At 41.9% G+C, this 72,089-nt stretch overlaps 1 protein-coding gene across 1 annotated transcript; it reads left to right on the top strand.

Moving 5' to 3' along the window:
• The first annotated feature begins 41,985 nt into the window (after positions 1-41,985).
• On the top strand, positions 41,986-68,229 carry wnt4 (wingless-type MMTV integration site family, member 4). The gene is made up of 6 exons (XM_071494759.1): positions 41,986-42,672; positions 62,909-62,990; positions 64,352-64,505; positions 64,771-64,902; positions 65,228-65,370; positions 66,258-68,229. Exons 1-6 carry the CDS (start codon positions 42,596-42,598, stop codon positions 66,726-66,728), a joined length of 1,059 nt encoding a protein of 352 aa, XP_071350860.1. The 5' UTR covers positions 41,986-42,595; the 3' UTR covers positions 66,729-68,229.
• Positions 68,230-72,089: the final 3,860 nt, after the last annotated feature.

Below are 72,089 nucleotides of genomic sequence, written 5' to 3'. Positions count from 1 at the left end.
TGGGATACAGCTCTTTTATATGTATCCAGAAGAACAGCTTCCATTTCTTATTTTGTACCAAAAGCAATTTAAAGGATATTCTGATATGAAGCCATACTGTCTTATTATCATTTGATACTATGTAATTATAAAAACTCTAAATGCTGACCACCTTCTCTCACTGTGAATGTGTCAGTCAGCATCACTAGTTGTCGTCTTTTAGCCTAAAATTACCCGATGCATCATCACCTGAAGATGACGGTTTCCAGCTGTTGCCTTTACTACAGGCTCAACTGCAGTAGAAACACGACTAAATGATGGAAACTAGATTTGATCGAGTTATGGAAACTCCTTGAAAAGTCAAATCATTACAGTTCACACAGCGGAGTCAGTGAATGATGAAAGAAGATGATCTGTATGTTTGCAGCAGAGCACAGACTTTCATTATTCATTCCCCTGGGGAGCAGTTTTTAGCCACTTGGTATGTTGAGTGGAGATAAAGCAGAGTTTTATGTGGGCTTATTGCCATGGCTCTCTCAAAATAGCCAGAAACACACACAGACTAGACACACACACACACACACACACTCGTAGACTGCAGTCCAACATCAACACCTTGATACGTCTCAGTGATCGCGGATGAGTGGAGGGGAATGGCTTGGCGACAAGCTTCAAACCATTTTGACCATTTTTAGATCAGGAAAACCAGTGGCGCAAACACACACAGGTACACACACACAAGCCACAAACATACACACACGCTCAACACATACACTGATGCTGTGGGGTTTCTGTGCACACAAGCTGTCCTGCAGTGGGAAACCGACTGAGACACCTCCGCCTGCTGCTGATAGATTTCCTTTTAGTGTGTTCAGACCAACACAAACACACACAAACACCCACAAGACCTTCTCAGAATAGAAATTTAATCACGGTTTCTGGAGCGTCGTCAGGGCTGTTATTGGAGTAAATTACCTCCCAGATTGTTTGGAAGGGGCACTTTTACACACTGAGATGCACACACTTTCCCTCAGATACTGCGGCCTACAGATGTGCACACGCACACACACACACACACACACACACATACACATAAGTTAACTGATTGGGACATGGCCACCCATGAGTGGGTTTTCTGTAGAAGCAGCCTGTTTACTCTGTAATGGAAGCTGAACAGTCATAGATGATGAATTACGAGCCTGCACTGTCCCTCTGTCTTACTTTCTTTATCTCTCTCTCTCTCACACAGACACACACAGTCAGTCAGCCTGCATCCATCCAGCAGAGCCTGTCACATATGGCGATACACACACACACACACACACACACGCGTGCTTCCATCCTGAGCTGGCACCTGAGCTGAGGAGATCTATGCTGTATGTTGGCAGCTAACAGTTGTTACACTACACTACCCACATTTCTCTAGTTCAAGCAGAAATTGAAGCAGTTCAAGTCCAGTGAATAACTTTAAATGCAACAAAGATAAGTAGAAAAAAATAGTGTAGGTCACCAAAAACTGAATAATCATGTAAATATAGTAGAAAACAAGCCTTTTTCAGGGATTAAGAAGTTGGTTAACTTGAAGAGTTTTCTGCAGCTATGGAAGGAAGTGGAGCCTTTAAAGTTAATGCAAACATGTCCTACAGGTGATGTCTTACACACCCTCTGTCTCTAAAGGCATTATCAGGACAATGCTGTGCTGCAGGAAGTACGTCTGCATATTGCTGCTAGACTGGTGAGAAAAGATAAGTAACAGCTGGTTTGGGACGAACTGGACAGAGGGTGAAAGCAAAGCAACCTGTACGTGCAACACATTCATTCCGCAGCAGTGCTGGGATGAACTTTCTGAACAATATTTGATTTCAATTTTGAAGGAACACCATGAGTGTGTGAGTCTGTTGGGGGGGAGAGTAACTGATAAAAAATCAGGTGAAGAAAATGCATGTGAAAGGAAACATGGCACGATAAATGATCAAGTGATTTGATTAATTGAAAGATGTGAATAAATCAGTCACGATGAAGACAGAGTTATGTTTCATCATTTTCCCTGTCTTATATTCATCACAACACAAAATCTGTCATTTCTCATTTCAGAAAAGTGGCCTCAAGGTTGGAAGTAAGAAAAATTATTGATATAATATATAAATAATTGATATAAACTGGAGTTGATGAAAATCTTTATGAATTAACAATAGGATAGTGGGAATGTTAATAGTGGAAGTGAATTGTCCATTGATTTGATAAACTTGATTAGCATTTTATTTGAAGCTGCTCCAATTAATCATTTACAGCAACTATTTTTGTTACTTCTGTCCAAAATGTTAAAAACCATGACTGCATATAACTGTTTCAGTGTGCAGGAGAACTGCTGCATGATGGGAGTTTTTGTCAATTACTGAGCATGGACACAAAATGTCAGACATCTGTGTATTTTATTGAAGACGAGAAACATTTAAGAGCTGAATTTCTAACGAGTCCAAGGTGACTTCTGTACAAGAAAATGTGTTGAATTATCAAAATGTCCAAGTGTTATATAATTATACATATACAGGATATTATATTATTGGATTTAAGTGATGCATTAATGTGTGAGCAGCATTTTAGTGGCTCAAAGTTTAAGAAAACTACAACATACCACTGGGTAGTGTAGTCTATAACAATAAGTAAAGGAGAAAATCTTAGATATAGCTGTCAAATAAATTAAGTATAATATTCCCTTCTGAAAATTAACTAAACCAAGAGTTTAAAGTACAGTAAAATGGAAAGGACAGCACTTATTAAGTATAACACTTAAATATATATGTAATTATGTTTCACCACAGGAACAGCAACACTGTGTTGTGCTCAATTAAAAGTACTGATCTAAACTCCATCCATCCATCCATCAATCCATTTTCTTCTACTTATCTGAGGTCAGGTTGCGGTGGTAGCAGGTCAGCCAAAGCAGTCCCTCTCCCCAGCAACATTTTCCAGCTCTTCCTGGGCAATCAGGGCGTTCCCAGGCCAGATGAGATATATAATCTCTCCAATGTGTTCTGGATCTACCTTGAGGCCTCCCACCAGTGGAAGACCTCCAATAGAAGGCGCCAAGGAAGCACCCTAACCAGATGTGGCAGTAGATGGTAAATACCGGACGTGGCTGAAAACACTGCAAACTGTGGTACTGAAACCAAGACTCAAGGAAACTCAGAATTACTACAAAAGCATGATACAAAGACCTGGGAAACTAGAAGTTGGCCTCTATGTGAATACTGTGTGATGGACTGAGCAATCTGGTGCAGGCTGGAGTGGAGACCTGGTGGTTAAATACTGCAGCAGGGGAGCATTGATTAATTATTGATTACTCTATTGATTATCATTATTATTAAGGTGCAGCAGTTCACTTTAAATGGGTTCGGGGTTTATATGACTTACTCAGCATGTCTGAAGACTGCTTCAAGTTTCAAGGGGGAGGGCAGTTGTACCTACCAGATGATTCCCACGTAGATTAGCCCCTCTGTGCAACATCATCAACAAGACACCAGAGATCCATTCATTACAGAGCTGGGAGTCAGACAGTGTGTCCAGTCAACAAGCCTGTTAGCTGAGGAAAGTTTTCCTAATCACCAGCCATCAACGACCAATTGGATTTCCACACTTCCCTGATTTCCTACAGATGTGATTTTGTTTAACTCTGGCTTCAAAACAACAAGATGAGAAGTTGATTATAGTCATTCATAAATTTGCAGTTCTTGGTAACTTCCATAGAAAACACCACAGGAACAAACATCTCATCGGAGGCCAATCACACTGATTGTTGAGCTTTTGTTTTAATATGTTCATTTAGGTTTATTGCTAATTGACTGTCATAGTTATCATAGCACTTTAACACTGAAATTATCTAATATTAGAAGCAGTGACACCAAAGTGGTAAAAAAAAACAACAAAAAAAAAACACAAATGTTTCAGACCATAACATCAATACAGAGTCGAAAACTGGCCAAATCTGTGTCAGTAAAAGATGAATGTATACATGTAATAACAACAGAACCACAATCCCATTATACAGAAAGCAAAGTACATTCATCCACATAATTGCTCCTTAAGGAAAAGTCTAATCTGAGACCAACAGGATCACAGGCTAAAGCTATTTCAATCTTGCCTAAACAAAGCAGAGGCAGACCCTTACTCAGTCTGCCACAACATCCTTCATCATCAGGTTCGACCCACCAGCACAGACAGGCACTCTCAGCCCCAAACCATTTCATAATGAGAGCGGAGCAGACACAAAAGCACATTTTCCTAATTCAGCTCTGACATTGAAGATGCATTTCCATTCAGATTTGCGGAAAGATAAGAAGGGCAAACTTCATCTAAACCTTGACTTGATGCGTGGACAAGCCACTATAATTAAAGTAAAACTTCATTTTCATTGGTTGGTTTAGTTACCTGCTGATAAAATGAAAGAGCTGCACTTGTCAGCCTTGTTGTCATTTTTATGGCATTATCAGGGCACAGGGGCCAATAGAGATGTGAAGTTCTGTAAAACTGGATGATGGGTTAATGGCTGCCTACTCTTACAGATGTATTTGAACTGTTTTTTGGTTCATTTCATCAACTTGAATGATTTTTTTATTGTCATCTATTTTAAGAGCTGCAACAAGATCACATTTTCTTCACACCTGCTGTTTGGTTCATGTGCAATACAGATGTTTGGAAACAACACATTGTTGCCTATTAGTTCATGTCTGTTTCATGTTCACTCTGATGCTGTGTTCAGATTTTCCACTCGTCCACTTGTACTGTCACTGGGGCAGGGGTATTCAATTAAAATTCAAAGAGGTGCGTTTTGACAATATTTTCTCAAAATAGCTGAATGTTGATGTTATTAACTGCTTAAAAAAAAGCTATCTGTATGAGCACCACATGTATTTATGCAAACCATTTGGTAACCACGGTGACATGTATTCCCATCATCACTGAGTGAGTGTGGTGATTTTCTCCGATCAGTCAGACTGTGAAAACGACTTAAAGTAGTGGGTTGTTTCCTGCTCTGTGTATTTTAACAGTTCCTCATTAAAGGAGCTATTTGTAAGTTTTGCTGTTGCTACATAGCTAACGTTAGCATTAAGAGCCATTTACTTAACATGCTGCAAGTTCAGCATCAAACTTCATTCGTTTACTCACCAAGAGCTAAAGCAACACGAATGTTAATGCTGAAGTTAGCACGCTAACCAGCTAGCCCTGGCCCGTCTTGTCACTTCCCAATAGTGACTCACTGTAGCCTCCAATCTGAATCTGCCCTGAAGACTGCTCAGAGGGCGTATTATAACCTCTTGTATTATTAAGACAACCGTGGCCGAAGCTCTTGTCAAGCGACAATTACCACAACCTGCTCCCAGCAAGAAACCACTTTCAGCAGCAGAGGAAACTTACACAGATCTTCTTTAAACCGTGAGTGAAACATGGCGAGCTCACAGCAACATTATAAATGCTGGTGTGACTTGATCCAACTACACCCACTTAAATGTAGTTATCAGATTTTCTCATAGAGTGCATCCACACTGGCCAGAAATATTGTCCAAATCACCAACGGAGTGAATGAGTTCTTGCTAATGTTTGAGCCGAGGCTGCTTGAGCTCCGTCACTCTCTGTCAACCTGGAAACACTCCCATCATTGAACAAGCTCAGCTAATCCCTCACCACCGCATGAGGGTGAGAGACACTCAATCTCTTTCTGTGTGTGTGGGTGTGTGAGAAAGAGTGTGTGTGTCTCTGCCTGAGGACCACTGGGATTTCCCTTTTTAATTAATTCAGGATTTGTTTGGGGCAAAGGGTCAGAAATGGAGAGTGAGGCAGAGACATTTTCTCATGTAAAACCTTTAGGCTGATGAGTGTGTGTGCGTGTGTGTGTGTGTGTGTGCGTGTGTGTGTGTTTCTGTTGGCACAGACGAGAGAACAGCCAAAGAGGAGAATAGTAGAAAAAGGTGATTGTTTACATGGAAAAACAGTGACATACGTTTCAGGATTGTTTTGTTGATTTCAGACAGAACAGGCAAATCAAGCTGGCAACATGATTTTACCGTCTAAAATGACAATTTGCAAGTTGTCGCTTGCAGATTTTATCAAGTGTCACTAGCTAGCTAATTAAGCTAATTTTAGCTCCCATGAATGTTAGCTCCCTTGAACTGGTTGAAAACCTGATTTGTTTTAAAAGGGGTGTTTTTAGCCACGCTAGTGGACCACGGTATAAAAATGCCTCTCTGTCTGGTGGTTGGTCCAACACTTTGGTTTTGGCTGAAATATCTCTACAATGATTGGATGGATCATCATGACATTTTGAGGAGCCATTAAATAAATCACTTGAATGACTTTGGTGATCCCCTTTCATCTGGCAACACTGATTCACATTTGGGGTTATTAGCTAAATAATTGCCATGAAATTAGATTTTCATCAGGATGCAGGACAATTATTTAAGTAGTAGCACACCTACCATGCCATGAACACTGCATTTTCGTTGTTGCATACCTGACAAAGGAAGGAGTGAGCCTCCCAGAGCGCTTCAGAAAAGGCCAACTGTCTCTTCAGCATGACAGCGAACCATTAGCAATCTGAAAGGTTCTGTCAGAAAGAGCCGCCAACGTCAACGCCTATGACCAAACCCATGACTCATAGGCTAGCAACAGCCTTGACAATGACACACTTATTGATTGACACACATAGAACCCAATCAGAATTGAATTCAGATGCAGAGTGCATTATTTATGTTTTTGTATTGCAAAATAATTTGGTGTTTTTAATTTGTTGGGACTTGGGACACCCCACTTGAAACGAGTACATTCCCTGACAAGCCAGGTCATCTGGTCACTGTGTACGAATTAGCAAATGTTAGCATGCTAAAATGCTAAACAAAGAGGGTGAGCATGGTAAACATTATAGCTCCTCAACATCAGCATGCTAGCTTTGTCTTTGTGAGCATGTTAGCCAATTTTAGCATTTAGCTCAAAGCACAGCTGTGGGCAAGTACAGCCTTACAGAGTGGCAGCGATTTTGTTAGATTTGAAAAATAGAAATGTGTAGCCTGAGCGTTTGTGCTCGTGAGAGTGTTAGAAGTTGAACAATGGCTTAAGGCCTATGCCTTAACCTCAGGGCATTTTCCTCCCCAGTAGCAAAATAAATCTCACTTGAGCCTCATGCTTGTTTCCTTCTTCTTGTTCCTTGGCCCGAATCTAGCCCATGTGCAGCGTGATCGTCAGATGCTACTTCCACATCTAGACCAGTTCTGGCGCACACACAGAAAATCTTGTGGCTGTCAGACAATACCAGAGGATAACAGCTGGAATCTACCCAAATGTGGAGGTGTATGGGCCAGACTCAGGCTGGGGACTCAAGCATACGTTGGCCCAGAAGTTTCATTTTGCCACAATACTGTAACTCATATCAGCCAGCTCAGATCAGGGTGCATGTGAGTGAGTGTGTGAGTTAACTGCGTGTCTGGATCCTTGTTTAATTAAAAGTTGTTGGTTAGTTTCACTTTAGCAAAAGCTGTCCACCCTGCTTTTGCAATTCCCACGAAATCCCTGTCAGCCACATTTATGATTGATACACACTGTGGCACGTACAGCTCACACCGTAGGCAAACACACACCCTCTCATACACACTGTGCGTTTCTGGATATTCTAATGATTCATAGGGAGTAGCTGAGAGTTATTACAGTTTTGAGGGCTCTCACTCGTCAAAATGGCCCCTGGGTGCGCACATGTGTTTTTGTGGACCTCATGCTCTGTGACATTTCTTAGACTAACATGAGTCAGTGAATAAGAATTTCAAAACTCTTTATGAGTGAGATTCATTTGTTCTTCAGAGAGCTCAGCGAATGAGAGAGCAGTGTTTAGTGCGAGTGTGAGAAAACGAGTGTGTGAATATGACGGGTCTGTTTCGTAATGATTTAAATTGTTTTAATGAAATATATGAAATATGGGACGCAGCAAAAGCAATTTGGCTACAAAGTGTTCAGCGCTTATGATTTTAAAATGTTTTATTTGTACTTTCAGCAAGAAAAATGTGACCCATTAAGTCATGACTGAGAGAAACGTAAGAGCAGTTATGAGCCCGGCAGTGCTTCATTTTGAGATGTTTTGAATTTAATACGCAGGTGCGTGTGTGCATGCATGCATGTGTGTGGTTAACAGGAATGTGCTGGGTGCAGTAATTGAGAGATAAGATCGCAGCAGAGGGCTCGTGTGCTGACAGACACACAGAGAGGTGATGAGACCGGTGGAGACAATCCTCACTCATATTCTCCCATTTCCAGTAGCTGCATCTGTCAGGTGTGCTCCCACTGACCCACCTCCAGCTCCTGACAGCTTTCTACGTTTCTGCATTTCCATAGTGGCACTTCATCCCTCTTTGTCATTACTTGTTCAAAACTGACCATAGTTTGCTGCTACTAACAAATATTATCTGAGTATCCAAAGCCTGATTTTGCTTATCCATCTGTGCCATAGAGCTTCATTGTTCACATGAAGAGACCACACTGTTTAATGGTTGACATGTTCCTTCATTACTGTGAACACACACACTGTTTTTTACTGAATTCCACATGCACCATCTTGCTGTTCTATTTATTAGTGCATCAAATGTAGATCTGGTGCTGAAAATAATTCCCAACACAGGACTATTTCTTTCTCTATGCACATACATTGGCGTTGTGGTTGCTAAATGCATAGATGCTCAAAACTTATCCAGTTTTAAACCACATTTTAAGATACACTTTTTTACACCTTGGTTATTTTCAACTATGTATTTTAGCCAAATGAAGGATTTTCGTCACCGGACATCTGGATCTTAAGTTATCAGAGAAAACAGCCTGGCAAATGGTTGGCGGCTCACCTCCCAGCCCCTCCGAGACATCCTGTGTCCACCAAAGAGTGTCAACGAATCACTGTTTTTTAATGTGAAACAGCTTTTTTCAGTGTTTCTACTGGTTTTTAACACCCTGGTCTGTTGGTTATGGAGAGGAGGACACCTCTGCGGATTATTCGACCGTCAGTAAAAACCTCCTGAATGTTTGGTTCATAAGTTATCAGAGAAACTGAGGTTAGCAGCAGTCTCAGCTCCCAACCCTTTCCTGATGTCCTATGACACTCTTCAGCATCGGCGAAACACTGACTTTAAATGTGAAACTGCTTTTATTCAGTGCTTTTATTGGTTGTAATCGCCTGGTCTGCTTATTTTGAGGGGAGGAGACTTCTGTAGATAATTCGGCTCCAGGTAAAAACATCCTGAACGACTGACACTGAAGGACTCCAAACCAGGAGAAGCAGACAGCACTGGTGGTGAAGACAGTAACTCCCATGATCCCACACTATTTCACAACATCATTTTCCATTTTCCCACAGTGATGTAGTATCTATGTATCTATGTATTGATCCACCTGAGAATAACAGCAAGTTATTGGTTTTTTATCACTCTGAACATGTAATGTTGTTCAAAAACAACCATGATTAAAGTTATATCTATCCCAGCCCAGAATCCCTGGGACAAACGCCCATATTGGATGAATCTGCACCTCACCAAATGTAAAACATCAGAGGTTGGGGTTGTGTACGTGTATGTTCTGGCTTTTCAGAGTTCACGTTCCATCACAGACCTGCAAGTACTGTAACCGCCATCTTTCCCCAACCTTAACCAAGCATTTTATTAACCCTGAAGCAAACTCTGGTTTATAAACACAGTCTTTCTAACTTTAACCAGGCCATGCACAGACACCATGGAAGGTCAGAAATGCATAAAGTGTTAGCATTGGACATAAAAGGGGTTTTGCAGAATCATCCAATATTAACATTCCTGTTTGGTGATTGAGTTGATGCATCCGTAAAAACTTTTATATTTGCTGTTTTATACAAACAGAAACTCAAGCTTCATCAGCTGAACAGTTGTCAGTGTTCACAGGTGATGGTGTTTTATCAAACTGACAGAAACACAGTTAATTCAGTTTTTGATGTTGAATGTGTTCTGTGCTGTAGTTTTATTCACACACCGAGCCAGGACGTGTGTGCAGATGGGAAAAGCCGATGTGTGAATTGGAGTAATGATTTTCCAAACGGGCCGACTGGAAGTGAGATATAACTTGTTATAGGATACACAGGGGAAGACTTAAGGTGGGTTTGCTGTTGAGCTGCATCCAAGCACACTTCCCTCTCTTATTGGACCCACTAGGGTGTGTGTGCATGTTTGTGTGTGTTTGTGTGTGTGTGCACATAAATGTCCAGTGGGGCTGTTGTAGTTAATACGAGCAGGGTCAGGGAGATGGTGGGTTATGAAACTTAACTCTCCTCGTAAATCGATTCATTTCCAACGTAGTATGTTGAGCACACAAGGAGGATGGTGGGAGCGAGTATGCAGAGGGGGGAGAGGGAAGGAGGGAGGGAAAGGAGTGTACAAAATAAGGAAATGATTTCGCAAAGGAACGAAAGGGAGGAGGAATAATAAGAAAACCAACCCAAGTGAATAAGGAAGGAAAGAAGAGAGCCATAAGGAAGGAAGCAACTGATCAAAGGAGGGAGGAGCAGGATAAAGAAAGGAGGGAGGAAATGAGACAAGGATGAGGGCGGGAAGGAAACTATTGCTATTTTGGTGCACGAGAGGAAAATCTTGAGGATTCAAATTTAGTATGAAAATAATGATATTATAACATTAAAATGACAGTATAGTGTATAAGTAAACATGGAGCAAACAAAGTTGGATGCAAATAAGGGGGAGGGAACAAGGGTGGATCAGAGGGTACACAGGAAGGAAGGTAAAGAGGAAGCAAGGTAGATGAGGAATAATAGAGCACATTTCAAAATAAAAAAAATATTGGAGAACTGATGTTTTTATCACCTCTGCCAATGAGGTGATGTTATATATGACTTTCTAGATCGAGATAATAATCTGAATATATAAAAATCTTTTTTTTATTATTATCAAGATAAGATTCCTTCCTCACAAAATCTGTTCCTATGACTGTTTAATTTATAATAATTTATTTATTTAATATTGAACAGTTTGGGGGTTCGTAGGGAGGTTGCAGGGAAGGGGAGGGGTTCAACAAGAGAATAAGGTAAGGGTTCAAGAAGGAAATGAGACAAGGCAAGGAAGAAAGGAGGGGAACAGTAGGGGAGAAGGAATAAGAAGGAAAGACAGGGAATAAGAAAAGGAAGGGTGGGAAGAAGATGGGGAGGGCAAAACAAGGAGAAGTAGGAAAGAAGGAAATGTCAGGGAGGGGAGTGAGGATTGAAGGAAAAGCAAATTGAGGGAATGAAGAATAGGAGAGGGAGGAAATACTGAATGAAGAAAGGATTAAATAAGGAACTAGGAAATATGGAAAGGAAAGAATGTGAATGAGGAGATAATAAAGGCAGGGAGGAAATGTACAATGTAAGGAGGGAGGCACTATGTGAAGGACACAGGAAACAAGGAATAATGATGGGAAGAAATAAGGAAATGACTAAAGATGAAAATGAGGCAAGAAAAAAAGGGAGGAAAGGTAGAAAGTGGGGTGAAGAGGAGGGAGGAATCATATGTGAGCGAGGGATGGATGGAGGAATGCCAGTGTTAATCCGTGTGTGAGAGCAGCGGCTCAGTGTCAGGTGTCTGCCCGTGAATGGGCCTGTGTCACTGCGGTATCACCGGCACCGGGGAGGTGGGAGCGAAGGAGCTGCAGCAAACCTGACAACAGGAATTTGTTTACGAGTTATGACAGAGCAGCAGCGAGCAAACAAACGTGAGAAACACTGAAAACCGAGAAGAAGAAGAAGGTGTGGAGAAAGTGGCATTAAATGTCAGCTTCTCTACCTGTTGGCCTGTGAGGCTGAGTGTCTGTCATCGGCAGGCTTCTGTGTCCTGAACAGGAGCCAATTTGTAGAGAATTTGTAGCCCTCCCTCCTCCTCCTCTTCCTCCCGCTCTGATTCAGTCTGTCTGACATTTTTATGCCAAGGGGTTGTTGTCACAATACCACAGTCCAACACACACAAGTAAGCTCATACTATCAGGAACAAATGGTGGTGGAAGAAGTATTCAGATGTATTACTTGAAGTTAGAACTCTTTACATTTGCATCTTTGTGCTGACATCAGATCAATGATTTAATTGTGAGAGGCGTCGTTCGTAGTGATGAACCCACAGAGCGTTATCACCTGGATCTGCCATCTCTTCAACTCTGCAAAGCATTTCAGTGTCTTTCAGCTGCAGCAGGCAGCTCTGTTCAACAAGGTAGCATTGATGGACCTACAGTGCACTGCCTGCCAAGCAGCAGACGTTATCAACTAGCTGGTGAAGATACACACTTTTCGCACCAAAATTAGCAGGTATAAACAGGTTCTTAAACGTGGGTAAACAGTAAAGTCATCACCAGCAGTCACAGAGAACACACACACAACTGCAAGGGGGAAAGGTTGAGCTGTTAGCTGATGTGCAGACTGGTAAAAATGGATCCATTGCAACATTGCTGCTCCTGTAAAATGTCAGAGCCTCCATGTGAGACACTTCCATTGGTGATTGTGTGTTTTCCAAACTTATTTCAGGGCTGCAGCTCACTCTTTAATTCCCACGCACTTTCTATCACTGTGCTGCGCAGCTGACAGGACTGTTTACAGTGTTTATGCTCTGAAAGACGTCACAGCACAAAAAAGAGGCGGAAATTATCACGTTTAGCCAGATGTTGTGCACATCAATGTGGATAAGAGCTGAAGCCAATACCCCGGGTGTGAATGTTGAGTGCTGAGAAAAGCCCAATGTTAGCTGGTTTTTTGGCCAGTGGAAAAAGCTAAAGCTACAGTGGACTATCTACAGCTAAAGAGCCAGATCTTTCCATCGTGAGGTTGAGATCAAAACCAGAGCTAAAAGGAGACTGAATATTATTGTTCCATTACTGCTGGACTATTTGCCCACATGTTCAACTCATTAGTAAGTGGTTAAAGAAATCAAGTAATGCAGGTTTTTTTTTTTCTTTTTTTAGCTACATTAGCGGGTTAAAGGGAGGGTTCATACTGAAATATCTCAACAACTATTAAATGGATTCCATAAAATTTTGCACAGAAATTCTTGGTCCTTAGAGGATGAATTAAAGTAACTTTCCTCTGACTTTCCATCCAGCGACACCATCAGGTCACAATTTCAGTTTGTCCAGGGCCTTTGTTTATGATTAAATACCTGCAAATCTAACGACATTCCCTACAGCCTCAGTTGTGCTTGTGTTTCATGCTAATTAGCAAATAGTAAATATGAAACTAAGATGGAGAGCATGGTGAACATTGCACTTGCTTAACATCAGATACTATTTATGGCCAGCATTTCTCAGCACTCAATGGATTTAGTCCCTTGTACACTCTGCACAGCAGTTTTCATTGTTACTGGCGGACTCCACTGTCCCCATGCTGGGTTCAGATTGCGTACCCACATATGAGGGACTGACAGGAAATTTTGTTGGACATGAGGCAGAAGCAAGAAGCCAAAGTACACACACGCACAAGGGTTTCCAAATCAACCAGAAATCACATCTGAAGAATCAACTATAACTTCAAGCAAAAGTAGGAATAATCACCATGTAAAAATTACTGTAAAAGTACAGAGGTACTTAACACTTAGCACTCAGTGAAGTGGGGCTACTTTCTGTACTGCTGGGTAGTTTTATCTACATCAGTACATTATATTTTGTATGATTTTTGTATGACTTTGCTATACAAAGTAGCTAGTAACTTTTCAAGGGTAAAAAGTTCAATAATAAGTATAAAGTTGCATTGATCAGTGATATTCAAAGTACAACTACCTCAGAATTGTGTATTGCTTGAGTAACTGTACTGAGATGTTTCCCTGACTGTGAACTAATGCATGAGAAGCTCAGAGCAGCTTCACTGATCATCACTCAAATACACAAGCAAACCAAACATATGCACAGACCTCTCAGAAGGCGTCTAAGTGCGTGTCTGTGTGTGTGGTACTAATTACACTCGTTCTGTCTACAAAACAGCTTTCTCATTTTTCACCTGCCTCACACACACATTCCGACTTGACACGCACATACAGCCCCTCCCTCCGTCTCATCCCCCTCTCACTCACTGTCCCGTCTCATCTCATTGCTTGCTGTTCCTTCCTTCTGATTGGTGTTTGTTTGTGCACGTGTGTGCACGAGTGTGAGACTTACTGACACACATACTGATGGAGTGATGTCCATCTGATCCGCCTGCTGTCTCAGGTGTCCCTCAGCACTGCTCACAACATATCAGTCATCCTAAAGCTGCCCTGCAGCCCCAAAACATGCACACACACACACACACACACACACACACACACACACACACACTCACATCACCAGTCATACACAACTGCACAGATAAAATCGCACATCTTAACACAGACACCGTAGAAACATAACAACACTGACCCACCCACACACACACACACACACACACACACACACACACACACACACCTTCACCAGTGCAATTCCACATCTGGATAGTGGGGGTTGAGATGGTGGGGGTGTTAACAAAGAGAGATAGGATGCTGTGACCAGGACCCTAAACACACACACACACACACACACACACACACGCACAGTGAGCCTGAGGCAGATTCTTTGGAATATAGTCTCCATCCTGGGTGGCAAGACTCACACCCACGAACACACACACACACACGATATGAGGGCGCTGATGGAAGTGCAGTGTCAGAACAGGGTGATAGATTAAACTCATACCAGAAGCAATGGGGTGGTGGTCACATTGAACTGGAACCAGTAAAAATCTGTCCTGTGTAATGTGTACACATATGGTCGTGTGTGTGTGTGTGTGTGTGTGTGTTGCAGTAGGGTGGTAATTCCATCCGAGACCTTCAGAGTGACCCCAAAACACACACTGCCCCCCCCCGCCTGAGGCCGCACACAAGCCAAAACACACACTCAGTCAAGCCACACACAGTCACAGACTCTGGCTAGCGTCCCCAACACACACACACACACACACACACACACACACACACACACACACACACACACACTAACTGACATAGGTTCATTTTAGTCAGTTATTATTAAACAGTTACCTGGCTAATTAGCATTAGCAAATGAAGCTCACTTACAAAGAGGCTAATGTGTGTTTGAAAACCAGGTAAGATTTACTGTCAGGTGAATTATGTTCACTGGGCAATTTAAAAAAAATAATACAAGTGGGACATAATGATATGATATTGAAGGAGATGGAGCTCAGTCCTTAAGCTGTGATCTGTAATTCAGTCTGTGGCATGTTAGCTGTGGGTTTGATGTAATTGTAGCCACAGTTATTGTGGAATAAACTTCTTTGTTGCTACCCCAACTTGACGAGGTTTAATGAATACAGACTCATTTAGTCAAGTTATAATCAACAAACGACTTACAGTGCATGGAAACACTATTATTTTAAATTAATATTATATAGTTTTATTTAATTTCATATGAATCATCCTCACACAATGACATGCTGTGTGCATAACTTCATCTGCAGTTCTTTAATAATGCCAAATACAGAAAAATATTTCGTGTTAAATTATTCTCTCCATGTGATATCAGGTAACCCACGAGTGATTCACACATACAACAAGTCATTTAGAAACAAGTTGGAACTGTATATAAAGATGGACGTAGTTTTTTCAGGTTTCTCAGAGTGGGCTGCTCCGCCGTCACCATCTTGGCAGTGCCTGACTCCGCCTAACTCCTGGCTAATCCAAAGAAGTTTAATAACTGTGGCAAGCATACGATCCTGTTAGCATCGCTAGCACAGCTAGATGTCTTGTTCCAGCTAACAAAAGGCTTAGTCGTTTGCTGGCTAATTAGCTAATTAGTAAGCTAAGCTAACAAACCATAGTAATGGTAGAATTTCACTAACCTCAAAAAAACAGAAGTGTAGAATTCCTCATGTTCTGTTAATCAGTTAAAGATTTGCATGAAAAATCCTCCACAAAATACCAAACATGGCTTAAAGGTCATGTTCGGTGACCCTGAGCAGCTAGTCAAGGGGGATGGCACCCACCTGTCACTCAAAGAGGCCATGCCCTCAATTATGCATAACTTTAAGCTCTAATAAAATTTGAATAGGTGAGTTACATAAAAATTCATCCCCAGAACAGTTGACATGAAGGAGGAAATTATCTATAGAGACTAAAGTGGGGGATTGACTTACTTTCGGAGCGAGGAACTGCACTTCTTGGCACTTTGTCAACAGGTGATGATAAGAACAATGGGCTCATTCACATAAATTATTATCTGTCAGCTTAATTCTACAGTCTGTAGGGTTTCCTCAAACATTTAGTTAGTAAGAGTAACAATACCAGAATCTAAAATTTACATAGTTATAAGTAGAAGTCCTGCATTCAAAGTTTAATACATTCAATACATATTATATTATTAGATTATAATTATTGATGCGTTCATGTGCCTCATCATGAACGTTGTAGATCCTGAAGTTGGGTCTGAGAAGAAGTTTAAAGGAGCATGAAATAGTAAGTGCAAGTACTTCAAAAATCTGTACTTATATAAATTACTTACTCCTAAAATGTTGCCAAACAATGAAGATGGTAGGAAGCTGCTTTAAAGAGACAGAGAGACCTCAGTGTGAGCTCACCTTGGGGAGTGTCTGTGCCTCCCTCACAGTGAGGTTTTAATCACTCCTTGTTGATTCAAGCTATTGTATTATTAATCCCTGACACTTGGATGATACAGTGCTGTGTCTAAGTGCCCACGTGTGTGCACTGTTGTTCTTGGCAGTGTGTTTGACTTAGCAAAGGAGAAACGGAACAAAATAAGTAGAGGTGTTAACACCATCTGAACAACTTCATGTATAACACACTGTTGCAGAAAAAAGGATAAAGGAAGACATTTGGCCGTGGGAGTGGATGTGCAGACATAGCATAAAATGTATGTAGTGTATGTATAGCACATTAAGTGTGTGAAAAATAGCATGAAGCAGGCCGAAAAAAAAAAAAGATACACAACATAAAAATATACCAAATAAATAACAAAACTAAGCTGTGGAGTGAGTCGCATGTTTGTATTTTGCTGCAGAGGTGCCCTGAAGTTTTGGAGCAGCTATCAAACAGATGTATCTCTCCAATCTCTCTGATGGTTAATCTACAACACACTGCTCACTAGAGTGAATGTTCCTTGCATGGGCTGTGTTTGTGTGTTGTTCAGATAAAAAACATTAATTACAGAACAAATCAGACAGATTCATTGCAAATGGAGGCAAAAGTCATCTTATCATCAGATAGCATGTGGAGCCACCCAGAGATTCCACACACACCACATGTGCTCAACATACGACCCTGCAGCCATGCCATACAGCGCTGCGGCAGCCAGAGGCAGCCGGCCTCTGAGTCAGGGTGAGACTGGAGCTGTGGTATATGGAGAAGAAGTGGAGACATGACAGCAGCGAGGGGGTTATCAGTTATTGATTTGCGGTGAATTTGTCCTGCAAGTGCATTGTTCAAGCATGAACATGTGCTTCGGTGATTTCTTCCAGATGATGATTTACGTGGTGATATCTCACTGCCTGGCGATCATGTGACTTACAAGATGCTTTGCGATGACCTAAGCAGTACTCATATACCCATCCTGCATCCTCTCTGCCATCATTCTTATGTCCTGGCTGCGTCTCCTAACTTCATATATCCCCTCACATCCAATCTCTACCTACCCCACAGCCTCCAAGAACTCATCATTTTGACAGTGGAGCACTCGGGGGGTTTGCGCCTCCCTGAGTCTGCGCCTGCATATGTGCACAAATGAATCCAAGCATTAACAACAGCATGTGCTGTAAGCAACATATTGTTCTGTATCTGTGTCAGAGCGGAAACAGGTCCCTCTCGCTGCCAGTAAAGTCCCATTAATCACCCGTGCAGCCACAAGGCGAGCCAGGCCAGTGGATGGGACCGTATGTCTGTAACTCTAAACCACAATGCCTCGGCGTTTATGAACATTGTCCGTCCTCCATCGATCACACATCTGGATCCCATTGTCTCATGCCCCCACATCAGACAGTCATCTGGAGCCCATGGAAGAAGAGAAAGGGAACAGAGGGGAAGAAGGGCACATTACTGGTAAGTGTGATTAATCATAACCACATTGGGAGCAGGATGAGGCAAAGACAGAGTTGGACCACAGGGCAGAATGATAATGGCTGCTCCTTCGGGTTTGGGGTGTCAATAACACTGTAAGATCGAGGGGCCGAGGATGAAGGGTGGGCGTGAAGCTTGGACTTGAGGTTAAAGGCTAAGACATGAACTGTCACAGAGAAGCTAAGGTGGATTAGCATTTAGCATTAGCAGTCACAGCTCTGTTTTATGTTATGTATGTTTATGTTATGTAAGCCTGAGGCTTCATATCTGATCTGTTTCAGAATGATACACTTTTAAACTGCTGCGCTGTGCTGGTCCCTGCACACAGTGTTGACTGACCCGAGTGAGAAGAGAGATACAAATAGACTGTTTGCAGAGATTTAGACTGAAATGCATTGGTGGGACCATGTGGTTAAAGTGATAGTTGGGGTTATTTGACATGGGGTTATGTGAGGTACTTATCTATAATCAGTTTATTACCTACAGTAGATTTATTGATTTAGGGAAGCAGCAGGAGCAGAAGTTGAGAAATGTGTGCTGCTGTGTGGATGGAGCCATCCAAGAAAAACATTTTTTAGCCACTTAAAAAATGCCCACAGAAAAAAAACAATATTGGTTGAAGTGTACACTTCAAACAATCCTCTCCTTTGGAACTACATTTTTTAACTGTTGAAATACTGTGTTCCTACACAACTACCCTTAGCTATGTTTGACTCAAACAGCTGATCTGTGGAGCAATACAGTGCATGCTTGTGTAGTAATATGGTGGTTTAACAGTTCACAAACCGGCTGTTTGTGAGCAAGATAAAGTGGTGAAAACATTGAAAATAAAGCATACACATCAACTGATATTGGCTTTTATCCTGATATCCTACTGCAGGTGATACACTGACTGCCTCACACAACCCCACATCAAATAACCCCAACTATCACTTTAAGGTAGTGGTGACATATGAAATATGATCAGGAAAGTCAGAGTAACAGATTACTTGTTTAAATACTGTGGCCCTGAGAACATAACACACTGCAACTCAGGAGAACACAAGCAAATTAAGAAAACATCATCAGTTTGACAACAGGTGCACTGCAAATACTCTCAGCACAACCAAATACAGAAACTGTTTTCTTGAGTTGCAGTGCATTGAGCTGTCAGGGTCACCGTAGTCTAAAGCCTTAATAGATGCAGTAACTAAGTAAGTAAAACAGTTTGTAATACTTACAGCAGCAAACATTTTATCTTTTGCCACAACAATCAAAAGGTAAACAGTAGAAATACAGCGTTCACGTTTCCACCAGGAATGTGCACTTGCATGCACTTGATTAATCAATGCAGCATCTTGCATTCAGGGACAGATCTAATTCAAGTGAATGAGTGAATGAAGTTGTCTGAACGTTACTATTGTTGCACATGTAGGTGACAAGGGAAACTCAGCTGATATGTGGCCGATCAACAAGTTTGTCAACAAAGGGAGGTTCGTCTTGTGAAAAAATCTCTAACTCCTTCTCAACTTCACTCCATGACAATCCCCTCCTGACGTGGAAGAGAAGAAGAGGAGTTGCTAAAATGCAGAATGTTCAAAAAAGAAAATCAATAAACTTCTCTTGTGGTTTCAGTGAAATTCTCCAGATGCTGGAAACCAGACAAAACTCCATCTACTTCTTCTTTGCCTTCAGCCTCCACCTCTGCTCACACCAGCCCACATTCAAAGGATTTCACTTAACAGATGGAGTGCGAGTTGCAACTGCTCCTCCAAAACCTCTTACCCTCCCCGTGCGTCGCTGTGGATCTTCAATAACAAGCTGCTACAAATATTCTTTTCTGCCTTTGTTCAAATCAAAGAAAACTAACTTCATGTGGAGTCAGAGACATACTGACAAGAAAATAAGAAGAAAACACCCGCTTTAAAGATAGTCTGCATGTAATTACTTGGCACATTTTGCTTGGTACATTGTAACCAGCTGCTCATTTTTGCATTTTTAAAGAAAAATTTTAAATGTAGCTCAATGCACTGCAACTTAAGACAACACATGCAAATAGACAAAACACAAGCAAATTCAGAAAATATCTTCATCAATTTGACAACATATGCTCCAAATACATGTTGCATAGCCTATATTTGGTGCACAAGCAAATACAGAAACACGCTGCAAGTAGCACAAAAGACAAAAGAAGTGTTTCCGGGGGACACAAAAACGTGATGAACCCATAAACAACAAGTACGTCCCAGCATCATCGTCATCACTTTTTTGTGTTCCCTGGAAACACTGTTTCTCTTGTCTTCTGTGCTTCTTGTGTTGCGAGTATTTGCAGCATGTGTTGTCAAATTGATGATGTTTTCTGAATTTGTGTTTTGTCTATTTGCATGTGTTGTCTTTAGTTGCCGTGCGTTGAGCTCACAAGTCCTCTGTAAATCAACATCAACATTGAATTAAAGAATTGAGTATAACGTGAAAAGGGTTACTCATCCAGCTCTGCAGCTCTACAGAGCCTTCCTCTGTTTCTTAGCTAATTTTGGTTTTACGGCTCCAACATTTACTGTAAGTTCAGTCTCGCAGCTCTCATGAAGCCGTCGCTTTGACCAGGAAATTCTGATGATGATGATGATTCATTGTACACTACTTGCCCAGCACCAGATGATTTGTTAACACATCAGCCACAACAATGTTGGGTTTTTTCAACTTTTTGTCATTCCTCTGCCTCCTGGAGGTCTAAGACACACTGAGGTATCCTCTTGGCCATCCACACTAATGAACCAAAACAGAACCATTTCCAATGAGATTTCTGTTGATCCTTCGCGTAATGCCAAAACAGCTCTGACCTGCCAAGGCACAGACTCTGCTAGACCACTGAATGTCCCCTGTGGCATTAGCATCAGATCCTGGTGGTAGACCACATGTGTACTGCAAATAATTTTTAACTGGGTTGATAATAACCAGTTAGGTCCAAGAGGCATAAAGGTCAACTCACTCTGCAGTGACAAAAGTGTTGATCCAAAACGTTTCTATATCACTATAGATACATGATCTACATCTTAATGAATATGATAGCAAGTGTTAACATTTACCTTTCTCAATTCAAGTTTACATGGAGACAACTTTATTCAGTCTATTTGATCAACAGTTTCAATGAAACTCTTTCTCTAACTCTTTCTTCTGTAAAAATAATCTAGATAGTGTACAGTATATGCTGCATATACTTAACATCAGCACTTTATGTTTCAAAAGAAGAAAAGAAAGATGACAGAAGACTTGTTCATTGTCTTAATCTATTTAGCTTTGAATTAAAACTTTGAAAAAATAAAAATAAATAAAGACACCTTGAATAAAACGAGCAGGCTGATTTTCCATTTATAACATCCTAATTCAATTCAAAGTATATACTGTAACTATGGGCTTTATATTGAGGTTTTGAATTTTATTTTTCTTGCTAATTTAATTTTACCAACAGTGGATTAATGTAATAACCCATCACCATTGGAAGTGAATGTGTATTGATATAAAAATAATATATATATAATTCTGTAAATCTATTCTGCCATGTCCCTAAAATGAACATATATTAGTTATCTTCTGAAGATCAATATGAGACAGTGAAATTAGTTGGGAGATGGATCAGTTACTTGGAGCATTTTTAAACCTGCATTGTTTATTCCAGTCTAATCAGAGTCTGGTTCACTTCCCCCTTTGGCTCGATTTCTTTGGACACAGCAGTTGTAATCAGGTTCAGACCAAAGCAACTGCACAGTGACACTTTTGGTCTTGGGCCAATTTCTTTCTAATCCATTAAATATAGGGCCAGAATATAATCAAAGACTAATTTAAGAAATTGATTGATAAAAATGAAACTGGAATTTGCTTTGTTACTGCTTTTGTTTTGAAAATTACTAAAGAGGAAGTGATTCAGTGGGTTGTTTTGACACCAGGCACTGTCCACTGTCTGCAGTGCAGCCTTCGGGTTGGATGGGTAACTGTTTGTGTCTGTCACTCACTCTTAACATGGATAAAAGTGTAACTGGGTAGGTTCGGACATTATAGCTAAATGTGACCGTCAGTTTGATATTGTAAGACTGAAAAAGAAATCAGATTATCAAATAATCTGGTGGCCCAGATACTGTTGCCGGTAGGCCACTTTTGGCCCACGGGCTGTCAGTTGCTGACCACCGCTTTGGAGAAAGTGGTTTTGGTCCAGTCAAAAACAAATTCTGGAGCAGTTTGTGGTGGGAAGGTTTACTCAGCAAGTCTGAGGTGAGTGGCTCACGCAGACAAACCGTGAGTGAACTAGGAACGAAGTGCGTCGCCCTCTTGATACTGGGGCAGATTCCTCAGGACCTTGGTCCTGTGTTTATGTTCTTGCTCCTGCCCCAGAAACACCTCAGCAATGAGCAGACTTTCCTGATGCATTCAAATTTTTCTCTGTATGAAAAGAAACCGAACCAAGGTTGAAAATTCTGCCAACTGAACACCTTAAGATAAACTGTCTTGGACTTGCAAAAAATCTACTCTCCTTCCAACACATTTGCAGTTTGATCTGCTAAGAGCAAACCAGACACGTCAGTGGGAGCCTGTCTCCACCCGGTAGGTTCCAGAGAACTCGAACAGATGAACGGAACAGATGAACATCAAACATTTTGTGCTATCTTTGATCTGCGGATTAAAGTAATTGATGCTGAGTTTTATGGGATGGACTGTGTTCAGTGTATGGAATATGTTCTCCGGCTGTGTGAGGCTTTGCCTGTAAGAATCTGGATGACTCATTACAACACCCCCCGTACCCCCACCCCCATTCACCTCCAGCTCCAGTCAGACGCCCCCTGTCCTGCTCTGGCACCTCTCCTTCTGCCCTGTTCAGGGTGATAAGCCCCAATTATGACCGCCTTCATCCGGAGTTCACGCACACACTCTAGACGCACATGCAAAACTACATGTAAGTAAGGCAGCACACACACACACACACACACACACACACACACACACACAGGGAGAGGTCTGATGGTCAGGTGCCCCAGACAGCATTCCCCTGTGTGATTAGGCTTAGTGAGCCATCTCCTCTCTCCAACCTGTCGCCAGTAGCTCTGCTTGGCCTTAACACCCAGCCGGCCGGCTACACAACACCACTGTCTGTGTCCGCATGTGCGTGTGTGTGAGAGAGTGAGTGTGTGTAAGTATGTATCCACAAATCCTGGCAGTGTGTGTGTCGAATTTCTCTTTCACATTGAGCTATACTGTGTGTGTGTGTGTGTGTGCGTGTCTGCTGTCTGCAACCCCTAAAGCTGTGTGGATTAGTGACAGGACCCCACCAGAGCATGACAAGGCCTTTGTCTCTGGAGCCCAGTGGTTTTGTGGCTGAGCACGCTTGTGTGTGTGTGTTATGACTGTGTGTGTGTTTGTGTGTGTGCGTGTGTGTGTGTCCATGCTGCTATGTGTGAGTGTATTTGAAGGCATTTGTTGTCTTCATTTCCCGGCCTTTATTTCTCAATCATAGCGTGTGTGTGTGTGTGTGTGTGTGTGTGTGTGTGTGTGTGTCCTGCTCCACTGAGAATTGTATCTCCAGTGCCTGGAGGAAGCTGCTGTGTCACTGCCGTTATTTGTCATGTGTGTTCGAGCTTGTACCTGAAAGACAGTGAGGGTTTCTACCTGGGACAGATGAAGTCACCTGTGACAGTTCATCTTGAAACTTGTTAGATCACTTCAGCAGAGTCGTTCCTTGCGGCGGGAACACACTGCCTCCATTGCGTGTGCCTGGCGGCTGCGTCACTGACCTGCTGTAGCTCGTATGCAGCTGCTAAAATGGTTAAAAAAAACGTTTATATTCAGATTCAGCCTAGAGATAGACATCTATAGTGAAAGATGATGGGTTTGTTGCTATGATGTCAATATGAGTAGGTCTTTTTTCTATTTTTACTAGAAACATGTGAAAAACAGGCAAGACATTGAGTCTCTAGATCACGTGATGCATCTCAAGAGCGTGTCTTGCAGGGGCTGTGTCCGCTCTAACCCGTTAACATGACACAGCCACCACGCACACGCCACACAGCCAGTGTCTTCATGGACTTGCATTTCTCAACCTGTCAGTCTCTGTTTCAGGCTTTCAGGCCAGTAGCATGCTCATGCTGCACAAATACACCTGCTTTATACAGTTTTACAAAAATATAGAGCGCTTTCTTTCCTGTCTTTAATTCAGATCAAGCAAGGAACTTCAATCGCACTGAGGGTCAGCACTCTACCCACTTAGCTTTGCACTTTTATGAAACAGTTAGGATTAAATTGACTACAGATACTTTTACCCACAATGCAACATGGCCACCAACATTTCAGTCAGAGATGTCGGTCTATCCTCGAGCAGGCTGCAAAAGTCTGACTCCACACCTACCAGAGTTTTTATAATCAAACACGTAGTCTTCAGCCCAAACTGACGCCAACACAATTCTTCATATTTCACACAGCTCCCTCTGGAGCCACAATAAGTTTTATACAACTTTTTCACACAAACATTCGTACTGTCCATAACCTGGAAAGTCAGTAGAAGAAAAGACGTGATAGAGACAAGAGTTAACGTTACCGTTGCTGTCCACCTCCACCTCCACCTCAGCTCTTGGTGAGTAAAGGAATGAAACTTGAAGCTGAACTCTCAACATTCTCCTAGACTGGTAAGTAAACAGATGTTAATGCTAACGTTAGCTATGTAGCAATAGCAAAGCTTACAAATAGCTCCTTTAAGGGTTGCACATTAGAAAAGAAGTAAGCACCACATTACACAAGTGTCTACAAACATATTAGCAGCTCTGTGGTTGCATTTAGGCACAACAGGACTTTGAGCTTTAGGTTGATGTCAGCAGGCTAACATGCTCATAATGACAATGCTGATGTTCAGCAGGCATGGTGACATTAGTACCACACAGTAAGTACAACATTAAAGTGAGTGAACATGGTCCGACATTAAGTAGAGACATTAAGTTCCTCTTAATGTCCCCAGCTGTGGTTGATTTGTGCCATTTATAGTCTCAGTCTGATGAAACTGATCATAGCGAATCTTCAACTGCATTTTAACCTTTGCAAACAACTGATATCCCTGCACAGCTCTTACCCAGCTGTTATTGCCCCTCTCATCTGAAACCAAAACATGAATCCCTGTCCTTTCCATACAGAGACATGTCTGTTTGACTTTATCCAGTACAGGTCAGTGGAGTCTACATACCAAATTGTGTGTGTGTGTGTGTGTGTGTGTGTGTGTGTGTGTGTGTCTTCACATTGTCCACAAGGCTGGGACAAAGCATTAACCCTGCTGTTCACTGGTGGCAGTGCCTTGTGTGTGTGTATCTATGTGTGTGTGCTGGTTATTGACGCTGCGGTTTTCAGTGGAACCGTGATTCCGACTGGAAATACCAGAGCTTTGACCTCACACAGCAAAGATCCCAAAGTCTAAATCCCTGTCTGCCATCTGATAGTCCAACACAGACACACAGAGGTGTACAGAGGAAAACCACAGGGACCAGCAGCAAGCTGGGGGTGTAGGGCCACAGCTGATGAGGGGATGATGATTGGTGCCAATTGGAGCATATATGTGCACCCTGCTACTTTTAGACCACGCAAAATGTTAATATTATTATTCAAACATACATTTCACCTCTGTGTTAGATGGTAAATGGACTTACATCGTGCTTTTCTAGACTTAACCAGTGAAAGTGCTTTACAATGGAAACCACATTCACACAGACTGGAGCCTCCTGAGCCACACTACAGCAACTTCTTCTGCACATTGTCGTGCACCAAGCTGTAACATGCTCATATCATGCCAGAGAGCAGAAAACACCCACTGATGCATAATAGTTGATGAGAACCAAGCACCGACCTCCATGGGCTGAAAAATTAAGCCAATGCGGAAGTTCCAAAAACTGCAGTTCCTCAAATGACCACTTGAGTCTGGCTCCAAAAGCGAGTAAATCGCCATAGACTCCCATGTTAAAATTCCCAGTTTAACAGCAGAAATAAACATGTTTACAGCCTGATACAAAAAACAGTTTTGGTCTCTATAGCTCATTTTCCCCTTCATTACAACTATGCAGGGGGTGAATTTTTAAATAACTCACCCATTTAAATTGTATTAAGACTTAAAGTTCTGCATAACTGAGGGCGTGGCCGCTTTGAGTGACAGGTGGGCGAGCGTATTCTTGCCACAAACGTCTCGGCTCCACACACGCCTGACCTCTTTACCCATTTTTAGATTAACCGGGGGTTAAGGCATTGCCAAGATGGCGAGAGTGGAGCAGCCCACTCTAAGCTTCAAAACTGTTCTTCAGAAACCTGTTGGTCACATTTACAGTTTATGGTGAGAACTTGTAAAATCAAAATCTACTGTTCGAAAATTTCTGATAAAGAATAAATGTCAGCTTTGTGAGAGCAGAATGAGCTTAACATATCTCCTTGTGGTCATTGGAGGGAAAATGTCTCACTACAGGCAACACAAAGGTTAGAGTTATGTCTTACTGGAAGTGTTTTCACTTTTTATTAATTTTTTCTTTTACAAGAGAGAAGACTTGAGTGATAACTTGTTGGTTTGATAAATAGTTGTCTGGTTATCCACCCCACCTCTATTAAGAACCACACACAGCTTTAAATGAGACTGTCCCATATGTCTCAGTAAATTCTTTTGAATTTTGTTCACCTTATACGTGAGCTTTAAATTCTTATATTTGAATCTTAAGATGAAGTTTATAGATCCGACCTCTCAGGTCACACAGGCTGCCCTTACCCTGAGATTTTTGGAGTGTTCTGGGGCAGGTGAAAAACATTATATTCATAGTTTGATTTATTCATATTATGACTTTTTATTACTTTAATAAAAAAGAGTCTACTACTATACCATTTGAGCATAATACACAGCAAAGACAGCAAAAGACAGGATTGATTTGTGATGACTGAAATTAAATTTTTAGCAATAAAACAAAATATACTTTTCAGTGGTGGTGCATTATGGAGAAATTGTTGGGTTTTTTTGTAGGTTAATATAAATGTTTGTGAATATTTGAATTTGTTCAACATCTTTGCAGAGTTAAAGAGCGTAGTTTAGATACACACTTTGCTTTGTATGTATACATGAATTGTATGAATGTGTATTTGCGTGCTCATTGTAGCCTGGGCACATCCGTGGTAAATCCCTGATGGCTGAGTTGTGGTGACAGCAAGAGGTGCCGAAGTTCAACGCCCTCGGAAAACAGAGGAATGAACCAAATTAAATTCAGCTGTGAGTGTGCGTGTTTATGTGTGGGCCAAAATGACACAGGGCTGGATGGGGAAGGGAAACCCGCGGTGAGAGCGAGGCCCGGCAGGCTGGAGCTGTCGGCTGTTGTTGTTTTCACACTGGTACTGTGGTTAATGCCTGGAATACTTGGACAAACCTTCGCAGCTGAAGGCAGCTATCTGATTTCCTGTCCGCTGCAGAAACAACTCTGATAAGGTAGTTGAACGTACGTCGAGGACACAGACTTCTCAACGCGCTGACACACACGCTTCATGTGCTGCAGTACACTCCTTACAACGGTGTAGTGTAGGGCACTCCTGTCAACATGAATGCTGGAAATTGGGAGTTTTAGTGCTTACACGCGTGCACGCACACACACAGTTTCTCCCATTTTCCTCTTGCTAGTGAGGAAACTGTTCACTGCTGAGAGACGCTGAGGAATAAACACATACATAGTTGTGGCTTCTGTCACTAAAAACAGAGGAAGTCACAGCCAGTAAATGTGGGGGAAGAGAGGGCCAACCGACGTTAAAGCCAGCACCTATGTAGTCAACGCCTTGAGGGCCCACCCACTTCTTACTTTCAATAACCACTGTGTGTGACCCAGCCAGAGTAGATTTGAGGGGATACAGGGTCAGAGATTTAAGTTCTGTGTTTTGTATGAGTTTGTGTGTGTGCGCCTATGCACTCACACATCATGCGCATCATTAGTCAACTCTGTTTATTTCTGCTCTTGCAGCACAATAGACCTTTTTCTCATTTGATGCACATCAATTTGTGTTGTGACCACTTAATCCACAAACCAATACAGCAGCCCACATCTCACTTCCTCTCCAGACATGTCTAACTATTCAAAAATACTCGGCTGTGATTAATATTTTGTTTAACATGGTTTCCCACATAAAAAGAGAAAAAAATGGAAAACTGAGGCAGGAAGGAGGCAGGATTTCTCACAGAGAAATTCTGGATTAGGCCTTGTGGCCCGCCCACCATCGCTGCTTGAAAGAGCAGAGCGTATCAAGATGGTTAGAGGAGGAAACATCAAAAAGACTCAGCCTCATGTTAGAGCTTCAGTCAGACCCACACTCAGAAAAAAATCAGAGACTAGCAGACGTATCAGAACGGTCAGCGTAGTTAGCATCTTTCATTTGTTTATGTTGTTTGTTAGCTTGTAACTGGCAGTGGCTGACACAGTGTTAGTGGTTGTGCTTATGAAAAGTCTCGCTCTCTGTACTGACAAGGTTTCAGGTTTATTTTCAGGTATATTCCTTTACAACACTGCCACTGACTATGACTTCAGTACTAAAACATAAATATAATCAACTAAAACTGAACATGACAGGCATCATAAAAGTTGATTTCCAGGCAGAACAGTTGTGTTAGATTGCATTAGATTGTAATGAATTAATGAATTCACATCCCTAGTATGTCCCAAGGTCTGAGACCAAAGTGATCTCAGATTTTTGAACATCACTGTACATTTATATTTTTTATTGTTATTATTATTTTTTTATTATTATTATTTTCATTCATGAGAGTGAGTGATTTTTTTGCTTTGTTTTGTTGGGAATTATCCTTTTATATCTTCACCATCTGTAATGATAGAATGTACAGTTAGATGGTCACAGGTCCACAGGTCTGTTTTCAGGTTACTGGAAAAGATACATGTCAACAGCCCTTTTCATTTACGTGTCATATACATAGTTTGCACCACCTTTTTGTCTCTGCCTCTTGTCTAATTTTTGGTGGGGTTCTGGATGTGGGACTCATCTATAAACCTGCTACTGTTTCCTTATCAAACCTATAACATAAATACTTGCACATCATTACTGAACACAAGATGTTGCTGATTAGTGCAGCAGGTGAAGCTGCCAAATCAGCCTCTGAAGAAGAGACAGTTTTACCATTTAGGAGCAGACAAGGTGTGATTCTGCAGATGCTGTAAAACATATCCAAATTTCACAATATAATTTCCTTTGTATTTGCTGATGAAAATTATAACACATTTTGTTATAGGTTTTTTTTATAAAAGATTTACAACAAATATTGTCATTGACAATCAAACACCTTTCAAACTGCAGGTAACCACAAAAATATTTAACTGTTATGTGTGAAACTAGCCTAACAATGGTTTAAAGTGGTGATTTAAATGCAACCTCTTCTTTTTCTTTGGTAAGTGGCTGAAGTACACTCAGAGATGTCCTGACAAAGAAAATAATGGAGGTAGGGGTCAAACAAGGGCTTTATTTTCATATATATATATATATATATATATATATATATATATATATATATATATATATATATATATATCAGGGCACAGAAAGCTCAATCTTGGGGAACAACTCCAGAAATAAGAATGTAATCCAGTGCTGAGTAACAGAGCTGCCACATCCAACCCCAGCCTCAGGGTTTATCTTCTGAATGAAATCTTCTTAGCCAAGAGGAAGATCGTACGGGAACCTCTGGAGAATATAGGCTTCTTAAGGGGATCAGCTCAGTGGCATCTTTACAAGCTATTTTGTCTTTTGTACAACTTCACAAGTGATGATAGACTGTTACATCAAACAAGGCCTTTTTTGATGAAATATTATCAGTGAAATGAAGGAGATTCAAATCTTTATTTTGTAAAATTATGAGCACAATAAGTGAATATGATTATCTAGAAGTGTGTATAGATTAGCTAATGTTGGACAGCTAGCAGGGCATGTGGGAGAATGCTGTTTCAGTATTTAGAGCCAGTAAAAAGACTGAAGTTCTCATTACAACACATTTTCTGACGAGAACGTCTCCAGACCTTTTTCATACACGTTAATCTCACAGAGACAAAGTCATTTTCAAGGTCTAATTATAATTTGATCAGATTCCACCAGCCAACTATGCAGGGCTGAGTTTTGTTTATTTTTGTGTGAGATCTCTTGAGCAGAGACATCATTCCACTGTGGTGTGGGAGAATTTCTCTCTAAAGTCTATAAAACCTGCAGTGAAAGTCGCCTCGCCCTGTCTGCAATCATAACTGAGAAAATTTCGGCTGTATGAGTTTCAGGGGAGAATTTAAGCGTCCCTTCATGGTCAAAACCATGTTCTGGTGGCATTTCCACCTGGACAAGAGGAGCACTCTGTGGCGGCTGATTTTTCCAGCCTTTATGCCAGCTTGAGTGTTTGTGCACATCGTGTTGAAGTGTGTGGTCAGTGTTGGCTTTTTGCTGAAAGCCAAAGCTCTTCCAAAGCCACAGACAAAGCCACAGCAGGTGGATGGGTAACAGGGTAGAGGAGAGGAGGAGGGGGTGAGGCAGGGGGTTACAGAGGGCTCAATGCCTTTCCTCATCACGCTCCTCGACCCTGAAGAAAAGGCTGATTAATCGGAGCCTAATAGGATGGAGGCGCCACACTCGTCCTTTTACTGAGGCTGGACAGGCCAGCAGGACGCCGGCTGACTGACAGAACAACAGGCAAGAGAGTGAGGAGAGAAACTTTGGTGCAATAACACCACATTTTATGTAAACATGTCTTCTAAATATGAGACAGACAACGAACTGCCCTAATAGAAATATGATCATCCCAAGGCATTTCTCATTTCTAATGAATTTCAAGTATTATTTTGATGAGATAATTATTATGAATTTCCTGCTTCTTTGACTTGATCAAGTGAAAGAAAATCAGACAAAGTTTCATTTCTCCAAGGAAGAAGAGAAAACTGACTACCTACCTCTTAATGAAACTGCTTGGTAAAAGCAGCAGAATAACCTGCAAACACAACTTTGACATATTAGCAGCCTAAAAAGATGATACGCTAGCAAACATTTATATTTATGCATTTTGCAGAAGCTTTATCCAAAGTGACTTATGAGTGAAGTACATCACTAAAGCTTCAGTGCAGTACGTGTACATACTAAGTACTACATCTATTTAATAAGTGCAGGGAGATCAGGTAAAGAAATGCAAAGAAGGTGAATAGTAAGTGTTATTTTGACATATTAAGGTACTAGAGGTGTTTAGGAGAGGAGGTGCACTCTGAAGAGATGAGTCTTTAAGAGATTCTTGAAGATAGAGGGAAGTTTGTTGCAGAGATGGCAATGCCAGACGACATTCCTCGGAGGAACGCAGTGGCCAGGAAGGAGAATAAGGCTGTGTGATTGAGTTCAAGTAGATGGGTGGAGACCCAGAAGTCACTCTGAGGGCAGCGTTAGTGACTTGAATTTGAATTGGGTGGCCAGTGTAGGTCGATGAGTAGCAGAGTGACGTGATCTTTTGGCAAATGTCACTCTGCTGCAGTAGCTTAATTGCATATCCAATAGACGACTGACATTAGCATTCACTTGAAGTAATGTTTCTGTCAAGCTGATGAGTATCAGTCCATTATTCAAAGCTCTGAGGGAAATGTCTGGCTGCTTAGCCAGTAAAACTAAAAGCTACTAAGCTCACTAGCTAGCTGCTAACTGTGTCTGTTTGCTGTTTGGTGATGTGGTACAAAGACCATTTTCATTGAAAACAGCTTCCTGCTAAGACTAGAAACAACACCCACAAGAGCAGTGAAAGTGAAAACAATAAAAACAGTAAAAGTTGTGCCCTGTAAAACCAAAACAATGAGCTGAAAGACGCTATAATGCTCTGCGGATCCTTGCAGATGAAGGCTGATGACAAACTTTACTCTTGGCTTCACTGACATGTAAAGTATAAATTGCCTTTAATTCTGACACTTCCCTAAAAGGTTTTGAGGTGGTGTGACATCACATGACTGTTGTCTTTGCCGCCATTAATCTTCTGTTATATAACTATTAAAGGGGAACTCCACTCATTTTACACACATTTCCAGGTCTAGGGGAGCACTGCTACATGTGGGAGCTGTGTGAAGTCTGATAAATTACCTCAAGTGATGTCACTTGAGTCAGTTGGGGTTGAAGATCACGGTTTGAAAAGTAAATCAATCTGGAGTTATGGTGTTAGGAAGAAATTAGCTTAGCAGGCCTCTGTATCTTCAGGCTACCAGCTCAATGTAACAGCAGCTGCTACTAGCATAGCACACAGAATCTGTACCAGAACTGTCAACCGTCAAATTGGATTGTGGGTAATTTAGGCACCAGGTTTTGACAAGCAAGAAGAATGTGTGGGGTAAAATTACCCTTTTTCAAACTGTCCATCACGAGTCTGACAGCGTTACAAAGCTAAATCACTTTTAAGTGAACAGTTACACCTTGTTGAGCAATTAGTTCAACTTAGTCCAAGTTTACATCACTACATCTCTGCGTTGGATGAGTAACTTATCAGATATTTCCTGATGAAGCATCACCTTCTGAGGCTGACCCTCTGAGAGAGGGGGCCCATGGGTGACCCATTGACTGCTGTGCTCCTGTGACGCCTGCCAGGCTTTATAGTGGACGCCTCTCAGGTCCTTTCAACCAAGCTCAGTCTGGTCTTTGGGCCCTTGCAAGGTCCTTGGGAGCCTGCTGCTGACTCCCCATTGTCTGTGTAAGTGTATGTGTGGTGTATGTATGTATGTGTGTGTGTGTGTGTGTGTGTGTGTGTGTGTGTGTGTGTGTGTGTGTGTGCACGTATGTGTGTGTGTCCAAAGGGGTCTTTGGAGGCCTCCTGGGGGCCGGTGACTCCTCTTTGTCTCTGGTTGGCCTGCTGTCAGAGTGTCTTTGTTATGACAGTTGGGCTCCTTTTATACAGACTAAATCACCGCTCTCAGCTGTTCATTTACTGGCCTAACCCCTGACAGCCCTCGTGACACCTAACACACACATACACCCACACACACACACATACACCAACACACACACACTCATCTCCGACATCATCCTCTTCTGCTTCATTGCACCCCTCTACCTCTTTGACCACAAAACACATCAACATCCACCCTGTGAAAATCTCTCCTCTAAGCAGAATCAGAAAAGAGGATGAAACGAAAAGGAGGATGAGGAGGAAGGGTAACAAAGCAAGGGAGGGGAGGGTGGGAGGTCAAAGGGCATTTAACCTCTGACCTCTGTGTTGTGGCTGAGGCACTGGGGGGGGTCAGAGGACACAGCGACCCAAGGTAATCAGTAACTACACTCCAGATACGACGCACAAACCGACAGAGAGAAAGAGAAATGCAAAAAAAATTGTTTTAAATCTGATTCATCTGTGTGACAAGAACCAGTGCTGTCGAAGCAACAAAGCAGCACTTATATAAATATATTGTAAACAAAGCAACTAAAAACAAACTTAATAGATTCCTGTGAGGCCACTGAGTCAGTGCAGCAGTGAAAGCGCAGAAATAATTGGGCTCATTAGGAAGAAAAACGAAAGTAAGCAGAGAAGTTGTTTAAAAAATCTATTAAAAAAACAGTTTAAAAAAACTAAGAAAAAACATAATCAACACATAGGCAATGTTTTTTATCCTCACTGCTGCTAAGATACTGTTGAACTGGGAATTATCTGAAATCTTTGAAATCTCTGAAATTTAATACTTGTTTTTAAGGGAAATCAGACGATAAGATTCATCAGTATGATAAATGGCTCAGAGTCAGAGTGCACGGAGGAGGACAGTGTGATGTCATCATTGATTTCTACAGTCAATATTGAACAGCATTGATCTCACTTGTGTTTGAAGAGCGAAGATAGGAAATGTGCAAACCATTTTTTCCTGTCTAGTGTGTTTGTGTGTCTGTCTGAACGCTGAGTGTGTTTTCATACACGCTAGTGGTCTGGTTTTCGGGTCACAGCAGACTAAGCAGGGTGTTCCAGTCCCTCTCTCCAGCAACACTTTCCAGCTCCTCCTGGGAGATACCAAGGCGTTACCCGGCCAGATGGGATATGTAATCCCTCCAGTGAGGTCGGGTCTACCCTGGGGTCTCCTCCCCTAACCCAGAAAACCTCCAAAAGAAGGTGTCCAGGAGGAATCCTAATCAGACGCCCAAACCACTTCAACTGGGTCTTTTCGATGAGAAGGAGCAGAGAGGAAGGAAAGGACCCTGGATAAGTACTGTTCAAATGTTTTGACACTTTAGATGCTTAGATTCCATCACAGAATACCTTCAGGGAGGCGTCTGATTGGTCTGAATTCATTCTGCAGCAGGACAATGAGCCCAAACATACAACCAGAGTCATAAAGAGGTTTCCTATAATATTCTGTGTAGTGTCCTGGACAGATAAATATAAATTGATCTGAGGTTCTGGACAGGAGTCGGTCCACCTCTCCAACATGAACAACATACAGTTCAAATACAACTTTGAATGAACCAAACTTAAAAAGTGAGGTCACCTCTGTGCTGCCAGTGTCTCACAGTATCTTGATACTGTCTGTCTCTTGTTGTTTGGCTGACATGGCGTCATGTGGTGTTCACATAATTCAGATGAACTATTTCATCAATTTATTCCTGAATTCAAACAGTATCATTGATTTAACATGCTGTGAGAAATCAAACGCCTCTCCAACAGGTTCCCTCTGGCTGCAGGACCGGTGGTCCATATCCTTTGCTTTCACACTAACAGCACCATCTTGTTATTTGACCGACAGCTTTCACACCAGACTAAACAAACCTGAACCAAATGAGCCGAAGCACCAGAGTTCGTTTGAAGCACGTGAAACAATTTCAGCTCCAACTGAGTTACAGCTGAGGATGAGCTCATATGTTGGTTTCCCGCTGCACTCAGCCTCTCTCCCTCTCTGCAGGAGTTTGACACAGTGAGACGACAGCTCAGCTCATCCCGCACATTAACAGTGACTTCCACTTCAGCATGTAGACCCTCATTATGTCATTTATCATCGTCATTGTTGTGTTATTACCACTTAGAGAGGAGAAGGTGTTTAAATGCTACAGTATCCCCCAGTCATTTTCTAATAATAATCATCATCATCATCTAATTCTACTTCTACCAAGATCTTATCAAGGTTTCTGAGAGTGTTTATACAGTTTGCCTTCCTCAAACATGAATGTATTTCTCAGGATGTATTTGGTTCATCTACTGAGAGAGAGAGAGACAGAGAGAGGTTAGGAAACAGTGGGAAACGCACAGAGAGGAAGACACTTGTCAGACTTGTCGTAACTCTTCCAGAGGTCACACTCTCTCTCTCTCTCTCTCTGTGTCTGTGTTAGTTCATTTGTACACGACTGTGTGTCGCCCGAGAGTAAATGTTAGAGGGCCGTGCAGCATTAGTGTTACCAGGGTGATGGCACAGGCGTGTAAAGCCAGGGGCAATATAAAACCTGTGCTTTCCCAGAATGCCTTTGTGCCGGGCATGTGTGCCAGCTCCCGTTGCCATGGGGATGGGTGGGGGTGGGGGTGGGGGGGTCGTTAGGGTAACACGTCCTGACTCAGACTTTTTCTCTCATGACCCCCTTTCACGGTGTTTCATGTGTCCTGAGAGACACACACCGTGCAGGCCTGTCTGTCTCTCACTGTCTTTATCAGTCACACACACCGTCATGCACAGGTGTGTGTGTGTGTGTGTGTGCGTGAGTGTGTGTGTGTGTGCGTGTGTGTGTGTGGGCTGCCTGCATGCTGTGTGTAGCGAGCCCAGATGTCTGGGGCTCCATGGGGGATAATGGTTTCTTTCAGAGGCAATAGTGTGTGTGTGTGTGTGTGTGTGAGAGAGAGAGAGAGAGAGAGAGAAACTTAAAATGTGCATGAGTGTGTGCCCTCAATGGTGGCACATGCTTGCAGCACTCTCTCTTCAGCAAACTCAATGGGAGTTAGTTACAACACACACACACACACACACAGCGTTGAGAGGAAGCGATGGGTTGGAGCTGCTGAGTGTTGGCACGGCTGCTCGCATGCTTGTGTGTTTCATGCAAATTAGATTTGATCCTGATTGGAAGCAGCACAGGACACTTGAGGACACAACTGAGGAGTCAGTCAGACAGTGTGCACTGACACTCTCTCACACACAGTACAGGCTGAGAAATAAAGTTCATGTAAGAGAAGAGAAACGCCAGTTTTTAAAGTTGTAGTTAAGATTTCAGTCCTGGTTGATTTGGCGACACTTGTGGTGACTGCTGCTACCAACACTAACAACATTTTATGAATTCAAGCCCCTGATTCCATCATTAAAGACTCATCAGGATCAGGAAATGGACTTTGAGCAGCTACATGCAGCATAGTTTCCTGTGAACACCTCAAACGTGACGCTATTTGATTCCAGGAGAGGTGGACTCCAACTATGATGATGTAGATTACGACACAGTGAGGGGTAGCAGCTGTAGCAGAATAAACTTCAGTCAGAAATAGTATCAAAAACTGTGTATAAACATATTTCATATTTGAAAAGGAACAAACTGAGGTGTCTGTTTGACAGTGGAAAGATTTTCATGTCAGTAAACTCTGTGACGACACTGAAGTTTCTCAGTCAGCAAGTGTGTCTGTTTCAAATTAATGATATTTATGTAACTTAAAAGAAACAAGGAGATTTGAACTGATTCATCATTAGTCAGTCAATTCAATCAGTATCAGTCTGCTTCGTCATTTTTCTCAGGAGTCTTAAAACCAGAGCTGTTCTGTGGAAGGTGCAGCCTGAGATCCCAGGAAGCTGACGACACGACTGATACTGACTCGAGCTCTTCTGTCCAGACGGACCTGACTGGAGCTGATCAGGTGATCTGCCTTATTTCATGATAGTGGCTGTAATTTCATGGAAAATCCCAGAAAAGGCAGAATCACCTCACATCATCATCACCATCATTTTTTTTTTTAAAAAAAGAAGCAAAATCAGAAATGTGAAAAGAGGAATTACTTTTCACATAACAATGCTTAAAATACTTGTACTTTAGTGTTTCCATTTTATTCCACTTTATACGTCACTCAAATAGAGACAAATATTATTGTCTTTAATCATCATTTATTTCACAGCTTTACTTACTGATTGCTTTGAAAATAAGATTTTATACAAAACATATGATAATCTGATAAAATATTTGTTATATATATATATATATATATATATATATATATATATATATATATATATATTAGGTAATTAAAGTTTGCCTTACCTTCACCAACTTCAACAGTGAAGTGTCTGTGTATGTTCATGCAGCAGTTATAATAGTATAGTATATATAGTGTTATTCCCATACATGTCTTTTTTTTTTGTTTGTTTTGTAGCACACACTTGTTCTACTTGATTTCACGGTTTGGCTGCTGCTAATTAATGTTGTGTACGTTGTGTTCACTGACAAGCCATTCAGTTTGGTTTTGACGTTGCAGCTCTCTGAATGACTTTAAGTGTCTGTTTCAGATCAGGTTATTGTTGGGACCTCAGACAAGTTTTTTTTAGATTTGTCTCCTGTTTGGGGGGAAAGGGTTCATCCATCGTATGTATTTGATTAAAACCGAACATTTTCTGGACATTTTTGTATGTGGATTCTTTACAATATTAAACTTCTGTTAACATCCATCTCAGCTGTGCTGGTATAGAGCTCAGTCTGAGGTGTCACCTCCAGTTAGGAGCATGTTGAGTCCAAAGAAAGAAAGAAAGAAAGAAAGAAAGAAAAAATCTGATTCAGATGTTTTGAGGCAGTTTCATGGAGGCTCATGTCAGACTTGTGACATGTTTGTGGTGATTTTTTTTTTTTTTTATCTTTAAAGTTTTGTTTTGTTTCAGAGGGCTGACTGAACAGAATAATGTAAACTGATAACCCCATAAAAAAAAGAAAAAAATGTAAATAAACAAATTTTCAGACAGTGGTAGAATTGTTCATTAATGGTGAGGTGGTACTCCTGAACATAAATGATCCTTCTGATTATTAACTGTCACTATAATAAATATTATTATAATATTAATAAAATATTATTTCATTAGATATTTGTTGAAACTGACACATCAGTGTGGTTTCTTTAGATGTTTTCTGTCAGTCAGGGTGATACTGATAATATTGGTTTTAATGATTCAGTCAATTTAAGCACAAGAACAGTTGTGGAAAAGTTTCGCTCCCACAGACTGTATCCAGACGTTAGTGTGTCGTCTTTAAAGTACTTTTTAAAACACAAAAATAAGATAATCACTCAAAAACTGTTGTTCTTGTGAACATATCTCATGTGACTCTACAGAGACTGAACTACAGATTATACGATTATTTTTATATGACTATTACATTTTATATATTTGTCCTAAAAACTGTTACGTGTGAAATGTTTTAAATACTACCATAGAAAATCAGTGAGCACTAAAACACATTTATGTCACTATGATGGCAAAATGCTGTAAATGAAAATCTCTACTGTTTGATAGACTCTCATACTCTCATACAAAAAAACTTAGGTCAACATTTTTTTAGTTCCCAAGAGAACTAAGAAAAAAATTGTTTTCTTCTCGTGGGGAGACCTGTAAAAGGGTTAAATTCACTTGTTTCTAGTAGATTCAATTCTCCAAACATAAACTTCACTTATATGGATGTGTAACGTTACTGACGTACAGTTCAGTTATGTCCATGAATTTGTGATTCCCTGCTGATCATCAACATGCTCCTTTACTCACTTCCTCCCTCTGTTGGCCAATCAGCAGCAGAGCTGATGCAGGTGACCTCTGGGAAACGACCTGGATGCACCCCTGTGAGATGTCGTCCTCGTGGTTTCTCCTCGCCGCCTGATGCTGAAGCCTCCGCAGCAGCAGACTAGGCGGCGGCGGCGGCAGCTCTCACGCTCTCTCTGTAACGCGCGGTGAGTTTTACACAGTCCCCTGAGCTCGGTGCAGGTGCCATCTGTCTCAGTGTGGAGGGAGCAGAAACGGGTTCAGAGGGAGCAGAAGTTTGGAAGAAACTGACAACACAGAATGTAGGTCAGCAGGTTCCCACACCAGCCCCGCTCTGCCGTCCAGGAGCTTCCACTCTGCGGCTTTCTCTAAAGAACCTGCAGACTTTCCGCCCAGAGGAGAAAACTTTAGAGCCCCTTGTCAGTTACTGTTTTCAGTGTTTAGCTGATACTCTGTTTTTTGGGCTCATGTTCTGCCTTTTTCCACTGCTGAATTCATTTAGTTTGGCTGCTGCGGCAGAATCTCCCCACTGGGATCAATACACATTTATCTTATCTTTAAGTATCCAAAATCAGACAGATGACTAGTCTTACTCAACTCTACAGTGTGTGTGTGTGTGTGTGTGTGTCTGGCAGCCAGGAGCCACACTGCACACAGCTGGTGGCGCGGCTGCAGCGCCTCGTCCCAGCAGGGTGTATTCTTAGCTCCCTAAAACCCAATAAGTGAAATGAGATTAGACGACACACACACACACACACACACACACATGCACGCATGCACACACTCTCACACACACGCACATAACCCAAACCTCAACCACCACCACCACCACCACCCACACATGAACACACACACACACATAAGCCTGAGACTGAGCCCATGTGCGAAGAGTGGCTGCTGCTGCCTGTGAGCTTTTTCTGGGTCTTTCCACATCTGTGTGTTGTGACTGAGAGCGGCTCTGATGTCACATGTGAACACATGTTCACTGTCCTGTGTGTGTGTGTGTGTGTGTGGTGTGTGTGAGACAGTGTAATGCACTGCACAGTCTGCATGAGCTCCTACCAGCTCTTCACTGACGCTGAAGGTCTTCACACTGAGTAAAACATTCAAACTTTGATTTTTTTTTTTTTTTTTTTGTCTCGTGCATCATTTTCTCCCACACTCAGCCTGACACGGTTTGTATCTTTGGAAGCTTTTCTCCACTAGAACTCAGAATTTAAAACAAAGCTCTGCGGGCTTGAACAAAGTTTGGCTGAACAGCATGACTCTGTACCGACTCGCCCACCAGCAGGTCACTGGGGTCAACATAACACAGAAGGTGAGATGTCTGTTTTTGTGGGTTTTGTGGGTTTTGTTCTCTTCTCTGTTGTTTCTCTTCATTTGTGGCATTTTGTTGACGCCTTATTGCTTTTCTTGTTTCCATTTGTGCAATTATATATTTACTTTAATTGTGACACATTATAATTGTATCATAAATCCCCATGGTCATATTATGCTTTGCTGTTACAATATATTTATATACTAACAAGTGGCAGCTCATGCACATTTCATGTTTTTTCATATTTTATGTTTTATAGTATTGTAAAGTATTAGTATTATGAATATATATATATATATATATATATATATATATATATATATATATATATATATATATATATATGCATTATTATGTGTATGTATAATTTATTATTATATTATACAGTACAATATATTATTCCTATATGAATACATACATGATTATATATTATTGCTTAATAATGTAATATAATATAATATAATATAATACTGCACATGGTGTATAGTACAGTCTATGATAATAAGTTACGTTAAGCATTTATAAGCATTAAGTAAATGTTAATAAATGGTTTATAACATATTAAAATGCAGCTGTACAGTTCACATTTAATATTACTACACCTGTCATTATCTGTTTACACAGCAGCCTCCATTTGACAAATACATTAATACATATTTTTATCTGCTTGCATCTTTTATAAATCATTTATGATGACGTTTATATAACTCACTATATCAAAATGCTAAATAAGGAGACAAAAGTGTTACCTTTTTGTTTATTATTGTTTTTTAATTGTACTTCTTTATTTTTTTAATGTTTCAAAATGTATCTGTTCTTACTTCTCTTCCTTTCTGCTGCTGCATCTTATCTTTTATCTTCATTTACTATATATTATTATTATTAACTTCTTAGATCCTAATTTTACCTAAAGCTACTCTATAATATCTGTTTAATATCTATATCTGTGCAACATCTGTGTAATATCTCTGTATCTGCTTCTTTTATCATTTCATTCAAACGACTGTTGCTGAATGAACATTCAACCTTTCATCCAGGGCCCTGTTTCTTATGGCTGCAACCTTTAAAATAGAAATACTCTACATGTTTGTGCATCTTTTTATACACCTTTCCCCATAATTCAGTCTGACATATTTGGTATATTTGGAAACTTTGGGATCCTCCATGCAGTTAAAAATAAAGTCCTGTGGATTTGAAGAAAAAGTCATTTGTAAGGATGGACTCGGGCAGCGTTGATCCTCGTACAATAAAGAACGAAATGTGTGTGTTTTTTCTCTCATTGCAAAGCTTTTGTTATGTAAATAATTTTAAATATCATCTTACAGCCTTCAGCCCTCCACCTCCGCCAGGATCAGGTGAGTCATATCGAGTCCTCAGTGGTGTTACATGAGGCCAGCATGGCTGCCTCACCTTATTATCCTCCTACAACGTTTTCATCAATCAATACTGAGTAGCTGACATTTGTCATATTATTGGGATTTGCCGGTTTCAAATGCAGACGTTTTGCAGCCAAGCTTTAAATAGCCTGTTGACCGCAGAATATTTGGTTGAGTGTGTGACAGAGAGAGTGAGGTGCTGCCAAGAAGTGTGTGTGTGTGTGTGTGTGTGAAAGAGAGCGTGTTTATGTGTGTGTTGGAGAGGAGTGGAGGGTGACTGGGGAGGGCATTAGTGAATGGCTGTGCTATTGCATCCTCCCAGGAGACCTCTAAAACACACACACAAAGTCCCGTCTACACACACACACACACACACACACACACACAGAGTACCTTCGCAGCTCACTAAACCCGCCTCCTTCATCCCCAGAAAACTCCCATCTCGCTGCCATACCTCGATATCCTCGCACCGCCCCTCCGCTAAAGGCAGCGCTCTCTCTCTGCTCTGCCAGACACACCGAGGGGCGGCGGTGTGTGCGGAGGAGCCGTGCGTCCTGACGCTCACACTGAGTGCATGTGTCGGAGCCGCGGCGCGCAGACAGGAGAGCCCCGCTTGTCCGAGAGCGGGACCCGGCAGCGGGTGATAAGCCTTCAGGGAGGAGGAGGAGGAGGAGGAGGAAGAAGAAGAAGGAGAAGAAGAAGAACCGCCCGAGAGCTCGTTCATTTGGCTTTTATCTGCCCGCCTCTCCACGCGCTCTCCCGGCTCCGCCGAGAGGGAAGCAAACAAGTCGAGTCAGAAGAAGGGTCCGATTCAGCCCGGGCGGCTCCAGAGTTTTGACCGTATTTTTAGCATCCCTCCTCTCTTCCTCTCCCCCTCTCCCTCCTCTCCCCCTCTCCCCGTCCCTTCTGAGTGCAGAGGGAGGGACGGGAGAACCGGGCGGACGGATCGCGGAGCTGCGCGCCTCCCCGGTGGCTGATCCACTGGATGCGGGACGATGATGGATTAACAGCCTTCTCCGGACCCTGCCGCCTTTGATTTGAAGTCTTTCTGACCCCGCTGTCCAGCACGGGATTACTTGGACTCTCACCGACACCCGCCCCCCCTCCCTCCCTCTCGAGATGACCGAGGAATATGTTTTGCGGTGCGTCCTGATGCTCTGCTGTGCGCTCCTCTCCGCCAACGCGAGTAACTGGCTGTAAGTTGGACTTCACACATCTAACCCTGATCCTGGTTCCACAGAGGGGACCGCATCCCTCTGCCCTTCTTCTTCACCTCCAATCTTATCATTCACCTGTCCTCTTTCTCCTCGTCATCTTCACATCCTCCTCCTCCTCCTCCTCCTCCGTCCTCTTTCCCTCCAGCCCCGTGGCCGCTCAGGTTAATTGTTAACCATCCACACACATGCTCTCTCTCTCTCTCTCTCTCTCCCCCCCAGACCCAATAACTTACATCCCGCCGTAAAGACCATCACAAAAAATAAATAAAAAGTCACCAAGTGGAATAGCACATGTTCTTTTTGGAAAAGGCGCAGGTTTCACTGGTGAATTTTATTGAAAATTATATTTTGTATATAAAAATTTTTTTATGTATGAAACTAATATATTTAATGGCAGCTGGAAATATTGCAATAACGTTCATGTAGAAAAACACGAAGAAAGATGTTTATAAAGTTGGTGTGAATTTTTTTGTCTGTTTTGTCACCCTGAGGCCCCTCAGCCTCATTAGAGAGGAGCTGATCTGCTCAGTCTGATCAGTAAATGATGTGGCAGAGACCTAGTAGAGACAATTAACATTTGTATTTTTTTTTTGCAAACTGTAAAACTTTAATGAGCTAATATTCTTGTAAATGGCAATGAAGAAAAGTAAAAACTAACAAATCGACACTTGGAGGAGCTGAGTGGAGTCCACATACCAGTCAGACCTTGTTTCCTGCATCTTTAATAACATTTTCTGATGCTGCTAATTTCATGTTTTTGTCAACACAGACGTCACAGCACAGGTTAAGAGACAGAAAAATGCTGATGAAGTCATTATTAGGCAGGTGTGGGATGGTTCAGCAGCATCTGAGCTTCAGAACTCCCTTTAAAATATATCAAATTATAAAATGAAGACAGACACACATATTAGAGCCAAATTAGCAACATATGCATTAAGTACAATAAAACCACTAATTTAGCATTAAATTCTGCAGGTGGACACCAAATGTTTACATGAACATAATACAGTATTATAGAGATATCTGTGCAGCTTAGAAGTAAAAAAAAAAATCTCAACAAGGTCAGTCAAAGTTATAGGAAGGGTGTAGGAATATTATGTTGTTCATGAATGTGTTGAACTCAGGAGGATGTCAGAACAGTCAGGCCACGGGAGTCTGGTTAAATCCCCCGTCGAAGATATAACACACAGCCTGCAGCTGAACTGCAGAGTGCCACCTCTTCCTGGGGCCGGTCGGTTGGGTCGCATGTGTGTGCCTGCTCTCCCAGCAGCCTGTGGGAGGTGGTTAGGTGGGTTTCTGCATTCCTCCGCAGGCTCCACTCCATTTTCTGCTGCCATTCATTCCGCTCAGCTTCGGCTAATTTACAAGCAAGCGCTCATCATTCAGGGAGGACCTTCCTTTTCTCTTCCACAGACTCAAAGCTCAGCTGATATGAATCATGGCATTGATACAGTTATTATTGTCTGACACACTTATCCACTGTTGTAATCTTCCTATGGGGGCTCAGAGGGCGGCTGCTTTGCCAAACAGTGACTGCATGTTGACTTTCATATTTGTATTTTTTTATTTCACCTCATTTGTTTGAGTTAACACCTTCATAAGATTCATAATGGGATCACCACAGCCTACTTTGTTCACACCAGGCTAGCACCACAGACAGCTTAACTGATGTTGTTGACAGATTCATCAGAATAAGTCAAATTAAGGCCATGCCAAACAGCACTGCCTGCCCTCACCGAGTGCAGGGTAATTGTGCTGTTTGGGGCTGAAGGCGTGGTGACAGCAGCACAGAGCAGGCATGTACAGGCAAGCTGCCGAGCTGCCAGTCTGCTCTGCGGGATTACTCTGTTGAGGGAAAGCTGTGTGTGGGGCTGTGTGGACTGTATCTGAGTCCTCAACACCACCACAAACCCTCACGCTTCAGGCTCACCCCCTGCACAGCAGCAGGTACACTCAGGGTCAAAGGGCAGGAAGCAATTAGATTATTGCTGTTAACAAGTGGTGGCAGCTCAGATATACAGTGTATATACAGAGCAGTTCACCACAGCAGGTCATAAGGCCTCCACGTTTATAGATGTAGACGTGCGTTCCCAGCTTTGAGAAATTTATAGCAGGCTGCAGCTTTTGACTTGTGTTTACAATAGACGGCAATAGCAACAGGAAGTGAAGAGACGAAACTGAAATGAGTAAGAAATAAATAAATTTAAAAAAATAAAAAGAGGCAAGACACATACAGTTAGTATGGGTTAAATAAGCAGCCCAGTGGTTTAGTGCTGCTCCTTTAAACAAACTGACTTTTACTCCGTAGTATGGGACAAGCCAGATGTTACACAGCTGTTTCCACAGGCTGAGTAACACTCTTCATGACCAGCAAATTCATATTGATGTACTAAATCAGTGCCCGGTCTTGAAAGTGATTTAAAAAAAAAAACCCTGGATCCGCCCCTTTAATTGGATCCACACCAAAATTAAATGCATTCCTCCCTGGCCCACGCCCCCTCCCTCCACCAAGTTTGGTGCAAATCAGTTCGGTACTTTCTGCGTAAGCCTGATGACAAACAAACAAACCAACAGACACAGGGTGAAAACACAACGTCCTTGGTGAGGGTAATAATTGCAGCCCTTGTTCTGCTCATAAACTAAAATCACCAGTTAAACTGTCTCCAACAGCTCTCAGCTGTTCTTGCGTCACGTTAAACTGGACTGCTTGTTTACCTCAGCTCCAGCTCTGTCTGTCACTGTCACCTTTAACCTGCGAGCCAGGACGTGATCACTTTGCTGCTGAGTCATGTTTGGTGTCCAGCTGCCGAACACGGATTTCAATGCTACTTTTCATTAGTTTGTCCTTCATCACTCTCCTCCTCCTCCTCCTCCTCTTCCTCATCTTACCCTGCACCGACTGGTTCTGCTGCACCTGCACGCTGCCCCAGGTCTGCTGTGTGTGTATGTGTCTCTGTTTTTGTGTGTAGGATTTTTTCTTTTTCTTTTTTTTTTTTTTTATGATGGAGTATGTAAGCTGGCATCTCCCTCAACAGTGGCACACGCTCAGTAATTACCACGCTGACTGCAGAAGAATGGTAACACCACACACGCTCCAGCTCACACACAGACACATGCACAGCTGAAGATGGGTGTGTGTGTGTGTTTTTTTAAATCAAATCAAAGAATTAAGGAACGTACAGGCTAGTAAGAAATCAAATCAATAAGTAAGTGGATTCACTTTAGTCTGCAGAAGAAAAAATAAAGTTTTTTTTAACCTTTAAAGGACCTGTATGTAGGATTTAATATTCATAATTATCTTTTTCATTAGTGTGTAATCACCTGAACCTGAGAATAGCTGTGTTTTTGTTAGCTTAGAATGAGACCTTCATATCTACATTGGGAGCTTGTCCTCTTCCATGGAGCCCACCATGTTGCACTGCCATGTTTCTACAGTAGCCCAGAATGGACAAGCCAAAAACTGGCCTTTTGCATTTTCGTGTATACCTGAAGGCCATTGTAGGTTCTCCTTCATGCTAAGATAAGGTAAGGGGAGGGGTTGGAATCTGCACCCTAACCGCTACAATCAGAAGAGAGGCTCTAAGCTGCTGAGTAATCAAATATTTCAGGTAAAAACTCAGAGAAACCAACTCCTGCAAGGTCGGATGGTGGGTCCAGGTGGGCGGAGAGCAGTGACTGCTTTGTTGTGACATCACAAAGTTACAGAAGTCCTGACAGCTCATTTTAAGGCTCAGTTTCTGAATACAGGCTGTGTGCATTTCTCTGTGGACTGAGGCTTTGATACTTTCACAGTGTTAATATAGAACCTAGACCTGCTTTATAATCAAAAAATACATGGACATCTTACTTTATACAATATCATAAATAAAATCAAACAAGGCAGCAGCAGTACTTTCTAAGATCACAACAGAGACAAAGCTAATGTGATATTTGATGTTTTCCTAGCTTAGCATGTAATCATGCTAACATTTACCAAATAGTACACAGTGCAGCTGAGGCTGATGGGAATGTCATTGCTTTTGCAAATACGCGGTATAAACCAAAGCACTGGAGAAATCAATCTTTTGGGGGCACTCCTGTGGCTTCAGGGTTGAAGGACATCCTATTACAACTATTCCTCTGCCACAGCTCAGCAAAGTGTGAGAGAAGAGAAGACCAACTTTGGAGAATCATATCAGCCTCAGATAAACTCTTGAATAAGGTTTTGCACAGACAGTAGATTTTTTTCCTCCATCTTTTTAGTTGGAAGTGTGTTAAGCAGAAGTCTCTTAATAGTCATACATGTACACTGACATGTAATCATTGTTTTAAAACAGACGAGAAAAATGTGAACCTCTCCCTAAGATCCCAACCCTGAACCATCAAGTTTCATTAAGAGTTCAAGCCCAGAGAGGGACCTTTGATGTATCTCTACCTATCTAATAGTAATAAAGGATTAACAATTCTCCCCCTCCAAAACATCTAAAATCAGTGTAAAAAATCTAAAATTCTGACCTGATGATGGTGCTAGAGGACAAGTTAAGTGATTACTTTTCATCCTGAGGTGGGCATGCATGCCTGTGCTGCCTTGTTCGATGATCCATCCAATAACTGTGAACCTCAAGGTGGAGCTAGATGAAAAGTCAGGGGATCACAGAGTCATTAGGTTTCATCCTCTGGGGACCATAAATCTGCAAAATTTAAAGCCAATCCATCCAATAGTTGTTGAGATATTTCAGCGTTGACCAAAGTGGTGGACAACTTCTCTTGACAACTGTTGGATGGATTTGGTTCTGAGAGGATGAATAGTAATCATTCACCTCTGACTCTTCATGTAGTGACATCAGGTAAAAAATTCAATTTCTCATGTCACACTAAACTGAGAAGGTAAACATTACACCTGCGAAACATCAAGTCACTGTGAGTGCATTAGCTTGCTGATGGTAGCATTCAGCTCAAGCATGGATGACATTCTCACATGGCTGTAAACTCTTACTCTTGTTTATACCATATTACTGGAATACAGGTTTATTTGTTTTTTTATATCGGAACTGAATCAATTGACACTGTCCCTGTTTCAAAATGTTTTCAAAAGTTACTTAAAATTAAAAAAATCTGACCTGGGAAAGTGTAATCACAGAATAATTACTCTCACCAGTGTTGTGGCAGAAGAAGGATTACATCTGGCATGTGTCTAAAGAAAAGACAAAAAAACAAGAAGCTCAGTTTCATTTATTTGTTTAGTTAAAGTGTCATGAATCTGTTCTGCAGAAAGGATTATAATCCTCATTTATTTGCTTAGCAAAGTACGTCTCCTTTAAAACCTAGAAAGAGTTGAGTGTTTGCTTTTTAAACACTTCACTTTCAGTAAGGAACAGTGGGTTCAAGTTTGGATGCCACGTGCTACTGTCAATGTGAAGCAAAAGATACAGCAGCAAAGCAAGCAGAATATGGACATGCATATGGCTGGAACACCATGTTATTACTAAATTTAGGCACAACCCCTGCTTCATACAAGTATATGTTACAACTTGAGTCAAGTCTGGCAACAAAAAGGGAGGCCACACACAGAATTAGGATTCAAAAAGTCATTTATTAAAACCAAAAAAGGTCCCATATTGTATAAAGTGAAACTTCCATGTCTTTTTTTATTATAAAGCAGGTCTTGGTTCTATATTAATACTGTGAAAGTATCAAAGACTCAGTCCACAGAGAAATGCACACAGCCTGTATTCAGAAACTGAGCCTTAAAACCAGCCGTCAGGACTTCTGGAACTTTGTGATGTCACAACAAAGCAGTCACCTGCTCTCAGCCATGCCTAAAGCCTGACCTTTTCAAACCCACCATTCAGCATCGCAGGATTTGGTTTCTCTGAGTTTTTACCTGAAATCTACTATATTTTTATTCAATCACTCAGAAAACACTCAGTCAATCAGATGAGGCTCAGAGTCTCTCTTTTGATTGGCCGACTGACCTGTTGTTACTAGAGCTCTGGAGAGAAGTCTGAGAGAGGGGATGTAAAACTACACTGAGATGGTTTTTGGATCTTTAAACTACAAATATAACTTCTTATGGAGATCAAAACTTAAAATAAAACACAGGGAAAATCTAAAATATGGGACCTTAAAATAACCATGAGGCGTGTAAATAGGACAGAAGTCAGTAGGGTGTGTAATGAGTGTGAGTATGGTGTTTTGTGTGTTGTATGGTGCAGCAAACCAAAGAGACAAAGAAGGTAGGTTGGGGAGGATGCTGGATCCCAGGAGACAGAGCGAGGCGGCCCAACAGGGAGAAAGACAACAGAGCAAAACAGTGGAGGGTCGTCATAGTTAACATCAGCGTCCATTATATAACACAGGATGAAGAGCCCACACGCTGGTCTTTCTTTTTGTCTCCCCATTAGTGTCTCTCTTTGAACATCTGCTTCTTTGTTTGAGTGTGTACGTGTATGTGTATGAACATATATGCATATGTCCCGGACAACCAGGTGCTAAAGAGATGGCAGCTGATGGGTAACCAGAGAAAGCAAAGGCCTTGGGTACACAGTACATACTGGCGCCTCACACTTCTTTAACACACACTCTCTCTCTCTCACACACACTCACACACACACACACACACTCACACACGCACAAGAGCAGCAAAGCTGTGGCGTGTTATTTTGAGACCTCTTGTCACCAGAGTGCGTACAATTATCATCACACACTTTGGAGCCATGGGGAATCACTCAGGATGACCAGATTATGGCCAGGACAGCTCGAGGAAACACCAGCGTCGCTGAAAGACAAGAGGCAGAAGTGGGAGATCCACAGAGAGGTGCACGGGGTTTGTGGGAGCCATAACACACCCTCTGTCGGAGGGCTGGAGCTCCTGGGCTGTGAACAGCTGATTGCATTTCTGAATGTACACGTCAGCTTCTGTTGGATGCATGAGCTAGTGAGCAAGTTAAGCAAGGTGGGAACAGTAACTTTCCTTAAGAACATATCTTGGATGGGGAGGTGAGTGGTGGCGTGTTGGAGTCGGAGGATGGAGTTTGGAGCAGGGTACAGAGACGGTTTTTCAGCTGTGGTTGGGGAACAGAGCGAGGAGGCCAGTACACAGGCTAAAAGTGCATAAAATGTGTTAGCAGACAGTTCTGCAGCAGGGGAGTCGCTGACATGAAGGACATGCAGGGGCTCCAACCCTGAGCCCACAGTGTTGACAGGAAACGGGAAATTAGCGGTGAGACTTAGTTTTGTAGTTTTGCTCAGTCTGCCCTGCTACAGAGTCTGACCCTCATTTCATACTTTGTACCTTGGCATGTGACAAATAAAAATTTGAACTGCAGTTTAGTGGCAGCAGACACATTATACCTGCATTATACCTGCATGCTACATATAGCATTATACCTGAAAAACTAAATACAAACAATATTATTAGAAATGAATATAAATATTTTTAAAAAACACCTAAAATACATAATAAAACAATAAAATGAAGTATTATTTACAAAGAACAACTGAAAAACTGACCCTTCTAAAATAAATGAATTAATAAACTATAATAACAATGTCTTTGTGGGGTTCACAGTGGCAGACTGTGAAAGTCCCTGCCCAGGTAATAGCCCTGAATTATTATGTGTCTGTGGTCAACACAGGAGATTGTTACAAAGTGTAAACTACAATAATCTGCTGACACATTTTGATACTGACAGTGGGCAGTAGAAATTATCTATCGAGCAGATCCACACAATAATCTGGAAATACGGAAGAGATTCAAATGAATGTTGACAACATTTAATTAAATTCACACCACAGACACCAATGATATCTGATTGTTACCCATTATGGGACCAATAGGTCGATTTTGTACAGTGTGGTATCTCACAGCGAAAGAACATAATGCTAATCGTAGGACAGTGGGCAGTACCTGCTCGTCCCCTCCTCTCCATCACTTCTCTCTTTCTTTTTCTCATGTTTTCCCTTCCTGAAGCTGAGCTGTTTCTGATGCAGTCTTTATCATCTGTGAAAATGAAGGGAGTAAACACAGGGTCAACTCATATGCATATGCAAATGTTACCGGACTCTGCTGGGATGATCTTGCAATGAAAATAAAAATATACAGAGGTACCACATTTTAACATTTCCACCATTCACACAACCTGAATTGAAAGAAAAGCGTCAGTCTGACACTGGATGGAGGGATGGATTTTAGCAAGCTAGCCATTGGCATCATGTGACCAATAGGCTATTGGTCACGTGATGCCTGAGGATGAAAGCCAGTAAAATTCTCTAGTTACCTGTATCACACTTCAATGAATTTTTCCTCTCTGTCGTCTTTGTTGACATAACCAAAGAAGCACAGCGTGGAGTAAAGATTTTGTAATTAAAGACAAGATCATTCACTCCCCCACCGACGCACAAGAAATGATGCCAGTGATCACATGAGAAAGTCGGTTGTCTTGTCGTTGGACAACATCTTTGCAGGGATGGTGACAGGTACACTGCTCAGGAATCAGCTGCAGCCAAGTCCTGCATTTAGAAACAATCAGCTGTTCACAGCTATTGTTTCCCAAGAGCTACAGACCTCCAACATGGCCGCCAGAGCGTTTGTTACATCACCTGAAATATGATAGAAAGAGGACAGTGACATTAAAACAGACTGCGGTCGGATGAGCTCATGAGCATTACACTGACACACACCTGCACACACACACACACACAAACACACACACACACTAACTGGTTCGTAGCCTTTCGGGGCCGCGGCACAAACACCAAGCAGGAGGTTAATTTCATGGCTTTTACTGCCTCTTTTCCTTAATGTGTGTGAAAGTGTGTTTTTGAGTGTATGCGTGTGTGTGAGGGTTGTGGTGTTGGCAGAGTGTGTTATTTTTAGGGGGAAATGAGCTCTAGTGGAGCCAGCAGCATAAAAATACACCCAGACACACGCGTGGAGACACACACACAACATACTCTTGTAGTGCGAGCTGCTAGCTGCTCAGTCCAAGTGTTAATTGAACTCATCAGGTAGTTTTCACTTTCTCCTCTAACTCCTTCCCGTCTCATCCCTTCTCTCTCTCTGCTTCCTCTTTTTTGTCTCTCCTTCACTGTCAGACTTTAAATGATTTCCTCTGTTCCTTTTTCCATTTTCTCTCTCCTCACATCCTCCCTCCGTCTTATCTTTCATTCTTTCCATTGGAGGTACTGTCTCCCTCTCACATTTATTCATCTGTCACTGAATACATACAAGCAAGGCTACTTTCATTTCTATGACACAGTATTAGATCCAGCTGGGGTCTGAGTGCAGTAACAGACTGACACTGTGGACATTTATCAAAGAAAGAAAATTGTGTTCAGTTACAGTGCATTAATTGTAAAATTGTAAATTACCATCCTTTTGTGTCTGCAGTCAGTTTAACCAATGGTCAGGTTAGTTTAACAATGAGACTGAAGTGATAACAAAGCATGACACTATGAAACTGAAGGGCTGTCGAGGTCATTAATAGACCCTTCATACGGTGGTCAAACTGTTGACTAGAATTATATTTGAGTTGTACAGATGAACTGTTTCACCTGACAGTTGCCAGGCAACCAGAGTATTTTCTGTCAACAAACTGACACTGCAGAATGGTAAATAGGCTTGGCCTGATATTTGATAATGTAGAATGTTGTGATTTTTCCCACTATATGTAATATTTTTCGTAATATAAAAAAAAAGATTTCTACAATTTTGCAGTTTTGCAATCTACCCTGCTGCAGAGTCCGACCCTCGTTTCACTGCTTTGCTTACTGTACATTGTACCTTGAGAAATAAAATTTTCAGCTACTGGTCATTCGCAGCATCACTTATAACTGAAAAATATAACACAATAATATAATTATATAGCATTTAAAAAACACTTGAAACATATAATTATATATATATATATATATATATATATATATATATGAAAACATCCAGATACCAGATAACTAAACCAGAGCTCTCCAGCGTGAACAGCCACCTCGGTCAAGGAGGCTCTGGTGAGCTGTTCATGGAATTGAATGCAGAACCCAGAGTTCATATCAGTTTATTATTTCAACAAGATTAGAAGGGCAGGGAAAGACAAAATGATACACCACCCCCCCGATTTCACCCGAAGACCAGCGCATCCCAAAATATTCTGCAACACTAAACTCCTAAAGTCCAGACAGTCAGAGAGGTTGTTGGAGGAGCCACTGCCGTACAGGGACAGTTTGAAGCAGGACTTGAGGCGAGGGAAATAATGGCAGTGAGTGGGCATACGATGCTAAATGTAAAGATATAGAGACAACCATGTGAATTATGATTTATGGTGAGTCACAGAAGATAAAAAATATCAGCAGAAGACTTGCTAGTCTTACAGGTCTAACAGCTCACTAAAAAGTTACTGAGACCACCCATGGAGAGCATCGAGCTGACTGATCAGGCCGATCAGACTCACACATGCTACGCAGAGCGACTGTCGACAGACTCTGACTCCACTGGTTGCACAATAAATGGAAACATGCAGGTAAATGTACATGATACAAAGTAGCGGTAACGTGTGGGCCTGCACAAAGTAACCAGGAAGCTAGTGTGCAGGAAAATATTTGTGCGTTGCTTCACAACAGTCCACACCCAGCTCAGTTGTGGAACTATTTGTGTGGGCGGAGCCAAATAAACAATCAAATAAACAAACAAATCATAATCTGTTGTGGCTTATTATTGTTAACTAATGGCCGGTGCTGCTAGAACTGTTTGTACCTCAAATTGAGACAGTGAGAGGCTGCGAGGGAGGGACGACACTTTCTGATTGTAGCGTCCAGTCTGTCGTGAAGAAGCAGTGCTGCTCAGACAGCGGATTATAACCTCCTGTATTGATGGCAAATTCTTCGAGCCAGTTAAGTTACTTTAAAACCTTTTGTGCCCAGTTGTAAAAATTTACATCAAATATCATACTACCTGTTTGACTCATAACTCAGTTAAATCTGGACTCTGAAAATCGCTGCTGTAAACTAAGGCTCTCATATCAAGTCCTAGCCCTGGTAATACCCCTTATTTATTTACGTAAGAGCAAACTGTGGAGCATTAAGAACATTTAAGGATATTTAAGGTGATGTTCAGTGCTTCGCTTTGGTCTTTAGGCAAAAAGTAAAAACGTAAAACTGAAGGATTCTGTTCAGGAGTGATGGTGAGACACTAGGTAAGTGAGAACCAGGCTGAAAATGAATTCTCACCTTGTACACACAGAGAGCTCTTTATACATACAAACATGTGTACAACGCACAATTTACATGTGTGCATTAACTGTGTAAACAGTAAGCAGGAGCCGTAAACGGTTCATGTCCAAACCTGCCCACTGTGCATGACTGAGTTCAATTTTACAAGCAATCTTATCTTGTTATCTATCAAAGTGAATGTGAAAGTAAAAACAACCATTGATTCATCTTTGACACTGCAGAAAAACTCAATACAAATGCACAGATGCAAATCACACTCCTTTCAGATTTTTGCAGAGATCAAATCATTAGTCTTGTCATGAGTTGTCTAATGTCTTCACCAGTGTGTTATTGTGAAACCATCCTGTTCATTTGCTCAGTTTGATCCTGTATCTTTAGAAAGTCTTAACGTTGTCAACTCTTCCAAATTTCAAGTTGCATATTTGACTCCATCCCACAAAATTACTTCAGAAAACTCACACATATTATCATCAACTCACTTTCTTCTTGCACCTCATTGACTTTAAATAGGAAATAAATAAAACCAATTCTCAGAACTGTAGCTTACCATAGATTTACAATACTACGACATTTTTATAATTAATTTCTTTCTGCCACTTGGCAACTCGCTGTGCCTGGTGTTGAGGTTATTTAGCCCACACAGAGGCTGTGTTGGTTGAGTCTCCTGGCTCTCACCAATGTAATACCAAAGGCAGCAAACAAACTCAGACAAGCTGACTGTACCTGAAGTGAACAAGTAGAAGAAAGTCACCAAAACAAATGAGCTAATAGCATTCGTCAGGTGTTCAGAGGGATGATAATAATCTGATGATACTGGAATATGATTGGCCAGCTAAAGAGCTAAAGAGCTGCTAAAGAGAATAGATTGAGAACTAACTGGAATGGATGATGTTTTACAAAGATGTAGAGACTGTAGGGTTACCTAGCTAACAAGCTGACTTAACCTAAACACAGAAACAGTGACAGGTACACTGCTCAGGAATCAGCTGCAGCCAAGTCCTGCATTTAGAAACAATCAGCTGTTCACAGCTATTGTTTCCCAAGAGCTACAGACCTCCAACATGGCCGCCAGAGCGTTTGTTACATCACCTGAAATATGATAGAAAGAGGACAGTGACATTAAAACAGACTGCGGTCGGATGAGCTCATGAGCATTACACTGACACACACCTGCACACACACACACACACAAACACACACACACACTAACTGGTTCGTAGCCTTTCGGGGCCGCGGCACAAACACCAAGCAGGAGGTTAATTTCATGGCTTTTACTGCCTCTTTTCCTTAATGTGTGTGAAAGTGTGTTTTTGAGTGTATGCGTGTGTGTGAGGGTTGTGGTGTTGGCAGAGTGTGTTATTTTTAGGGGGAAATGAGCTCTAGTGGAGCCAGCAGCATAAAAATACACCCAGACACACGCGTGGAGACACACACACAACATACTCTTGTAGTGCGAGCTGCTAGCTGCTCAGTCCAAGTGTTAATTGAACTCATCAGGTAGTTTTCACTTTCTCCTCTAACTCCTTCCCGTCTCATCCCTTCTCTCTCTCTGCTTCCTCTTTTTTGTCTCTCCTTCACTGTCAGACTTTAAATGATTTCCTCTGTTCCTTTTTCCATTTTCTCTCCCCTCACATCCTCCCTCCGTCTTATCTTTCATTCTTTCCATTGGAGGTACTGTCTCCCTCTCACATTTATTCATCTGTCACTGAATACATACAAGCAAGACTACTTTCATTTCTATGACACAGTATTAGATCCAGCTGGTCTTCCACACACCTGCCCATTATTACCACCAACAACTGTTTTGTGTTGTTTTTATTTCGACGTTTTGGTTCATAAACAGTTTTATTCCTCAGTGTGATGTTCATCATTTGAATGATTCATGCTTTTTTGACTCCTGACAAAGAAATGCAGATGCATATTACTACACTGCTTTATATCCTAGACGATATATACTCTGAGAGCAGTGACTGCTTTGTTGTGACATCACAAAGTTCCAGAAGTCCTGACGGCTGGTTTTAAGGCTCAGTTTCTGAATACAGGCTGTGTGCATTTCTCTGTGGACTGAGGCTTTGATACTTTCACAGTATTAATTTAGAACCTAGACCTGCTTTGCAATAAAAAAAAAAAAAAACAACAACAACAACACGGAAATCTCACTTTTTACAATGTGGGACCTTTAAAATCATATTTTCTGCACTACTAGAGCACTGCATTTTAAATATTCCCATTATCTTTAATGTGACATCAGCAACATTGCCCCTCTCCTGTCACTCTCTACTGTCTTATCAAATAAATGCCCCAAAAATATCTTTTAAAAGACAGAACAATTTTTAGAATGTACTCTGACCTATTACGAACAATGATGATAAAATAATCTTACTGACACTGGACGTGAAACAAGTTCAGAGGTCAACATGAGGTTTGTAAGAGGTTGGTGTCGGTCAGTGTGATTGAGGTTTTGTTTTCTTTGCACCTCCTCTTTTTCTTCATCCTCAGGAAATCTTTGATCTGTATTGGTGTCAGCATCTTTTGATGCATTGCGGTGTGCAACCTCTCTTGAAGAAGAGCATGACACAGTCGCATTACAAGGTGAAACAAACACAAGGATCATATGCTTTTTACTTTTCTAGAAAGGCAAACATCAGCACTGAAGGTCTGTATTCAAGAATTTAACTGTTATTTCACGAAACTGTCACTTTAGATTAGACCTTCAAAAATCTAATAAGCATAAAATTCATAATGTAGGTTTATTAATTTCCACCTATCTGTAATTTAAGAACCTAAACAGTGCTTCATTCAGCTCGACATTCACTGAGCAGACAGAGGTCTTTTCAGGAACAGACAGAAAAACAGACCCTCTGGTGAGGACAGTCTCTTTTCTGCTGCCAGGTCACTGAACATCTACAACAGTTGAGTCTAGTTGAGGCATCTGAAGGTAAACTGGGAGAACAGTACCCTCTAGAGGTCACTACATGTTTTACATACTGAAGGTGTCCACTGCAGAGGGGTCAGGGAGGGTTAGCTCAGGTCACACCACAGTAACACTCGTCCTTACGAGCTTTTTAAAACCCTGCTGCCTGCGGGCTCTCCACCAGCAGCACTGACTGTGAGGGTTTGTGAAACTGAGCTATCGCTTCATCTCAGTGTCATTCTCCTTGTGGCTGTTCCCTGGTCTCGAGCTAGAGGAAAATACTGTCGGTGCTTGTTGCAGTGCTGCTTGCAGCTCTGTTGGCTCTTTTGAGACGCCTGCCTCAGTACAGGAGACATTTCTTGCAGCTCTCCTCCTCGCATTTCCCATCCACGCTATATTTACCTGTCACTGTGTACCTCCGCTGTGTGCTCAGTGCTGGAAAGGTAAACATGAGGATATTTTCATATAAATACACATTAGAAATGATGGAGGTGCAGAGAGTGTGCTACAGTTTGTGAGCGTTTTGTGTCATTTTGTGTAGGAGTGTGCGTTTGTGTGAGTGTGCAGAAGCCTGTGAAGTTTACTGAAGCACATTACTGTCATGTAGATGTGTCCAGCTTCTATATCCCCTCTCTTTTTCTCTTCTCTATTAGCCCTAATGCCACTTCCTTTACAGTAAAAATAGTGTTTCTAGCTAGTATGTTCAATGTTGAGTAAAAATAGTGAAACCTAGAGCTGTAGAAAACTGACTGGATTAGCAAAGCAAAATAGGCTTTAATGAGAGAATTTAGATCAAATGAAAAAGAAATAAAAGATGGTGTAAGGTTGAGGGATCTTAGCACCAAGTTAACAAAAGTTATTGACCCGGATTTCTGTAAACTTAACAGACTTAAAAAGGAGATTTCCATCTGTTGCTAGTTTTGTCCAACAATATAAAGACAGCCCGTTTAAAATCACACAAAACATAAAAAAAGAAGCAGCGAATTCTCACATTTTTTTGCTTGGGAAACATGCATATTGATGATGACAAGATCCCTACCACTCTCATATCTGTGCATTCGAGGAAGTAGCTGCTCTCAGCCAAAAACTAATCAGGCACAAAACCTCCAGTAAAACAGAAACCTGTTTCCACACTTCAGTTCGTGCCCAGATTAGACACACATGACATAACATCTCAATTAAAAGGCTTCAGAGCTGTGGGCGGGTGGATTTATTTACCTTCAGTCAGAGCCAGGCTAGCTGTTTCCTCCTGTTTTCAGTCTTTATGCTAAGCTAAGCTATCCGTCGCTTGGCTGCTCGAAAGCAAGTAAATCCATTTCCTACTAAAGTCAAACTACTTCTTGAAGAAAGAAGCGCTGTGGTAACAGTATGTGCCAACAAAACAGGCCTAATCTAATCTCAAAGGTCCACTTACTATCTTCCCAGCTTTCAGCAGCATCTTATGGTCTCCATTCAGAGTGAAGAGTGAAGAGCTAGTAAGAAGACCTTTGAGCTTAGTTTTTTTTGTTCCATATGACTTAACTATTATTTGATTATTAAATGTTTTTATATTGATCAGCTTACCCACTAAACGTACAATAAAATACTTATTTTATTTAAGTATTATTAACAGCTGCTTTTTTTAAATTCATATTTTTTAATTGATAAAAGTGGTTCAAAGTGATTTCGCTTGGTTTTCACCATTTGTATGTTATCCTTTATTTCCTGTCTACACAACAACCTGCGTCATAAGTGTCTCCTCTGTTTAGAATTATCTCTTATTTTCAGTTTCCCCAGTTTCTCCCATGAGGCCGTGGGGGGCTCTGGGTGGGAGGTATGGAGCATTCCACCTGGACACTAGTGCGTTCGCAGGCCGCTGTGTGTTTGTGTTGCATTACACATCGCAGCCTTCACAAGATCACTGGCTCCACTGGGCTTAGGCCCCTGGGATTTAAGCACGCAACCACCAGAGGCCAGAGAGAGAAGAGGGAGAGGAATGAAGATGAGATGTGGGATGATGGTGTGTGTGTGTGTGTGTGTGTGTGTGTGTATGTGTGTGTGTGTGTTGTCCTGTCCTTCTACGGCTTGACTCCTCTGTCTCCCTGTTGAGGTGTTTTGTTAACCTCGTCTCTGGGAAGTGAAGGGTACACCCAGCAGAATGAGCAGATAAAGTGAGACAGGGCTGAAAATGCTCACACACACTCGCCCAAGGCCTGCACTGAACCTTTCCCACGCATGTATACAGACACACACACACAGGCATATATACAGAAAATCACCTGAATAACAGCTTATCCAATGTTTATTAAATGTTTCCAGGGTGAATGTCAGGCCAGCGGGACAGCGTCCAGCTGTTTAGGTCTTCGCGTGTGCGGTGCTGCTCGTCAGAGGAGCAGCTTTCAGTCGTCGTTGTGTGTTTTCTGTCTGATGCTCTCCCAGCTGGACGCCGTGGCCTAAACGCAGCACCCTGCCCAGGGCGACGGTCAACAACAAAGAGGGATCAAACGCCGCACATGGCTTTGATGAAAACCTCGCAACTGCAATGGAGCAAATCAGAGCAGGGCAGAGCTGAGTTGGACTTGATCCACAACGGGAGAGAGAGAGAGAGAGAGCGAGAGAGAGGGAGAGGGGTGGGTGGTAAAGACCTGTTGATTTAGGAGGAGAAATAAGAGTGGGGTTCACGGTTCCCCCAAAGGTTTAGATTTACTGCAACACCATGCAACTGCCAAACAAATTATTAGAGGAGTTAGTTATTGTGGCTTTAATGTGTGTTATGACATTATTACTATAATATGTAATGTTATTATTTTGACTGTGGCAGCTTGTGAACTGAGAGAGTTATGCTGCTGCTGCTGTTGGTGCTCTCTCTCTCTCTCTCTCTCTGTCAGGTTCTGTGCTCAGGCTTCGCTTTTTTCACATAAAACAAGTGCCACTGAATTAACCTAGAGTTTGAAACCGTTTGTAAAATACATTTGAATATATGTAAAAATATAGAGCCTGTTTTGTAAGAAGTGTGGTGTCCAAACACTGAATCACTGAAACACTTAAAGCTGCAAAGGTAGATTTTTTTTTTTTTTTGATCATGTGAGAGCAGCAGAATAAGCTGAAAATACACCACTGACATACATGTAGAGTCACCTTAAAAGGTTTTTATAGAGAATGTGTTAACAAAGCATGTGTTGTCCATTTATACAAGCAGTAGACACTGGAACAACAATGGTATACACTTGGATGTATTTGCATTTACTTGTTTTGGCTCCTTTTATCTCTAGTTTTGGTCTTGACCAGCTCCTGAGGGAAATATCCACCATGTTCACCAGCTCGTCTCTAACTGTGTCTGTCTGCTGTGATGGCCAGCGTACAGTGGGTTCATCAGAGCAGGTCATATTTCTTTAGCAATGCGCTTAACATGCTAAATATTTCATAGAGGTGTGCAACGAATAATCCCTTACACATAAGGTATGGCCCTTCATAACTATTGTAGACTGCAAAGGCAGTCTGAAAACTGAAATAAGGCAGTGAGGATTTTTGCTGTGTGTCACATCAGTAAGGGCAGGTAGAGCTTGAACAGTTGCCTAGCAACCTTGACAATGTGGACTTTTTTTCACAAAAACTTGAGGTTTTAAGGCCCAAGGTTTTCACAGTTGCATCGTTAGTTATTGAACTGAGCTGAAACCTAATACTTCGGTTTAAAAGTGTAATCCTTGGAATCTCTGTCGGTGGTGTTTCCTTTCATAACCAGTGCGCGATGAGTCTTGGGATAGGTTGAGCCACGATGGATCAGGAAAAGAAAGCCGTATGTCTTTGCAGCATCTGAAGGAGCCTTCGAAATGGGTGCAGCCTCCGAAGGATGCAACGCCTGATTTGGGACACAGCTATAGGGACTTAATCTATTGCTAACGCAATGAGTGCAGCTTTAAACAAAAAGTTGGGGGTTCCTGACATGAAAACACTGCAGACACTCTGACAGAGGATGGGGCTTCAACTTTATGAGAGAGTGAGGTCACCCCAGAGGGTGGATATGAGCGGATGTGGCTGAGATGTGGTGGAGTGGCAGAGAGCAGGGTTATCGCAGTGATGAGTGCTAAATACTGACACTGTCTGGATGGGAAGTGAAGTAGGCGGCCATCAAAGAGGCAAGAGAGGAGAGAGATTATCTGGACTGCTGAGGGGAGGAGATGAAAGGGTGAATGTGGAGGAGGAGCTGTTTGACCTCTGATAAACTAATTATACATTTACAAATAGTATTAAACATAATGCACTGCAGGTAAATGTCCAGTATTGTTATTCCATTCAGCACCAAAACACAGGAGGGTTAAAAGAGCTGAGTTGTAGCTACCGGCCGAACTCGGCATTAGATAAAAGATCAGGTTGTTATATCAATCAATCCTGTCCAACAGTGTCAAACACTGGAAGCATGACTTTATGTTATGCATTATGGCTTTGTCAATAATCTGACAGCAGAATTCTTTGCAATCTGGTTCTGTGCCAGGGTTTGATTGAGACGGGCAAACAGGGCTTTACAGAAGTATGTGTGGTCTTGGAAACTCATAACCCGAGACTCATAAAACAAGCTTGAGAAACCTCAAGGAAAAACATGTCTACTTGTACAGAATAATAGCCTAAAAGTTAATTTTGCTGGAATTTGCCTTTATTAAGAGACATTTTGATATTCAAAATCTGCCCATTATATGGAGGAGCCTGAAAATACTGAATTCATACTTTTATATCACATGGTTGGGTTATCACATTTATTACACATGTCCTCGTCCCTTCTATACAGTTGTGATGCCACAGTTCTCAGTATATGCCAGCTTTGGTTGTATCATTTGTATACATATACAGTATCTGATTAAAATGGGCCACTTGGATGTAATGCAGTTTGTTTGGAAGTGGATATTTGGATGAAAGTGTGGACTACTAAACCAAACTCGTCTTATTACTGGTATAAACAGGTACCATTACTTTACGTACTGGTACTCTCCTCCCCACACTGACCCTCTGTTAGATTTCAGATTGATTTAAAATGTTATTGCTGACTTTTAAGGCCTTAAACAGCCTCGCTCACATGAACATCTCAGATACACTGACACGGTATCTGCAGAAGGTGCCTATAGATAAAATGTATTATTATTCATTATTATTGTCAGATCCTTTGAATAATGTTTGATATGTTTTTTATACTGTTCTACTTCTATTTACTTGCTTTTATTCATCTTATTGCTGTCACTTCTATCATGTTCAGGATCTTTGGCCTTTCTCTTTTATCTGCTTTTATTTTTCTGTGAAGCAACTTTGTTAAGAAATCATTAACATAAAAAACCATCTCAATAAATAATTAATGCAATACTTAGTCATAAAAATTAAGTCTAAAAATGTAAACAAAAATTTCAAAATGGCTGAAAAAACTATTGAGACACTGAGACGACTGTTTTCAGATGTGATTTGTCCTCCTGTGCCTCGTTTCTGGAAATTTTACTGCGTCAAGTGAAACTTTACTGGAAGTGACGGATTACCACCTGTCTTTGTTTTATAAAAACTATGATTTTTAGACTCAACATGCGTTTAAATGACGTCTTAAGACACTTGGAGCACTTTGAGTCCAGCACATAACCAGGGCTGCTCCCTCTGAGGGAGGCTCACTTATAAGAAAGCCTATTTCTGTCAGGTGCAGCTGGGCGAGGAGATATGAGACTGAAGTGATGTGAGGTGGACGTGTGAGGGTCACAGCATCCAGACCAATGCCATTTTCTCAGAATATGTGTGTGTGCTTGCAGGATATCTCCTGACCTGTCTGGCCTGGAGGTGGTGTGTGTGATAAGCCACTTTCCCTCCTCTCAGTGTCCTTATTACCAGACATTTATCCAAAACATTCCCACAACGTCATGGGAACTAACCCTCCTTACACCGTCTGAATGGTGTCATCTAACATTCACTGTGACAACAACAGAACAAAGTGACACTGTGGTGGAGATCATGTGTGTAGACATCAGATTCAGTCATTTCAACTTCTTTTTGCTCTTTATGTTCTTTCAGGTCACCTATAAACACTTTCCTTTACCTTTTGGAGAACAAAGCCGTAAAGAGATCCTGCTGTGTTTTTTTTGTTTTTTCTCTCAGGTACTTGGCCAAGCTGTCGTCAGTGGGAAGCATCAGGGATGAGGAGACATGCGAGAGGTTACGAGGCCTCATCCAGAGACAGGTTCATACCTTTAACTACTGACAACCGTGATTCAATAATTACAACACTGTGTACACGGTTCTATTCACAAACCCTCGTTACACAATAAACACAAACACTTAAACATAACTCACTGGGACTCAAGCAGACAAGCAGTTGCACCTGTCTACAGTTTTACTGTTCATGGCAGAGATTTGTCCTTTTGAAGCAGACAGTTAAGGTCTAATCACATTATTGTGGAAAACCAACTTTTGCTTCACTTTGCCACAGTTGTGTTAGTGGGGAGCTGCAAAAGTTTGGCACAGATGGTTGTGGTGCATCAGGCCGAAAAGTTCAAGTTTGCTGAGCTTTGAGCTGAGTTACACTGAGGTTTGTGGGCGCAGCCAATCATTGTAGACCACCGACAGATGTATGATGAAATAATTACTTGTATTGCTGAATTTCTAGTAGTGTTTAATAACAAATTAGCCTCATATTTAGACCAGGTAACAAAGATATCTGCTTGGTAAAATATCAACATGCAGATGCTTTGGTTTCCTGTTTTAGGTTTTTACGCACAAATAAATAAATTAAAGCTACAGTATGCAAGTTCTGCAAATCAAGCTAGCGCTAGCATGGGACTAGCACTGCTCTGTCATTCAGTCACCCAGTCATTCACCTACACTCTTTTCATATTAGCTAATGCACAAACCTGAAGCTTGCTGGTCTGTGAGTCAGCCACAGCCACATCCTCCAGCAGCTAACGCTAGCCTGAAGCCTCAGTGTGAGGCGAGTAGTTGATCAGAAGCATGTTTACATATTGATTGACAGCCACGAGCTCCCACCCCTGACTTTGGCCTTGTCTGAGGCTCATAGCTGTGGAAGGACATATCTCTGCGCTGCTGTCAGGCAGTTCAATGAGTCACAGTCGCCTTCGACAGCACATCTCCACATTAAGATATGTTTGGGAGCATATTTCAACTATAGTGTAGCTTTAATAAATATGTAAATTAGAAGAGTATGATAATAGAATAATAATAATAATAATAATAATAATAGAAAGTGGGAAGGTGAGAGTGTGAGCTTACCTGTCTATAGATGAGCTGTGAAAATACATTACTCATCATCTGTAAAACATGTGAGGACAATATGCCCAGTTATTCAGTTACAAGCAGTGATCACATCCGAATGAAACAGCAACATTACATTAAAATGCAACATTAAATGCACAGACACTTACCCACGAACAAATACCTTCAACCTCCTGATGACTTTCTGACAACCAATATGCTTCTTTTATAATATAACATGAATAACACAAATTACAGAAAGGCACCAGCGTTAATTTGTTGACAACACATCAACGTCTAAATTCACGTGGCCCCTGTGCGTCTCTGCTCCAGGTTCAGATCTGTAAGCGCAGCGTGGAGGTGATGGATGCGGTGCGCCGTGGAGCCCAGCTCGCCATAGACGAGTGTCAGTTTCAGTTTCGCAACCGTCGATGGAACTGCTCCACTCTCGAGACCATGCCTGTGTTTGGCAAAGTGGTCACCCAGGGTAAGATTATCCACTGCAGCGTTTCCTGTCACAAACATTTTATCAGTGAAATTAAATTAATCTAAACGACTTTGATATAACTTTAAAATATTGTGACGTTTTTTAGATTGTTTCCATTTGTGTTGGCTACTCCTGCATGTTAGACTTTAATATAAACAGCTTTTTTCAGTTCACTATGAGAAGCTCCTTTCAGCTGCATGATGAAACAATATGACTGACTGTGTGTGCATGTGTGTGTGTGTGTGTGTGTGTGTGTGTGTGCTAGGCACCCGTGAGGCAGCCTTTGTGTATGCCATCTCAGCAGCCAGTGTGGCGTTTGCGGTCACAAGGGCCTGCAGCAGCGGAGAGCTGGAAAAATGTGGCTGCGACCACAATGTACATGGAGTCAGTCCAGAGGGTAGGTCTCTCTCTCTCTCTCTCTCTCTCAAACAAGCACACACACATGCATAGGAAACAGAAAGAACAATTGACCCAGTACATTTTAATGAAATAAATGACATTTAAATATTTATTTTTATTTTGAAAGGACCTGACAGATATCACTGATAGGCCAACTGATTTAGTTGTGTGTTTAGTATATCTACTGCTTTTTCAACATCAGTACCAGGTCATGCATTACTGCAATAAGCACAAAAATAAACACAAAAATGAAAGTTTGTGTAAAACAAGTGTTGTGTTTGAAGGACCACACAGTAAACCACTCCTCTGATATGGTGTCACAGGGTTCCAGTGGTCGGGCTGCAGTGATAACATTGCGTATGGAGTGGCCTTTTCTCAGTCATTTGTGGACGTGAGAGAGAGGAGTAAAGGCCAGTCCTCCAGCCGGGCTCTCATGAACCTGCACAACAACGAGGCTGGCAGAAAGGTAAGTGAAGGGAACCCTGTTGAAGAACAGCTGCATCCTCGATATTTTTTAAACTTTGAGCTGAGTTTATTAGAAATGACCTTGACATAGGTTGTTGTGTGCTTACATAAGAGTCAGCAACAGCAGCAACACTGAGAATGAAAACTGAGAGTCAGAGCCGTTTTCTGGAGAAAGTCCAGCCTCAACTTATATGAAACGATCATGTTTTAAGTCATTTGAGATATAGATGAAGATATTGTACATATATGGATAAGTCCAAGTCAGGTGTCAAGTTATTTGAGTTAAGCCCAAGTCAAGGTTCAAGTCAGTGAAGATAAGTCATTCAAAATAATTTCAGGTAATCTGACACAAGTCAATGTCAAGTGTCTGAAGTTATCTGAGGTTAAGTCCATGTTAAGTCTAAAGTCATTTGAGACAAGTCCAGTAAAGTCACCAGTCAGTTAGAGTCTGTAGTCAAGTCTCAGGTCAAATCAAGTCAAATAATATTAATAATAATAGTAAGCTTTATTTATATAGCACCTTTCAAAACAGTGTTACAAGACAAGATCAATTTGAGGATGAATAATAAAATAATCAATGATGGAATAAACAGATTAAAAACTGTTTGACAGTCAAATCTGTAAGCGTTTTTAACATTTTCATCTCACAGCTGTTAATGGTGAGTTTGCAAAACTGAGAAAAGCTCCTAAATAATGGACCTAAATATGAATGATAGACCTAAATAAGAATTATGTATTCGGCTTTGCAAGACCTGCCTGCAGGTTTTTCTCAAGCAGTCAGTGTTTGAGAGAGAGGTTGGCATCCAGAGTCTTTATGGACATTATGTGTTGTCATCATCTCATCTCAGTGTCTCTCTGCTAACCAGAGGTTGTTTGGCCTCTCTACAGGCCATCCTGTCCCACATGCGTGTGGAGTGCAAATGTCACGGCGTGTCAGGCTCCTGTGAGGTAAAGACCTGTTGGAAAGCCATGCCACCCTTCCGCAAGGTGGGCAACGTCATCAAGGAGAAGTTTGACGGCGCCACTGAGGTGGAGCAGCGCAAGGTGGGCACCACCAAAGTCCTGGTGCCTCGCAACTCCCAGTTCAAACCTCACACCGACGAAGACCTGGTCTACCTGGACCCCAGTCCAGATTTCTGTGACTATGATCCACGCACGCCAGGTATGCTGGGCACGGTGGGCCGCCAGTGCAACAGAACCTCAAAGGCCATTGACGGCTGCGAGCTGATGTGCTGCGGTCGCGGCTTCCAGACGCAGGAAGTAGAGGTGGTGGACAGGTGCAGCTGTAAGTTCCACTGGTGCTGTTACGTCAAATGCAAACAGTGCCGCAAAATGGTGGAGATGCACACTTGCCGGTGATGGACGTGGGAGCACAGAGAGCGCTGCTGATGAACAAAACAAACGCCCCACACTCTTTCTCAATCACCAAGGCTGGAGGGAGCGCAGAGGACTAGTGAAGCTCCCTCTTCTCCTGCTTGAGACCACCCCACCCTCCCACTACTGGTCAACTGAAACAGACCTAGTGGCTGAGAGGTCAAAGGTCATCCTGTTCATTTTATGTCACCATAATGGATATCAGTAGTTTATGCATGGGATTCCTGACAAAGCTACAGAGGCATTTTGTGTCTTCTGAAATAGAGAACATCTTTCACTTCCTGTCTCCCTCCCTCACTCTCACATTTGGTTTGATGCTTCTTATTTTTGTAATGTTTAACTTATTTGTTGAGACTGAGGAGACTGACCGGGGGGGGTGGGGGTGGACCTAGAAGGAGGAGACAGATGAGTGGAGATAAGGGACAAACTGGACCCATGGGTGGGCAGATGGGTGGGTGGGATTAAGGGGTTAGGGTGGGGTCAAGAGGAGTGTTGTTTGCCCTCTGTCCTTGCTGCTGCTGCTGCTGCTCACTCTGAGTGCTGGATGTCAAAAAGGGAGACTCAAATCCGTCAGACGATGGACTTGAACAACAAAGAGGAACGAGTCGCAGGTGGACTGTCTGTGATTCGCTTCCTGAGTGTACATGGCTGTGCTGCGCTGAGGTTCAGTTGCTGTTGACTCATTTATTTTGCCCCCTGCAATGCCCTGATGCTGCTCCACTCACAGACACTCACTCTCTTTCTGTCAGCAGGAGGATGACGATGAACAGGTGAACTCCACTGTTGGCTCCTTTCTGTCTTTTCTGTCGGCCAGTAGCCCCCGGCAGGCGATGGGCATCGCACACACAAACACACTCTCCAAAACAACACCTGTATTCATCCATACCTGCTGCCTGCAACGGGAAACCAGGACCCTTGTGCTGAAACTGATTCCAGATCAGATATAAAGATGATTTCTTGCCATTTAAGAGCATCTTATCGTGAAAATCCTTGTGTGCTCATTTGGACTGATGTTGATCTTGGCCTCCTCCTGCACGTCGCCATCTGCCAAATGCTAGTTGGCTTAACGCAAACACAAGTAAACACACAGAAACATGCATGCACCAGCAAACACACACCAGATAAACACACACAAAGGGGTCTGCCAGAGGGTCGCCGAGCATGTTCACCATGCATGATGACTGAAGCACTTTCTCTCCAAGCGCACATAGAGCCCTCGCCCCACAGCAACAAACCTCCAGCCACATATTCAATCCTCACTGTTTCTCTCTCTCTCTCTCTCTATCACACACACACACACACAGTTTGCCATGCCACTGTCGGGACTCTTGTTGTCCTGTACCACCACCATAAAGCCAAGCTTTCCTATAATAACGTGCTATCATTATAGAGACATACTGTAGATCTGTAAAGAATTATACACTGAAGAAGAATATACTGCCTATGAATGTATGTTAATACGGAATATATGCTGTGTCAAAAATGACTGTTGTGGATTCTTTCAAAAGAAACTACATGTTTGTGTGTGTGTGTGTGTGTGTGTGTGTGTGTGTGTGTGTGTGTGTGAGAGAGAGAGAGAGATAGAAAGAATGCCACAAAAACAATGTTGCCCAGAAGGAAAGAAAGAACATGAGGGGACAGAAGGATGGAAAGTGAAAAAGAGCAGATCCTATTCCACCACCAAGCCCTGAAACACACACACACAAACACACACACACACACACAGAGCGCTGCTGACAGACCTACACATATTTCAATAAAATCGTCCATTTCCCGTGTCTTTCAGCTGCGTTATTATGTGGCCACAGCGTGCACTGTGCAGCATTTCGTGTGTGTGTGTGTGTGTGTGTGTGTGTGTGTGTGCGCTGTTTGTGTGAGGTACATTACACCCCGAGGTCCTTCCCTGGACCCCTGACACCTATAAACACAATTTATGCGCCATATATCACCACATTGAGTATATCAAGCAGCGATAGATGGATGTATTTCCCGCGGCGCTGAGAACCTGGTAGTCTGGTTTCGGGAAGAACCAGAGCTGCCGCTCGGGTTTCAGCAACCGTCTGATTGGGTTCGGGCATGAGAGGGAACAGAGGCAGGAACACCGGGCTAGAGCAGGGATTACAGCGAAATGCAGACCACATGGCACAAGCTTTTTCCCTCCTCCTGTCTCTATCAATAGCATACTGCCCCCCCAGCGCCCCCCCTAACTCCAGCTCTCTTGCCTTTTCTCCTGCAATATCTTTGACTTACACTGGTTCCAGTCCGCTCCCCCTTACAGAAAGTGTAACTCTAACCGCTCTCAGTCTACGATGGCAGGGGATCTGTCCTTCATTAAGCTACCATGATGGCCTAGATGAGAAGAGTGGTGGTGGCCACACTGATTGGGAATGTCTGTGGGCTTGTATGTGTGTGTGCTCAGCCTGTCAGACGGCCATATGTACAGCCAGTCAGTCAGAGAGCTCTAATGCCTCTTGTGGTTTGCTGCGGTTGTGGCGGAGACAAGAGGCTGACAGTAGGGTTTTACCACTTAGTGTGTGTGTGTGTGTGTTTGTGGGAGTGTGTTGAATTTAAGATGCAACAAATATGGGTTTATGAAGGTTGATACAAATATTTGTGGAATGGGACGACTCATAGCTCATTTTGTGCTAATATCTAACATCTAGGCAGACTCCTTTCAGGGCCAGAAATCCCAACTCAGTCACTGGATCACGAAGCAACTCTGCAGCAATTCTTCTTTTTCAGTTCTTTCAATCCTTTTCTACTGTTTTCACATGTAGATAAAAAAAAATACTAGCAAGTAGCTCATTTTGTATTTGAAGATACTACAAAAGTTGCAGCTCATATTAAAGGAGCTCTATGTATGTTTTGCTTTTGCTGCATAGCTAACATTAGCATAAAGAGCTGTTTACTTACCAGTCTAGGAGAAACATTGTGAGTTCAGCATCAAACTTCATTGAAGCTGTTAGCTCTTGTCTATCACATCTTTTCTTCTACTGAAGTTAGCATGCTAACCAGCTAGCCCCAGCCTGCATCGTCACTTTCCGATAGCAACTCACTGAGGCCTGCAATCTGCCCTGCAGACCAGCGCTGCTCAGAGGGTGTATCATTAACCTATTGTACTATAAAGACAGCGACGGCTGAAGCTCTTGTCGAATGACCAAGAGACCCCGTTCTGCAGCAGAGAAAACTTACAAACAGCTCTTTAATGAAATGTATTTTACATACATTCGTTCGATTTTTGAGTGGAGCTATACGATTTTAAAGCTACACCAAACTCTCCACTCAGTATTGAGATCATCTAACTTTTAGTGAAGAATTAAAACAGTAAAATTCTCTAACCTGTCAAAATTGAGTCAATATTAGCTTGATCCAGCAGTTGTAGAAATACTGATACAAACTAGATAAAGCATTACTACAGCAGGAGACACAATATTAATGGGTATGAACACTGTACTGTAGCCATAGTAACGGGGCCATAGAGTCCGCCAGCTGTTCTTCTAGCTTCTGTAACTGAGTGCAATCTCTCATTTCTGTCATCAGCCTTTCTGAAAAAATGAAACATGCTGTTCGAGTTTCCATCTTCTCAGACGCCGTCCACTAACGCGCTGCTAAAACATTTAGGATTTTGATGTTTACAGATTTTAAAAGTTAAACAATAGTTGATTCATACAAAAAAACTACAGCTCCTATAAATAATTACTAGCATGGCAGTGAAGGTACAGCAACTTGGTGTTGTTCACATGCACAACATTCACAAACCGTCTCCTCTACAGTTATTTTTCAAACTGTCTAAAAGCTTTGTCCTCTCCGTCCTGTTATTACAGACATGTCTGAGCCTAGCATGAGCCCTTGTCTCCTAACGCTTTAGGGATTATGGGAAATGGTGTTTGTTAAAGGCCTCTGAAAACAAAAACATTGAATAAACAATATTAGGTCTTTTTATGAAAGTTTACCAGTCTTTCTTAAACACATGAAGCGAACCACATGATGGATTGTTGGGAAAGGCTGGACTTGTAGTTTGTGATATTATTAAAAATGCTGATGAGATGTGAATGAGGTTTTCTTACTTTGGGAACAGATCCCAGAAGTTCTGGTTTCACATCAGCTCTCCAAAGACACAGTGTTAACACGACTGTAAACTTAGCAGGGAAGTCTGTGAATTAAGACAAAGAGTTGAACCATTTATTCAATATCTCAATATCTGACCATATTATATATTTTCAATATAATATATATTTTGATAACACAAATCACCATATTACAGAAACAGCAACACAAATACAATTTGTCTGATGTGATGTTTTGATGTTATTCAATTGGCATGTGGAGAAGAGCTGGTTCCTGTCAATACTTCCTACAGGTATGAGAGGTAATGAGATAACGATGGAGTCATTCCACTTTTGCACATAAATCTTGCAGCCAATTCGTCTCCCAGACAGGCAGCTAATAGTTCAAATTACACCTCAGGTACCTCTGCATACCTCAGGTTAAAGATTTTCTGATGCTCTCCCTCTCTCTTTCTCTCTCTCTTTGTCTCTCTCTCTCTCTCTCAGTGTGTGTTGTGAGTGTGAAGGGTTAACAGTGCAGGTTGGCTGGATATTAATGCCACTCGTTCAGAGAGCCCAGGAGAAGGCTGGCTTTAGCCCAGGGCCCGGCCCTCCCAGGCCTCTCTCAAACTCCCAGATCTCTTCAGCATACTTCTCATATTAAAAGAAAACAAGTTACACAAATGAGACAGATGGTTCTTGTTTGTGATGACAGTTGCAATTCTTTCTCCCCTGGCCCTCCTCCCCTCTTCTTCCCTCTCGGCTTTCCTCTGGTGTCTCTGCTGTTTTTTGCCCTAAGACAGCCACGTTGCGCAACACGAACGGAGCGGGCAAGAGAGTCGGGCTTGTGGGCATCGACACACGGACACCAGGCTTCACATCTGACATGGCTGCACACTGTAAACCTTCCAATAACTTGCTGTACTTTGCCTTTACACTGGCTGTAAGCATGATGTCCTTTCCACCCACAAGTGCACATCAAGTCCATCAAAAGGTCGATAAACTGGGACCTCCAGTAGGTGTAATGTGCACTTTCATTCATGCTGTTTCCCATCTCTTCATGTACAGCTGTATCATCATTTGCATTATTATGCTGCTATTTTGCATTATCAAAATATGTTGTCAGCACCAATTACAAGTATGAGGAAAGACATGAACCATTAACCTCCACACCCGTAACTCCTGTTTCACGGTGTGAATGACACCATTTCCTGTACCGCAGCTGCAAAGGTAACTCACTAACATTGATTAGCCACATATAAACAGAGTTTGTAAAAGAAAAAGAAGGTTTGTTGTCACA

Source organism: Trachinotus anak, unplaced genomic scaffold, assembly GCF_046630095.1.
Source record: "Trachinotus anak isolate AG129_WGS33_773 ecotype Australia unplaced genomic scaffold, CSIRO_AGI_Tana_v1 ptg000013l, whole genome shotgun sequence".
Taxonomy (NCBI): domain Eukaryota; kingdom Metazoa; phylum Chordata; class Actinopteri; order Carangiformes; family Carangidae; genus Trachinotus; species Trachinotus anak.
Note: the sequence above shows the minus strand (reverse complement) of the source record. Positions and strands in the feature narration are given on the sequence as shown.

What these genes read in the sequence shown, in the direction of transcription:
- wnt4 (XM_071494759.1), top strand. Translation starts at nt 42,596, where the DNA reads ATGACCGAGGAATATGTTTTGCGGTGCGTCCTGATGCTCTGCTGTGCG. An exon ending in GAGGCCTCATCCAGAGACAG is followed by an intron (nt 62,991 to 64,351) that starts GTTCATACCTTT and finishes TCTCTGCTCCAG; the next exon opens with GTTCAGATCTGTAAGCGCAG. An exon ending in ACATGGAGTCAGTCCAGAGG is followed by an intron (nt 64,903 to 65,227) that starts GTAGGTCTCTCT and finishes ATGGTGTCACAG; the next exon opens with GGTTCCAGTGGTCGGGCTGC.